Source organism: Adiantum capillus-veneris, chromosome 25 (genome assembly GCF_014529385.1).
Source record: "Adiantum capillus-veneris isolate H3 chromosome 25, ASM1452938v2, whole genome shotgun sequence".
Taxonomy (NCBI): Eukaryota; Viridiplantae; Streptophyta; class Polypodiopsida; order Polypodiales; family Pteridaceae; genus Adiantum; species Adiantum capillus-veneris.
In genome coordinates this window covers 28,245,444-28,317,532 of record NC_140955.1, presented here as the reverse complement: position 1 = coordinate 28,317,532, position 72,089 = coordinate 28,245,444, and the positions used below count along the sequence as shown (strand labels likewise).

The 72,089-nt window shown below is 42.0% G+C and overlaps 1 pseudogene; it reads right to left on the bottom strand.

Moving 5' to 3' along the window:
* Positions 1–39,949: 39,949 nt before the first annotated feature.
* LOC147424624 (pentatricopeptide repeat-containing protein At2g13600-like) lies at positions 39,950–57,676 on the bottom strand (annotated as a pseudogene).
* Positions 57,677–72,089: the final 14,413 nt, after the last annotated feature.

Here is a 72,089-nt window from a genome sequence, read left to right as displayed (position 1 = left end):
GAACACATTGGTGGTCTCAGAATTCCCAAATTCCTGCCCAAAAACCCCCGGAGACATACTACGCCCATATATTTTTCTGCTCAGAATGAAGCAAGATTCGGTTCAAAGGTTCCCCTTGAGTCTAGCAACACTTTGGTATGCTCAGAATTTCATTTGAATGTCAAAATCACTCCAAACAAGCAATTTATAAATTTTTCGCTTTCTGACTTCGCCTTTTGATGTTTGGACATCAAAAACATGGGAAAACACTCAAGTCAACATGTTCCTAGGGTAAAACCTACCCTCTGAACACACTAGTGGTCTCAGAATTCCCAAATTCCTGCCCAGAACCCCCCTGGAGACATCCTACGCCCAAATTTTTTTCTGCTCAGAATGAAGCAAGATTTGGTTCAAAGGTTCCCCTTGAGTCTAACAACACCTTGGTATGCTCAGAATTTCATTTGAATGTCAAAATCACTCCAAACAAGCAATTCATGAATTTTTCGCTTTTTGACTTCGCCTTTTGACTTTTGGACATCAAAACAAAACACTCAAGTCAACATGTTCTGAGGATAAAACCTACCCTCTGAACACATTGGTGGTCTCAGAATTCCCAAATTCTTGCCCAGAAACCCCCTGGACACATCCTACGCCCAAATTTTTTCTGTTGAGAATGAAGCAAGATTTGGTTCAAAGGTTCTCCTTGAGTCTAGCAACACCTTGGTATGCTCAGAATTTCATTTGAATGTCAAAATAATCCAAAATGGCTCTTCCGGTCACAATCTTTCAAAAAACGCTAAAGTCCACTTACCCCAGTTTAAGTGTCCAAATGAGATGAAACTTGGTAGACACCCTTAGAAACACTTTTAGAACATGTGTATGAAGTTAGCTTATGGTTTGGTCTCTCAATCACTCCCCAACATCAAATGGGTAGGATGTCTGGTATTCACCGTCTTTTGCCTTTTTGAAGCCGGAATAAGGTCAAACTCCTTGTTTCAAGCTGTATAGAGGGTAAAACCCATCCAATGAACACTCTGGTAGCCTCAAAATTTCCAAATACCTGCCCCAAATGGCCCTAGAGACATCCTACACGTAGGATCTCTCTTGCATATTTTTTCTGACTGGAGGATTTTTGATGCTTCTTTATGGTCTCTACACTTGATATCATTCACCAACGACACTCAAAAGCACAACAATCACTCAAAACAAGCACTTTATGAATTTTTCTCGCTTTCTAGCTTCGCCTTTTGACTTCTGGACACCAAAAACATGTAAAAACACTCAACTCAACATGTTCATAGGGTAAAACATACCCACTGAACACACTGGTGACCTCAAAATTTTCAAAATATTCACCATTTTACCTCTAGAGACACCCTACGTGTAGGATGTCCCCAATGACAGAATTGTGATTTTTTCAATTCTAACTTTCTCTTAAGCTCCGTCAACCCCTTTGGACTACTCACAGCAATTATCAATCATGAAGCAAGCATCCAAATGCAATTTTACTTTTTCCTTGATTTTATGTTTTCACAACTTTGATGAGCCTAGTAGCAAACATGACATGCATAATATGCTCAAGATCAAAATCAGTACGTCCTACTTACTCTACTCCTACTCATCATATGGGATGGTGATTTTGGGTGTTTAGGTTGCTCACCACAGCCTATCCTCTTACCTAATACTACCTAAGTCGAAGGATCTAGGCTAGACACACACTCCCTAGACTCCCTCTAAGACCAAAAGAGTCCACCACTCTCCGATCCTATCTAAAAGAATGAATATACTGTGGCGAGCCAGAGGGACCTCTATCCTCAAGGACTAGTCTCGGTCACCTACTTTGAGCCCTCGTCCCCGGCAGCGGCGCCAATGTTGGCGGATACGCCGCGACGGACGTCAGCATAGCGAGAATTCACCTAACAAGATTTGTCAGCTAAGGACGAAGCTCGACCCGCAGGCACGTGGAAGCAAGCAAAGGGTGTCAACCCCTACTCGACCAACTAATGACTACTTTCTACAGAGATATCAAATCTACATGTCATCGGTTCTGTGAATGTGAGAGTCTCCTATGATGCTACAGTAAGCCAAAAGCCCATTAGACGATCTCAAAACTTCACAAAACTCAAGGGGAGTCCTACACACACTGGAAGGCCGCTATCCCTTAGGTCTTTGTGTTGGGGTATAGGCGCTTGTGCCTTGTCCGGCCGCCCAGAGTCTGGGCGCCCACTGACTTGTATACCTTATACATAGCATAAGTGTATAGGAGGCTGCTCACTCTTTGAGTCTCCCCACCCATATTTGTGTGTCGTTTGTCTCCTTCTCTCTCTCTCACTCTCCGTCTGTGGTGCTCCCCGATCCCCTTCAATTGGTATCAGAGCGTAGGTGCGGAGGGAGCGCGTGTGTGCACAGTCACGACGACAACGGAGAGCCAGTTTCATTCCCAAAATCGCGTCCGCGTGCGCGCGCACTTTCAAGAGTGCAAACAGGGTTTCGACTTCGGCATCGGTAAATTCAGTTTTCCGAGAGCGTTTGCAAAAGGTGTCCTGACGTTGTACCCCCCTTTTGAAGCCATTCGAGCCATCAAAAACTTCATTCGAGCTACGGTTGAGGAGCTGCATTTTTCAGCCCTCTTTTGGCAGTTTATGCTGCGTTTTTGGGTCGAAACGGAGGTTTTTGGCATAGCTTTCAAACCCGGACTCAGATACATGTGATCCAGGACTCTACCTTGGGGTTTTGGCACGCTCTAGACGCGCTCGTCATATCAGAATTTTAAAATTCTGAACGCTGAATTTTCTACAGCAGCAGTTGTTTATTGTGTGTCGAGGATTCCACACATGGTTTGCTCTCAAATGTGAGAGTGATATTTGCTGCAAGTTTCCTCACAGATGGGAGGATACGATGTATGCCTTATGTGGTTTGATTCTCAGGGAGACTAATGTAATTGCATTTTGAGCTCAGCAATGTATGCCTTGAGCATGTTTTTTGGCAGTCACGGGTAGAACAGATGTTTGTGTACTAGATTTGCAGGTGTTTGCAATGATGTATGCAAAGTGTGGAGATTGGTGCATGCATTTGGAGTGCGGTTTGATGCGCTTTGGTTGCTCATGGTTTTGAGCGTGCAGTCAGTTTGGTTACTGGTTTTGTGGCCGTTTTACTGACGAAATTCTGGCGAAATTTTCCCATGAGTTTTATGCGTATCATTTATGCGATCTAGGTAGAGATTGCGGGTTGCACTCAGCATTTGCATGCGGTGTTCTCTGCAAGTGGGAGATTTGTGCGTGTGTATGCATCGATACCGCACAGTGTGGGCTTGGTGATTAGCTCACAGATTGCAGTGTGATACTAGAGCATGCAAGGCTTGTATTGACATTGCGGGAGCTCTTGTGCGTGTGTATGCATCGATACCGCATAGTGTGGGCTTGGTGATTAGCTCACAGATTGCAGTGTGATACTAGAGCAGGTGAGGCTTGTATTGACATTGCGGGAGCTCTATTTTGGAGTGTGTCTCACAGGTTTTACATTGTGTTTCTGGCCATATTTGTAGACAGTTTCTAGGTGTTGTTGGTGAGGTGGTTTTTCTTTCTAGTTTGCTACATTGTGCTCATGGCAGAGATAGGTGATCGATCAGATTGTGACCTCTCACAGATGCACGTGTTTGATGGGTCAGACTTTGCGGCATGGAGAGAGTGTATGCTTGATGCATTGACACAGCAAGGGTTGCATCGACCATTGAGTGGTGATGTAGGTAGACCTTCAAACATGTCTGACGATCAGTGGCAGGAGCTAGAGGAGATGGCACTATCTACACTCTCTTTGCACCTTGCGGAATCTGTATATGCTCTTGTTATGTATGAGACTACTTCGAGAGAACTTTGGCGCAGATTACATGATATGTATGATAGATCTGAGTCATCAAGGACTCGTGTGAGACATGTACATTCATGAGTACGTCGACAGGTGATATGTTGGTATTGTGGTCATTCTGGACACGTTAGACGGTGCTGTTTTTGTCGTATGCAACATCGTAGGAGACATGGCAGTCTCAGAGATGTATGTAGTGATGCCATGGACTCAGTTGCTTTGACAGTTGAGGCACATGTAGTGTCGGAGTATACTAGTGACGGGGATGTCACTTTTACCTCGAGCTATGCACGAGATGCTATACATGTGGATAGTGCACTCCCTTCGCAGTGGTTGCTAGACGCAGATGCTATGTTTCATGTCACGCTGCATCGTGAATGGTTTTGTAGCTATTCTAGCGGGATGCTTGGCAGTGTACGTTTGACCGATGGATCGGTGTATGCAATAGCAGGTGCAGGAGATGTGAGACTATCATTATCGAGTGGTACATCTTACTTGTTACGACATGTGCGCTATGTACCAGATTTGACAGTGAGTTTGATCTCGATTGGTCAGCTTAGAGATTGTGGATGTCAGATTTCGCTACGAGAGCGAGATTTTGTGATGCATTTGGGTTCGCTAGTGATTGCGAGAGGTGCCAGGAGTGGTACAGGTTACCCATTGCATGTGGATCACGGGAGAGACGGTGTTGTCTCTGTGATCACGCAACCACGTAGAGAGCGAGAGAGCAGGCGAGTCTCTTTTGCTTGTGGGTTGCAGGATGCTTTGCATGGAGTGCAGAGTAGTGAGCTCGTTGTGCACACAGTTGGGGCACGACTTGAGCAGTCACACAGAGAGGTGACAGAGTCAGACATGCATGCTTTGCTAGTGACTGAGCAAAGCAGAGAGTCAGTTGTGCGAGATACTTCTATGCAGGATAGACAGGTAGAGCGGTCTTGCTCTAGTGAGTCACGACAGGAGGACGTTGTGCAAGAGTCTATGCATACGGAGTTAGAGCATGAGAGCTCTAGTGAGTCACAGCAGATTGAGTGGTCATGTTTACAGTGGATGATTGCAGAGGAGGCTGAGATGTCAGTGATTATGTAGTCATTCCTTTCTATGCTCAACAGTGAGCATGGGGATATAGTTGTGCAGGATATGTCTTCCAGCAGACACCTAGAGCAGCTGGTTTGCTCTGAGGTTGCACGACAGGTTGATGCGTCTTTTGTGGACAGTCAGGAGATGCATGTGGCTGACACGCCTTGTCAGTCAGAGATGCCTATTGCCAGGGATATATATGTTGATGCATGCTCTGTAGAGTTAGCAGGGCCCGCTAGCATTGCATCGGCATTTGGTGGTCTCATGTATGAGATGCTGATCTTGAGACCAGATATCGCAGCTGCAGTGGGAGCATTTGCAGTTGGGGTTGTCAGTCGTTTGTTGGCTGATGATGGCATAGTGCACGAGGGAGATATGCAGGTATTGCATACATACTTGCAGTACGTGTGCGGTACGTATGGTGGTGTATGGACTTACACGGGAGCAAGACAGCCGGATGCACACGATCACAGCCAGCCAGTGGGCATCGGTTGAGAGCGGTTTTCTCTCACCTTTTGTAGTCTTTAGACTAGGTTCCCTTGCTTAAAGGCACAGTCGCCTTTAAGTGGGAGGTTGTTGGGGTATATGCGCCTGTGCCTTGCCCGGCCGCCCAGAGTCTGGGCGCCCACTGACTTGTATACCTTATACATAGCATAAGTGTATAGGGGGCTACTCACTCTTTGAGTCTCCCCACCCATATCTGTGTGTCGTGTGTCTCCTTCTCTCTCTCACTCTCCGTCTGTGGTGCTCCCCGATCCCCTTCACTTTGACCACAAATCTTAACCCAATACCCTCCGTGCAGAAAACGCGTAGTATGTCTAGTAGAATTTTACAGGTCACTATTTCTAAAATCTAACATGCCTAATGCGTAGCTCTACTCGCTCTGATCGCGTGGATATCCTGAAATGCAAAGCCGGATAACTTTAACTCACCGAAACTCCAAAAGTAGCTCACGGGTGAATATACCAAAACACAGACGAACGCGTGATGTAAGCATCAACGCGTAGCTCTCCTCGTGGGCAACACGCAGTTGCTCTTCGTTTGCGATTCCGACCATCGTAGCTCTTGTAGCACACACACACACACTCTCACTCTCTCGCAGTCTCCCAGTCGACACACAAGATAAGATTATTAGAAGTCCCTTTACAAAGCTTTAGGTTTTGGTTTATATACTAAGCCTTAGAAAACCCAATGTCCGGCCAAAATGACCCGATTTGTCCCTAGGTTTCTATAGAGCTTATTACAACACTATGAGCTGGCTTTGCTCATCCAACAAGCATCTGCGGCCAAAATACAATTGTCGACTTAAAATATGAAGTTCCTGTAAACATTACAAAAGTGGCCGTAATGGCTCAAAATAATAATAACGGGATATTCGATGATGTCCATGAGCTTGTACCTTCACATTACAGCATCCATCTTCATCTTCATCACTTCATCAGCATCTTCATATGGAATCTTTAGAGAATCTTTGAGGAATCTTCATGGAATCTTTTTGAAGCGTTGTTGAAAGGTTGGCCTGTCAAGACCTTTCTATTGTTGAGACTAAATGCATACAATTCCACCAAAAGTGGAAGTTCTTCACATGTAAGATCTACCCTGAGCTGTGCAAGAGTTGTGCTTGACATTGTCTCCATCACAATAAGTAGGTTGTCTCGAAAGTAGAGCTCCATTGATAAAGGTTTGTTCTCGAGGCTAGACTCTGTATCTTGGTCGAGTGGAATAAGCTGCCCACTAAGAAGATGATATCTAATATAGTAAAACGACACTATGAAATTTTGAGAGCTTATAATGAACTTGCAAATTATGGACTTCTTTTGCAAAATACAGATTTTGCTCTGTGATTGTTTCCTATCCCAATTATCATCGAAAAAGTCCAAACAGCTCTCAGACTTGCAAATGAACATTGTTGCGGTGGTTCTTATTTGCTCATCGAAGAAAAAATCTACAAACACTTCAAGAGACATAAATAGTGCGAGCCAAACTATTTTTGTGACAATTGAATACTTGAGGGACTTTTGTATATCCTGAAATAAATTATTCATAAAGCTTTCACTAGTTTGCGAAGCTGGCAAAGACCAATCCTTGTTGTCAAAGGATGGAAGTGACAAAGGAGTTACACGGCCCCAACCAATGGAAGTTCTCGGTTCCACATATGACATATCATAAAAGAATATTCCATTATCTGCAAGTTCCTTTTGTTGTCTTCCTCGATACATTTGCTCACCAATAAATGCATGGAAAGCATCAAAAAACCCAACTATGCTCTCAACTAGTTGCCAATCAGTCCTATTCGATGGATACATATCTGAAACATACCAAAGATGATATCCACCACTTAGCCTTCGAATATAATCATGCACTAAGTGAGATGCTCAAAATAACTTACAGTTGGGTCGATGCCTTGGAAAACTTGGAGGAGATGTTTGCAATCTTAAGTCTGCATGCTGGAAAGCATGTTGTATGAGGACCTCTTTCACCCGCTTGCTTTGTGCACACACTTTAAACTCTTTAACTTGTCCCTTGAAAGCCTCCACAAAATCATTGCGTTGCCTCCTCTTCCTCCTCTTAGTTTGTAGTAGAACCCAACTTCCGATAATTATTCGAGATGGGATCCATGCTTGATCATATGTAGTATGACTGTTAAAAATGTTAACAGAGTCAATGGTAGTGCTAGGCCTTCAAGAAGTAGTCATGGTGTGCACTAGAATACATAGAAAGGTTGACGCAAATATGAAAAAAGGAGAGAAGTTTTGAGAGGGAAGTAGAGCTACTCAAAGTCATATTTGGGCGGGAACAAAGATACTAGATAGAGTCTTCAATGAAAGTTCTGAAATTCTTCGATACAGAGTTAGTACGACTCATGGCATTTATGCCTTGAAAGCGTGAAATTGTGCAATTTGATGAACAAAAATAATATTTTCTCCCTTTTTTTCTAAAAGAGCTTGGCTCCAAAATGTCGATTTTCAACGTAACATTAGCCTCTTCCTCATTGGTCGAGCGCCACTCTCTCTCTAGAACTGAAAGGTCCAAAAGTGAGTCCAACTTTCTCCTAATGGATTTCCTGGAAAAGGGTGCTTTGGAATGACATGAAAAGAAATTGACTAGTTGATGAGCTAAGTGACCTTCTACCACGAAGTTTTGATCTCTTTTCAAGTTTCGACACATGTGATGTATGGGGGATAAGAAACCGTGTTACCTACTTACGGGATAAACTCGAATGTCTTTTTGGTTGAAATATGGAAGGAATTATATTAGAAAGGTCAAAAATTTACATCTTCTTGAGACAGAGCGTGGTCAGATGGAGGTGGGTAAATATATAAAGTCCCAAAAAATAGATACATCCGTGATTAGCATGGACACATATGAGTATCTTGGGTCTGTTATGCTCAGACACTTTCAAATGGTTGAGCATAAGCATCGACCACCTATTAATGTGTTCTTGGTAGATATCCAGCTTCATCAGCACAATTTTGATTGCATCGACCACCTCGCTTTCCCATTCATGCAATGGATAAATAAATGCTTCAACATGGTCCACCATTTCGCATGAACATCTAATGTTGACTAATTGGTTTAGAATGTACAAGTTGGTTTTATTATCTCTGCATCTAACAAACTTATGAAAATTATTTTCTCGAGTAATTTGTAGTGCTTACATATCCTCATCACTATATCAAACCGGGGTTGGGCCTAAATTTGGAGGCGCGGAGGTGCGGATCGGCTTTGATCTCAGCCATCCGATCGCCATATGCACTAGGGGTGGGTAAAGTGAAGGAGTACAAGCGGAAGTGCGACGCGAGAGAGAGTGCGAGAAGAAGAGCATGACGATATGGTGAAGTCACTCTACTGTAATGTGTAGAGCATAGTGAGTTCTTATTAGGTTTTTACAAAAGAATATGTGTACATACCTGGCGGCCCCGCCCACTTACCTGGGCGACCACATTGGCCTTTATACCCCAACAACCTCCCTACTATACAATAGCTACTATACAAGCTAATATACAAGAGATGTAGAGAAGTGATGTACTACCCTACACCTAACTGCTTGCGAAAATGCGCAAAGCTCTCTGAGGGAAGTCCTTTTGTAAGTAGATCAGCAGGATTTTCTGTGGTGTGAACTTTGACAAGCTGAAGTTGCTTATCCTCGAGCATTTCCCTGAAGAAATGATACTTCACATCCACATGCTGTCTTTGAGTGATAAACTGGATTGCGAGCCAATTGTATAGCACTTTGACTATCACAATATAACACATGCATCTCTTCTTTGATTCCCAAATCTGTTACTAGTCGATTAAACCAAATTGATTCTTTGCATGCCTCTGATGCTGCAACATATTCAGCCTCTGTAGTAGACTGAGTAACACAATCTTGTAATCTAGAACGCCATGATACTGCTCCACCAGCCAATGTAAAGACATACCCTGACGTAGACCTTCGGTTGTCTAAGTCACCTGCATAATCTGAGTCTGTAAAACCCTTTACACTTAGCTCCTGACTCCCATAGCATATACGCATACTCTTTGTAGCTTTCAAGTATCTCAATATTCCTTTCACTGCCTCCCAATGTTTCTTGCCTGGGTTTGACATGTATCGACTTACTACTCCCACTGCAAATGCAATGTCTGGGCGAGTAGCAATCATTGCATACATCAAACTACCCACTGCAGACGCATATGTAATCTTATCCATTTCAGCCTGTTCTTCCTCAGACACAGGACAATCTTGTTTGCTAAGTTTCACATATGGTGGCAATGGAACACTCAATGCCTTTCCCTTCTCCATATTGAAACGTTGCAAAACCTTGTCAATATACTCTGTTTGAGATAACCAAATCAACTTCTTTGATCTGTCTCTCTCAATGCGCATACCAAGTATATGACTTGCCTCACCCATGTCTTTCATGTCAAACGATTTTGCCATCTTTGACTTCAAAGCTGAAATTTCTTCCAAGTGCTTGCCAGCAATCAACATGTCATCCACATACAAAATAAGGATCAGCCAACTGCCATCCTTAGCCTTCTTTGTATATAGACAGTGATCGAACTCACTACGTTTGTAGCCTTGAGAAAGCATAAACTTGTGGAATTTATGGTACCATGCCCTCGATGATTGTTTTAAGCCATAAAGACTCTTTAACAACTGGCATACCCAATCTTCCTTGCCTTTCTCAACAAACCCTTCTGGCTGCTGCATGTAAATTTCCACATCTAAATCACCATGCAAGAACGCTGTCTTGACATCCATTTGGTGCAACACCAAATCTAATATGGCAACCAATGCAAGAAAGCATCTCAATGTAGTCATCTTGACCACCGGAGAGAAGACTTCATCAAAGTCAATGCCTTGTTCTTGCTTAAAGCCCTTGGCAACAAGCCTTGCTTTGTACTTTGGCTGACTATCATGAGCGGTGATCTTATACCTGTAAACCCATTTACAAGGTAGAGCCTTTTTGCCCTGTGGTAATTTAACTAGCTTCCATGTCTTGTTTTTATGCAGAGCTGTCATCTCTGACTGCATGGACAATTGCCAATTCCCGGAGTCCTTCATTTGCACTGCTTCCTTGTAACATGAAGGCTCATTGCAATCAGTCAACATGACATAGTTCATAGATGGAACAAACCTATCAGGAGGTTGCGTGACACGTCCAGATCTACGCACAATAGGTGGCTCAAGCTCAGCCACAACCTGTGGTTCCACTCTATCCTATCCTTGCTCCTCTTGAGCCCTGACATTTTGTCTTGCACGTGCAGGTCCATCTTCTTGGAAGACAACTCTTCTAATCTCCTCAACCCTCTCTGGTTTAGAATGATATTTGGATTCATTAAAGTGAACATCATTGATGCGGACAACCTTTCTGGATTCGGGATCCCAAAGTTTGTACCCCATCTCTTCAGAATTACCATAGCCTAGAAAGATACACTTTCTACTCTTTGGCTCAAGTTTGTTCCTAAATTCCTTTGGAACGTGAGTATATGCCTCACAGCCAAAGACTCTGAGATGCTTGTATGAGGGAATTTTGCCTGACCATACCATCTCTGGCACTGAATCCTTCTGCAAAACCTTGCTAGGAGATCTATTTACAAGATGAACAGCTGTTGATACAGCTTCAGCCCAAAACCCATTAGGCAGCTCTGCATTAGACAACATACTTCTGACCTTCCCTTGTATGGTCCTATTCATCCTCTCAGAAACACCATTTTGAGGAGGATTGTAAGGAGCAGTAAGTTCACATTTTATACCTTTTGACTCACAAAAGTACTGAAAGGCCTTTGAAACATACTCTCCACCATTGTCAATGCGTAAGCATTTAAGCTTCTTGCCACTCTAATTCTCCACAAGTGTCACAAACGTTTTGAAAACACTAAACGCTTCATCCTTGTGCTTGAGAAAGTAAACCCATACTTTCCTCGAGTAATCATCTATAAATGTCATAAAGTAAGAAGCTCCCCCTAGAGATAGGTTAGGCATAGGTCCACACAAATCACTATGAACAAGTGCCAACTGTGTATCTCTTCTACTGCTTCTATGCTTATGTGGCTGCTGTGTTTTCTTACCATACAGAAAATGTTCACAGAATTCAAAATCATTAAATGAAAAGCCAAGAAAATAACCAGAACGAGACAAGATTTCCATTCCCTTCTTGGACATATGTCATAACCGGCTATGCCACAAAGAAACGTTCGGCTGCTCGGTTACATTGATTACATTTTTAGAGACATTTGATACATAAATCATGTAAAGTCCTCCAAACTTTAATCCATGTGCTACTCTCATAGAACCCTTGGATATCTTCCACATGTTCTGTCCAAAAGTGGTGACGTAGCCAGCATCATCAAGTAAACCTGTGCTAATCAAGCTCTTTGTAATTGCGGGAACATGTCTCACATTCTTCAGCGTGAAAGAAGAGTCATTCTGAAACTTCAATTGAACATCTCCAACACCTAAGATCTCACATGTCTGCCCATTTCCTAGTCGAACATGAGTAGATGTCTCCTGACACTAGACTGTCATCCTTTGCAACAGTGTTTGTCACATTTATTTCTTGAATCTTCACTGAGGACTTGTTCTTCTCACCATGGTCTTCGACTTTCTCTTTGCCTTTTTCTGCTTTCCATTCTCTGCAGTCTCTTTTCATGTGACCCTTCTTACCACAATGGTAGCATTCTATGTCACTCTTGCCTTTAGCACTGCGGGACTTGCTACGAGACTGATTCCTCTTTCTACCTTTGTACTTTTCTTTGGTCCTTCCCCTGACAACTAAGGTTGTTCCTTTGCCTTTGTCCATTGTCTTTCTATTGGTTTCTTCAGTAAGCAGACTTCCTTCTACACCTGCTATGTTCAAACCATCTGGAGGTGCAGAATTACTCAAAGCTGTGCGAAAAGTGTCCCAACTTTCCGGCAATGTGATCAACAGGAACATAGCTCTAACAGGTTCATCAAACTTGACACCTTGAGCTGACAACTGACTGTAGATTGTGTTGAATTCATTCAGATGATTGGACATAGGTGTCCCTTCTTTCATCTTCAAGACAAAAAGCTTCTTAAGCCAGTATACCTGTGAAGCTGCACTCTGCTTCTCATAAAGATCACTCAGCTTTAACCATGCTTGATAAGCCGACATCTCGTCTACTACATTGAAGTAAACGCTTTCTGCCAAAGTCAGCATAATGGTAGAAAGTGTCAATTCATCCATTTCGCTCCATTCATCTTCGTCCATATCTTCTGGTTTTATCCCCTTGAGCTTTATAGGTTTTATCTGCTTCTTTTGTACCAACACGTGCCAAATCTGCTTCTTCCACAATGGGAAATTGGTTCCATCCAGCTTCTTGATATTGTAAAGAGCAGTGTCCTGTGATCCAGCCATAGCTACGCTTCACAGTATTTTACTTTCCTGGGAAAAATTCGGCAGAGTTTCCCCTATAAACTGACCTCTGAACCAATATCAACCTATCAAATGAACCAAGAAAGCTTCAGATTCTGCATAAATTTCGGCAGATTCTCCTTTGTAAAATGGCTCTGGTGTACTCAAAAAACAGACCAAAAAACAGCTCAAAAAAAACACTGTCTCTCTGACATTGTAAGCTGTGGGTAAACCTGTCCTGCACCTGTACTCTCTCTGACTGTCCTGTCACTGTCCTGTAAGCATAGACTGCGACAATGCCTCAACAGCAGTAAAGCAAAGATGCAATCCCAACTGTCTAACTCACAGTCAATACATCATAGCTGCCTATCTAAAGGTGCTCGAGGGATCGCTCCAAGACCTGTATCACCGAAAGGATCTCAACATTCGAGAATCCCCCAGCTCAATAAAACCTCACTCGACCCTCAACAAAGGCTGCAGTAAATCTGACAGTACATAGACTTCCCACAAAGTCATACATCCACAAATTTCCCACTGTATGCTGTAACCGCTGCGGCGGTTGTTTGCTGCGTGACTCACAGCCAGCAAACCCTCAACAGAAATACATCATCTCTGACAATACATCCCATGTGGAAGTACCTGCAATGTCAGGATGAAATCTGGAATATCAAGTAGCAAACACAAGCTACCTGATGAACTAGTGGATGTCGCCTACAGCAACCACAAGCTACCTGATGAACTAGTGTGTGTAGATGCGCCCGTGTCGTATGTGACACGTCTCCAAGAACTGTGAGCCGTCCTTCGATGTGTAGACAGCCACAAATCAACAGTCTGGGAGTGTGGATATCCTCAGCACTTGCAGTCGTAGGCCGAAAACCCCAAATTTGCAGAGTCGGATCTGCACCCACTAAGACCACGTAGTCGAAAATGGCCGTGTCTTTGCATGTCGAATTTCACTCCAATCTGAGTTGGTGACTCTAGCCTCCTGCAGTGCTGCCCCGAGCCTCGATCTGAGCTCTGATACCAGTTGAACGAGTATGAGCGGAAGTGCGACGCGAGAGAGAGTGCGAGAAGAAGAGCACGACGATATGGTGAACTCGCTCTACTGTAATGGGTAGAGCATAGTGAGTTCTTATTAGGTTTTTACAAAAGAATATGTGTACATACCTGGCGACCCGCCCACTTACCTGGGCGACCACATTGGGCTTTATACCCCAACATAAAGTAGGGGTGAACTAGGGGTGGATAAACTAGGGTGAACCCACATGGTCACCATCTGCCATGCCAAAACAGTCACACGATGCTTGCTAGTGTGGTAGTAAGGCTTTCGTGTGGCAACCGAGACCTAGGTCTCCGGTTTGACTTGTGCCCCGGAAGGTCGAGTAAAGTGTAGGGTCAACCCAATTTGGGCTGTCAAAGCCCATGTGAACTTGTTGTAAGAAGTTATATAAGGCTCAAAACCTAAATAAAATAATTCTCTTTCATTTTGTGCTCCAATCGTGCGTTATCCTAACTCTCGCTCTCTCTCGTCGCCTATATGTGCTAGCTCTCCTTGCCATATTTATCCGAGAAGCCATAGACTTTCGCTTCCTGAGCTCTGTAGTTGGTATCAGAGCCAAGGGTGCAAGATCTTGGAGCCGAGGGGGTGCAAGCATGTAGAGATCCCTTCAATCACAGTACACGCACGCCCAAAGCTCGTCTCTCTCTCTCTCTCTCTCTCTCTCTCTGCTACAAGCCATGTATGCTCCTCTCTCCTCAGTTTTCGCCCCGTTTGTGGCATCCTCAGCCCACACCATGCTTGGAGCGCGAGAGTTATGCCAGAAGTCTTGTTGTACCTATTGACGATGACAAAGTTCAGTTTTGCGTCGAATTTGGCCTCCATGCAAAAGAGAGAGAGAGAGAGAGAGAGAGAGAGGTGGTGCCATGGAACAAGCGGTCGAATAGACTGCAAGTCATGGCCATGGATCTGCCGGAGACAGGGAGAAGAGGTGCAAGCACCTGGTCTTCATTGCTTGAGTGATCTAGCATCTTGAGATGCTGCTGCTGTTGAAGATGAAACGTGAGAGCAGCGCTCAAGGCAATGAGATTCCTCTCCTCAAAGCTGTTATCAAATTGAGGATTTCGGAGAGGAGCAGCCATAACCAACAAAACCACCAGCGCCCGGAAGCGAGGGCGACGTACAAATCATCCGGGAGCATATTCTCAACCGGTAACACGAGGCTGGGCAGAGGGTGGCTAAGGAGAGGCCAGCCCACCAACGGCTAGTCAGGGCCCCACACACCTGTCGTGGCCAGCCCGCGGCCGCAGCAACTGACTCAAGCGGTGGAATAAAGGGCACACCAGTAGATTCCACCATGCCACACACTCGCAGTGCGGACGAGCCCTACTCTGCACGTTTTTTACGTTTTTTTTTTAATCTTTATTGAAGCTTCCCTTTATCAAATGACCTTCTTTACCTTGATTATCTAAGAGCGATTTTGGAAACTCTGAAAGGAGAGGCAGTCCAGCTGGCCGGTTTTTTATGGACAAAGAAGTTGAAAAAAAAAACTTCCAAAAGGCAGCGAAAGCAGAGGGAGAAGAGAGGATTGCACGAGCATGGCCAAAAAGCTCCAGGCTTGCGGGATACGCACGATAGGAGCAGGGCAGGGCCGGAAAGTTGTAGACTATTTTTAGCTCTCTCCTGCAGCTCCTGATGCAATCACATACAGGGTGCAGCTTCGAGGCATGTGGCTTTACGCAAGATGCTGATATGGGCATAAAAATTCACACTGAAGGCCCAACATATGCGTCAAAGGAGAGGAGACAGCTAATCAAAGATCTCTGTAACGGTAGATGATGGGTCTAGCCCCTCATCTGTTCTTGTGACAGAGATGATGATTCTTTGTGGTGAAATAATTGCCAAGTATGGGGGCGAGAGGGGTCTTTCCCTTCCATAGAGGTGTCAAGCTCAACATGAAGAGTTGAACAAGCATACATTCACAATCCCAGAAGGACCAGCCCGTTCATCGGCATTGTTGCGGTCATCTTCTCGGCCAAAAAGCTCCAAGCTTGCGGGATACGCACGATAGGAGCAAGGCAGGGCCAGAAAGATGTTCACTATTTTTAGCGAACAGATGCAAATCAGGGCCTCTCTCTTGCAGCTCCTGATGCAATCACATATGAGGTGCAGCTTGGAGGCATGTGGCTTTTCGCAAGATGCTGATATAGGCATCAAAATTCACATTGAAGGCCCATCATATGCATCGAAGGAGAGGAGACAGCTAATCCAAAGATTTCTATAACGGTAGATGATGTGTGACAGAGATGATGATTCTTTGTGGTGAAATAATTGCCAAGTATGGGGGCGAGAGGGGTCTTTCCCTTCCATACAGGTGAACAAGCATACATTCACAATCCCAGAAGGACCAGCCCGTTCATTGGCATTGTTGCGGTCATCTTCTCGAGTTGATATGAATTTCTTGAAGCCTTTGCAACATGCGTCGCTTGGGCTTCTTGGATACGTGCAGTTTACATCACCTATTCGGCGGTATGCTGACCTTATGGCTCATTTTTAGGTAATACAAATTATTACCTGCATTTTCATTTGTTTAGCACGCTCCAAACGCACTCATTGATTGGAATTGTTGCAAATAAAGGCGGTCTTGAGAGGCAAAGGGTGTAACATTTAATGGCCTAATAACTTATGTGTAGCGGAAATTAGCATGAACATAGTGGGCATTTCATTAGAGTAGATTCCTAATGAGAATTACAAGAGTGCTTGGGTGGAGAGAGCAACAAAAAGCATAACACCTAGTTAGATAGCATCGACAATACTTTCAAAAGAGAGAGCAATTAAGCTATTGACAACAGTTGAGGACTGGATTTTCATGGAGCCGGTCCCCCCTCCAAAAGGCTTTGTATTATGGTTTCTCCCATCAAGAGAGACATTGTACAATACAATTCTTTGTGTTCCTTCAAGACTAGCTAGTGCAATGAAGATGAAAGCTTCATGCACTAAGCAAAATACTTAGCAAACACAACTTGAATTATCTCCGTTCTCAGACCCAAGACCTCACACACCTTCAAAGATGGTGAGAGCTAGCAGGGTATGAGAGTAGATTGAGAGGAAGAAGGAGTATCTTACGAGAAAGATGTACATCTCCTCACATAATCACTCATATTAGCATAGCTTAGCTTAGTAATTAGCTTGGTAAAGGAGATGAGCATGCATTGAAGCTTGGCTCTTGGTTGGATTTGCATCCACATGCCAAGAGAGTGTTGATGTAGGCTTCTATCTCACAAGCTTGGAGTAGGTGATGAGTTCTCCATTAAAGCTTGGGAAGAGATAGTCTTCTCTTTCTTCACACATGAGCTTGTGTGAGTGTGTGTGTGATAATGCCTTGCAAAAATCAGCCCCCTCTCTCTCTTGGGCGAGCCCTCTTGCTAATTGCTCTTGTTGAAGCCTCATTGGCCCTCCCCAAATCAACCCAATTACAATTAAGCAGCATAAGTGATAGCCTTCTGACATGTGTCCCCCTTTCCCCTTTTGTGAGAGCTTTAGGTAATTAAATAATTAAACTAAACTCTCATTGGATCCCTTTGCCTCCTGGCCAATAAATCAGGCAAGCCATGGGGCTCCTGAATGCTCATTGGACTCCTTGGGAGACTGCCCAATAGTCTTCTAGGAGACTTAATTCTCATTGGTTTCTTTTATTAAATGTTTTTAAATTAATTAAACTAGATTTACTCTAGCTTAATTTTCGTTGGTCCACTTCAAGGGTCATTCAATAGAATTTGGGCACACCTTGTGGGCATCTGGCCTAGGGAGCTGACTGACATGTGTCCCTCATTCCCATTGTGTAAAGGGAGCCTGTGTGTGTGTGTGTGGCTTTCTCTCTCATCCCCTACCTTTAGGGCTCGCCCCCTCCCATGTAGGGATATGCAAAGACTTTTAGGGCACACACAAAGCATCCAATTTTCCCTAGGGTTGACCTTTGGACACAACCTTTGAATTTTGGAACCTTAGCATTTTGGAAGTCTTAATGGGCTGAACCTTAGGGTCTTTTTAGCCCATTGTTGCACATGGCTCTTTTGCAGATGGCCCCCCCTTTGGATCCCTATTTTCCCTCCTTTGGATCCCTACTGTGGCCGGTCTGCTAGCTTAAGGAATATTCTAGCTTTTTCTCCCCTGGCCTTCCCCACATTAAATGATCAGTTTAATATGAGAAAATCATTTAGGAGAATTAGATATTGATTATTATGACATTACCTCTCTCTTGAAATCATAGTCGTCCTCGACTATGGTGTAGAGAAGATAAAGCATGTTCATGAGTCCTTTTCTTAGCGGGTAGAGGATCCCTATGTTACCCTACGACATCATTCCATAATGGATGACTAGTCCATTTGGCGCTTGAGAGCCTGAGGCTGCCGCAAGCATGTCTGCACATTAGTCCTATCAGTCTTCCATAGTAGAGTGACAAGCTCTACTTGGTGTTTGGGAGACGTCGTCTCCGCAAACTTGATCTAAGCATGCATACTACTTCATTTTTGTGCACAAATAAAGAAAAAGAGAGTCTTATAAGACAAAAATTTTGTTCATTTTTAACATTTTGTACATTTGCTTACTCTTGGGAAGCATTGTAAGCATTGACAAGGTTTAGGTTATCCTTTAATTGTATGCCTTGCATCCATCTAGCATCTTCAAAAGGATAATTCTTAAACTTAATAAGATATCGTCGGATAGTCTTACCGCCTCTTAGTACCTTGTCTTCATGTCGGAGAATGGACTCAGGCTGCAGCACCTCCTCTTGGTCCTCGATCTCCGGTGGGTCTTCAATAGTTGGTTCTTGAGGTGGCTCCTTTGTAAGGCTTTAATAGGCTCACATGGAAATCATTGTGTATGAGCCAATGATTGGGCAACTTGAGTTGATAGGCCATCTCGTTGATTGGCCTAAGAATCTAGAAGGGACCATAGTACCTTTTTGCTAGTTTAGCATAGTACTTTTGGTGGCCCGTAGGATTCTTGCCGTCATGTGCCTTAATCGAGCCTTGGGAAACTTTAACAAGACCCAATCGTTTTCTTTAAAGGCTTGGGCTCTTCTGTGCTTGTCAACAGAAGCCTTTTGCCTTTGCTGTGAGATAGAGATAGCATCCTTAATCTTTTGGAAAGATTCTTGTAGGTCTCGGCTATACTCATCTGCAGCGAAGATCTTCCCATGTACCTTAAGTAGCAAGGGACTTTTTGATCTTCCCTCAATTACCTCGAAAGGTGCTTTTCCAGTGGAAGTATGTACAGTGTTAGTGTAAGCATACTCCACTAAGGGTAAGTACTTCTCCCATTGGGATCTTTGATCTACTTCCGTTACATAGGCTTTTAGTAGATTGAGAATGGTTAGGTTAGCTATTTCACTTTGGCCATCCATTTGTGGATGATAGGCCGAAGAGAAGTTTAGCCTTGTCCCTAAATTCTCAAAGAGACCCTTCCAGAAATTACTGGTCATTCTAGGATCTCTATCCGACACTATGGACATGGGCAAGCCATGGTACTTGAAAATTTGTGAAATAAAGAGGGTTGCCATTTGATGGGCTTTGATAGTCTTTTTGACAGGTATAAAATGAGCTTGTTTACTAAACCTGTCTATTATCGTCCATATTCCCATATTCCCATGGATAGACTTAGGCAATCCAAAGATAAAATCCATGGATATGCTCTCCCATGGTGAATTAGGGATTGGCAAGGGTTGAAGCAATCCAAGTTGCTTCCCTCTATCAAATTTTGTCTTTTGGCATACCACACATTTGGAAACATACTCTTGTATGCTCACTTTCATGGTAGGCCAATAGAAATATGTTTCAATTCCCTTTAAGGTATACTGAATCCCTCTATGCCCCGCATAAGGTGGACCATGAGATTCATACATTACTTTCTCACGTAGTGAGTTAGTAACGCATAGTCTATTGCCATAGAGAAGATAACCATCTTGTAAAGTAAATGGTTCTTCTTTCTTCCCTAATGCAAGGGCTGAAATCACATCTCTAAAATCGGGATCAATAGCATACTCATCTATCATTGAAGATAGATCATTGTGAGTTGCTATGGAAACCGCATTCACTCTCGGCCATCTTGAGAGTGCATCAGCTACTTGATTATGCTTGCCAGCAATGTGAGCAATATGAAAATGAAATTGCGAAAGGAAATTTGCCCACCTCATTTGTTTGTCGGAGAGCTTGGTCTGTGTCATGAAGTACTTAAGACTTTGGTGATCCGTTCGTAGAATGAAAGGAGTCCCCAATAAATAGTGCTTCCATGAGTCTAAGGCATGTAGAACTGCAAGGAGTTCTTTTTCGTATATGCCTAGAGCTTGCTCAACAGGGTCGAGCCTTCGACTCTCATAGCCTATGGCGTGCCCTTCTTGGAGCAAAACAGCTCCAAGGCAATCACCACAAGCATCACATTGGACCTCAAATGGTTTTGAGAGATCCGGTAGTGTAAGCATAGGTTGAGAGATAAGCTTTTCTTTAAGCTTTTTGAAAGCATTGTTCTCCTTAGCAGACCATGTATACCTAACGCTTTTCTTTGTTAGGTCATGTAATGGTCTCGCAATTTGTGAGAACTTTTCTATGAAGCGTATATAGTATGCACACATACCTATGAAGCTTCTTAGTTCATGCAGATTCCTTGGTTTAGGCCATCCTTTTATTACCTCTAACTTGGATGGATCCATTTGGATGCCATCTTGAGAGATAATGTGACCTAAATACTGAATCTCTTGCAAGAAAAATTCACTTTTCTTTCGATTAACATAAAGTTTATTCTCTCTTAAAACTTGAAATATTACCTGGAGGTGTTGCTTGTGTTCCTCCAATGAATTAGAGTAGATGATAATATCATCAAAGAACACTCCAGTGAAGGTTCGATGAGGCCTGAACAGCTTCTCCATCAAGTGGTTGAATGTGGTTGGTGCATTGGTCAAGCCAAAAGGCATGACAATGTATTCGTAAAGACGAAATGTAGTACGAAATGCGGTCTTTACAATGTCTTGATCAACTATCCTTATTTGATGATAGCCACTTTTTAGGTCAACCCTATTGAAGTAGGTCGATCCTTGTAGCTTATCAAATAGGTCTTCTACCCGTGGAACGGGAAACCTATTCTTGATAGTGATCCTATTTAGTGCTCTATAGTCGACACACATACGATATGTGTCGTCTTTCTTTTGCACTAATAGCACAGGTGAGCAAAATGGAGATGAGCTTGGCCTAACCATACCCTTCTCAACTAACTCATGCACTTGCCGCATAATCTCCTCTTGTTGAGCTTGAGAAACTCTATAAGGAGGTTTATTAGGCGGTGAACTTCCTGGAAGAAGTTCAATTGCATGGTCATCATTACCTCGTTTAGGAGGTAGCTCACAAAGGATGTCGTCAATAAAAACATCTTGAAACCCCTTGAGAAAATTGGATAACTCTAATTCCTTTTGGTTGCTTTTATTTTCTTTTGCTAAAGCATTAGGTTCATTTTGAGAGGCTTTAACAAAAATCATGTACACGGAAATAGAGCTCTTTATTGACTTGTTGAAAGCTGGTGTATGTACAATGGGGATGGTGTTACCCATTTCCTTAGCATCTATATACATGTCTTTTTCCCTGAACTTAAAGGAGATTCTCCTTTCAGGAAATTTAACATCGGCAGCCAGGCGGTCAAACCATGGTGCCCCTAGGATTACATCCTCATGCTTGAGAGGAGAGATAAAGAAGTCCTCTTTGTCCACATAGCCTTGGACATGAAGCCTCAATTTCCCAATTAAGGGAGTGACTGAAGCTTCTTGCCCCTTGAAGGCACTGTCTGCGGGTAGGACATCTCCCATCTCGTAGGATTGTATTCCTAGCTTGGTGGCCAACTCTATAGATATAAAATTGTGAGTAGACCCAGGGTCAAAGAGAATAAAAGCATCATGTTCTCTTACCTTTCCCCAAGCATGGCATAGAGGAGATCCTTTGTGGTGAGTTTGGTGAGTCTCCTCTTGTTGGATTTCAACCAAGGAAGCTCTAGGAGGATCTTGGCGGTTGTTCTTTTGGGGACAAGCGCGGTACGCATGCCCTTGTTCGCCGCACTTGAAACACCGGTTATCCTTACGATAACGCTCAAGCTCTTCAGGAGAGATTTTATTCTTACCTTTGTAAACTCCCTTCTCTTTAGCTTTGTTGGAGTTGCCCTTAGGAGACTTTTGGACATTGTCCTTCCCCTTAGGCTCATTGGAACCCTTATTTTCCGGGGGCTTATTATTTCTTTTTGCCCCCGTTTGGAAATTGATTCCAGAGGCGACCATAGTGTGGTGTATTACCGCCGATATGGTACGTGGTCTTTGGGAGTTGACATACTCCGCCATTTCTTCGGTTAAGCCCGCACAAAATTGTTTCTTTTTCTCTCCAAAATCCAACTTTTTGAAGACAGTGGCTTTGAGTTGTAGGTCCCAAAACTTGTCTACATATTTGTGGATAGAGTCATTGGGAGAGAGCTTTAAGCTTCGCCATTCGGTGAGTACTTTGTCTTTGGCATCGGTGGCCAAAAACTGCTTCATAATGGAAGCTCTTAAACCTTTCCATGTTCGTGGAGCTTCACCGTTGGCTCGTAGGCTAGACCACCATTGTCTGGCGGACTTTTGAAAGTGCATAGCTACATGGCGTAACTTAGAGGACTCTGTGAAGCCCTCATCTCCAAACGCCGCATCGAATTGTTGGATAAAGTCCAAGACTTTGTCCGTAGCACCAAAGGTACCATCATAGGTAAGGAAAGAGATGCTCTTCCCTCCCTCTTTGAATTTCTTCACCTTGGACGACCTCTTCCATGCGGCATAGGATTTCCTATGACCTCTTCTTTTTGATGGTTCAAAGGTTGCACCATCACTTTCTTCAGAAGGTGAAAAATTTGAATAAGGTGGAGAAGAGGGTGACCTCTTTCTCACCTTTTTCTTGTCTTGATCTTTGTCGTCTTCACCATAGCTTTCATAAGAGGAAGAGGATGAAGAAGATGGAGAAGAGGGTGTCCTCTTTCTCGCCTTTTTCTTCTCTTGCTTTTTATCATCCCTCTTTGAATTATGGCGTGGAGAAGAGTGTGATGGTCTTCTCCGCTTTGGTGGTGATGGAGAGCGTTTAGCCCGCCGTCTTCGTGGAGCCATCTCCGCCGAGGTGGCGGGAGACTCGCTTATTTCTCGTTCCTTCGGTGGAGGCTCTTGAGTTGTCCTTTGGTAAGGAGATGCATCATCAAGAAGTAAATTCTTGAGCCCTTCATATGGATTCTCTTCTTCTTCCCGAATCGGAGAGAGACCTCTTTTGGTAGTCTCACAAGGAGACTTCCTAGGTGTTCTCTCGTCATGGTGATGAGCTTGGAGAATCCCGTGAGCACGGCGCTGCCATTGCACTTCACTTTGGAGAGATGGATTGCCCATGGCTTGTTGAAGCCTAGAAACAAGATAGTTAACAAGCATTGAAGCATCATTAGTAGCTTGTTCATGAGCAAAATCAAAGTTATCAACATTAATTTCACTCTCTTTACTATTGTCAGCCATTCTAACAACTTTTAGGTGTAAACTTTTTAGGTGTACTTTGGCACTTCAAGCCCTAGTTGCTACTCCTCTTTACCCCTTTAGAAAAAGCACTCAAGCTACTGTACCCGTGGCTCGAATACCATTAATTGCAAGGAATAGAAGAGAGGGTCTTTCGACACCAAAACAACACCGGCTCCTGTCAAGCTTCTAATAGCTCAATAGTGGTTAAGCCGTAGGCAAGCCCCGTAGGACTCCACTATTAAGACCATAGCTCTCGACGGTGATGCCCCGTTAACTGCACGAAGGCAGGCGCACTGCAAGGCTGAAAAATCCCTATTCTACTTACTCACAGGCAATTAATAATACCAACCATTTGTAGCTAGCTTGAGGACCTCCCTTCTTAAGCAAGAAAAGAGAAACCTTGAGCTCTGATACCAATGTAACATTTAATGGCCTAATAACTTATGTGTAGCGGAAATTAGCATGAACATAGTGGGCATTTCATTAGAGTAGATTCCTAATGAGAATTACAAGAGTGCTTGGGTGGAGAGAGCAACAAAAAGCATAACACCTAGTTAGATAGCATCGACAATACTTTCAAAAGAGAGAGCAATTAAGCTATTGACAACAGTTGAGGACCGGATTTTCATGGAGCCGGTCCCCCCTCCAAAAGGCTTTGTATTATGGTTTCTCCCATCAAGAGAGACATTGTACAATACAATTCTTTGTGTTCCTTCAAGACTAGCTAGTGCAATGAAGATGGAAACTTCATGCACTAAGCAAAACACTTAACAAACACAACTTGAATTATCTCCGTTCTCAGACCCAAGACCTCACACACCTTCAAAGATGGTGAGAGCTAGCAGGGTATGAGAGTAGATTGAGAGGAAGAAGGAGTATCTTACGAGAAAGATGTACATCTCCTCACATAATCACTCATATTAGCATAGCTTAGCTTAGTAATTAGCTTGGTAAAGGAGATGAGCATGCATTGAAGCTTGGCTCTTGGTTGGATTTGCATCCACATGCCAAGAGAGTGTTGATGTAGGCTTCTATCTCACAAGCTTGGAGTAGGTGATGAGTTCTCCATTAAAGCTTGGGAAGAGATAGTCTTCTCTTTCTTCACACATGAGCTTGTGTGAGTGTGTGTGTGATAATGCCTTGCAAAAATCAGCCCCCTCTCTCTCTTGGGCGAGCCCTCTTGCTAATTGCTCTTGCTGAAGCCTCATTGGCCCTCCCCAAATCAACCCAATTACAATTAAGCAGCATAAGTGATAGCCTTCTGACATGTGTCCCCCTTTCCCCTTTTGTGAGAGCTTTAGGTAATTAAATAATTAAACTAAACTCTCATTGGATCCCTTTGCCTCCTTGCCAATAGGAATCAGGCAAGCCATGGGGCTCCTGAATGCTCATTGGACCCCTTGGGAGACTACCCAATAGTCTTCTAGGAGACTTAATTCTCATTGGTTTCTTTTATTAAATGTTTTTAAATTAATTAAACTAGATTTACTCTAGCTTAATTTTCATTGGTCCACTTCAAGGGTCATCCAATAGAAATTGGGCACACCTTGTGGGCATCTGGCCTAGGGAGCTGACTGACATGTGTCCCTCATTCCCTTTGTGTAAAGGGAGCCTGTGTGTGTGTGTGTGTGGCTTTCTCTCTCATCCCCTACCTTTAGGGCTCGCCCCCTCCCATGTAGGGATGTGCAAAGACTTTTAGGGCACACACAAAGCATCCAATTTTCCCTAGGGTTGACCTTTGGACACAACCTTTGAATTTTGGAACCTTAGCATTTTGGAAGTCTTAATGGGCTGAACCTTAGGGTCTTTTTAGCCCATTGTTGCACATGGCTCTTTTGCAGATGGCCCCCCCTTTGGATCCCTATTTTCCCTCCTTTGGATCCCTACTGTGGCCGGTCTGCTAGCTTAACCAATATTCTAGCTTTTTCTCCCTTGGCCTTCCCCACATTAAATGATCAGTTTAATATGAGAAAATCATTTAGGAGAATTAGATATTGATTATTATGACAAAGGGCCTCTCTTTTTACCTGGCTTTCTGGAGACTTCCCTTGTATCTCTCTCTGATGCATGCAGACAGGCCAAAAAGCTACAAATTCACAGTGAACGCTATTGGATCCAGCTGGAGTATTTTCGAAGGGAACCACGTAGCAAAAAATATCAAGCATCTTCATTCACTTTCTAAAAAGTATGACGATGGCTTTAGTCCTTCTAACGAAGGTATATTGTGTATACATTTTTCATATTTCTTACCTTTCTTTGAAGTTATGTATGAATTGCTTAAATTTTGGGGTTTATTGGGTCCGCTCTGTTTGATATACTTGTCTTTGTAAAAATAGCATCTTTTTGTCCTCCATCTGCATGACAAAAGATATAATATAATGTAAAATAGCTGCTACTTCAAAGTTAGAATACCTTTACTTTGACACTTTCAAGGAAAATTGATCTCACAATTGTTTTCGAGCTAGAATTTTTTCACATGCTTTGGACTGTCATCATCCAAGTGAAGGGAAGGAAGACGAGGTGTGACTAGTGTGGTTGTAGGGGCCATTTCCCGCCTTAGCCAAAAGAAAAGAAAGATGATAAAAATTGATGGCAAGTTGATATATGTTCCTGCTATATCTATATTTACGTGGACAACAATCACATCAAGCATTTGAGCAGCAATGGTGATGTTGGAGCACAGGTCAACGGTTCTTCCCATGTCAAAGAAACCAGGTCTTTTGTTTAAAGGTGCATTTCATGACAAGGAGGAGATTAGGAAAGACTTAGGTTTGAAGGTCACGATTTATATTCGCAATGCCAGCTGTGGTGCCCTGTGCTTGAAGATGGCTAGATGACATAATGGTGGTGCTCCTTTGTGTGGGTTGAAAGGCGGTTTTACAACACAATGTCATCTCTAGATCATGTGGAAGAGGCCACATGGCATGCACGAAAAAAAGGCAACACAAGGGGGATTTTGCAAGTATGGCTATGTAGCTTCTCTAGCTTTGAATGGTATTTGCCTACGATGGTATTAAAGGGTGACATAGCCTCACAAAGCTATCCATCATGGTGACAAGAGATACCTCATGTGCCAGATGCATTGCTGAGGTTAGAGTTTTGTATGTCTTGGGTTTTATGATAAGGCTAGCTCCATAAGACAAAAGTTATTCCAAATTTCTAAGTGTACACACTAAGAATCGTGTTCTATAGGGAATCTGGAAATCAACTTGTTTAGGAGAGACTAATTACAACACTAGAGGATTAAAGTCTTTCATTATATTGTGAAATGCCCATAAGAGTCTAATGCAATCTGGTACAGAGGCAGCCCTCTTCTAGGTAAGATAAGGATAAAGATGTGCAATGCCTTGATTGACATATTTGCTAAATGTGGTGCAGTTTAGAGCGCTCCAGAACTTCTCGAAAAGCTTCCGTCCAGAGCTAGAATGCACCGATTGAAAGATTTGCTCCACAGGGACAGTTTTTGGCTGATGCGAAACAACGGCCTAGAGCAATATCCACTACACAAGCAAACATGGGAGAGGAAGAGATGGCATGTGACTCTATGCAAGATGCCGATTCGGGCTTAAAAATTCATTATGATATTATTGGTCAGGGGCTGCTAGCTAATGTCAACCTTTAGAGTGCATTGATTTCGGGATACATGCAACGAGAGCAGGCGAGAAAGCTTCAAGCTGTTTTCAACAGATGCAAAGCAAGGGCTTCTCTCTAGATGCAATCACATACGAGTGCATCTTTGAGGCATGTGGTTCTACATGAGATGCTGGTATGAGCATAAAAACTCATGCCGATATTGTGCTTGGCAATGCCTTGGTTCACATGTCCAGTAAATGTGGTGCACTTCAGAGAGCACAGGTAATGCTCAAGGAGCTTACTCTCCGTGGTATGGACTCTTGGAATGCACTGATTGCAGGATTTTCCCTAGAGGGGCAGGGCACAAAGCTCTCGTTTGTTTTCAACAGATGCAAAGTGAGGGTCACTCTCAAGATGCAAGCATGCATATTGAAGGCATGTGGTTGTTAATATGGGCATAAAAATTCACGCTAATATTGTTAATCAGAGGCTGTTGAAAAAAGATGTCGTGCTTGGCATTGCCTTGGTCAATATGTATGCTAAATGTGGTGCACTTTGAAAATTCACTCTAATATTGCTAGTCCGGGGTTGTTGCATGCCAAATGTGGTGCACTTCAAAAAGCATAGAGAGTGCTTGAGGAGCTTCCTGTCCGAAATGTGGGGCAACAAGTCTTTGACGAGCTTCCTGTTCGGGATGTTCTTTGATTATAGGATATGCCCAACAAGGACAGGGCCAGGAAACGAGTATTTCTTTTGTGAGATCACTTAAAGACTGTGCTGGGAACAAGGATTTGTACCAAGGAAGTAAAATCCATGTTGATATTCGTGACAGTGGATTACTTGAAAAGAATGCATACTTGGGGAACATGTTGGTCAGTATGCCTATTAAGTGCAGTGCACCTGTCATGGAACAAGTCTTTGATGAGATTCCTGTGCAAGATGTCATCTCTGATTGTAGGATATGCCCAACAAGGGCATGGCCAGGAAACAAGTATTTCTTTTGTGAGCTCACTTAAAGACTGTGCTGAGAATAAGGATTTGTACCAAGGTAGTAGGATTCATGTTGATATTTGTGATAGTGGGTTACTTAAAAAGAACACATACTTGGGAAACATGTTAGTGAGTATGTATGTCTAGTGCGGTGCACTTGTCATGGCACAACAAGTCTTTGACAAGCTTACTGTGCGGGATGATGTCTTTGATTGAGGGATATGTCCAACAAGAGCAGGGCCAGGAAACAAGTATTTCTTTTGTGAGATCACTTAGAGACTGTGCTGAGAAGAAGGATTCGTACCAAGGTAGGAAAATTCATGTTGATATTTGCGATAGTGGATTACTTGAAAAGAACACATACTTGGGGAACATGTTGGTCGGTGCACCTGTCATGGTGCAAGAAGTCTTTGCCGAGATTCCTATGCGGGATGTCGTCTCTGATTGCACGATATTGCCAATAGGGGTAGGGCCAAGAAACAAGTATTTTTTTTCTGAGCAATAGGATTCATGCTGATATTCACAATAGTGGGTTCTTGAAGCGAACATATACTTTCCGACCACATTGTTGTATGCATGTCAAGTGCGGTGCACATGTCATGGTGCAACAAGTTTTCGACGAGCTTCCTGTGTGGGATGTTGTGTCTAATTGTAGGATATGCCCAATAGGGGCATCACCAAGAAAACCCGGGTTGTTTTCAGTAGATTCAAAGAGAGGCCTCTCTCCAAACGCAATCACGTTCATTTTGAAGGCATCTAGCTTTACGCAATATGCTGATATGGGCATATTGTTAGTCAGGGGTTGTTGAAAAAGATGTTGTGCTTGGCAATCCCTTGATTGACATGCATGGTAAATGTGGTGCACCGAAACTTCTCAAAAAGATTCGTGTCCCGGGTGTGGACTCTTGGAATGTAGTGATTGCAGGATTGGCCCCACAAGTATAGGGCTAGAAAGCTTTACTCTATTTTCAACAGATGCAAAGTGATGGCCTCTCTCTTAATTGTGGGATTTTTCCCAAAAGGGTAGCGCCAAAAAGCTCTAGGATTGTTTTCAGCAGATACAAAGCGAGGGATAATGGAGACAGATGTCGTCCTTGGCTGTGTTTTGATCGATATGTATGCTAGATGGGGTGCCCCAAAGACTGTGACTTTGTGTATGCGTGTGTGTGTGAGCCTACGAACGAACAATAAGGCAGATTCAACATACCTTGAAACCAAGAACATCAGAAGTAGTGCAGGTAATGGTAGGCATGATAGCAAGAGTGATTGCGAAAGCATGTTTGCAGAAGTCGTAGAATGGATGACAATGACAGAAGGTATACTGATGGAAAGTGGCGGAACAACATAAGGAAGGTCTAGCATCGGATCCATCCAAGATTGTGCGTTGATCCACACAACCAATACCAAAGGTACACTTATATTCCGTATTTTGATTTCCTTTTTGTGATGCCAAAAGTACTTAGATTGCATCATGTACACATTAAAGCAATAAATTTACATCATTTTCATTCAAAAGATTGTAAAAGAAGGTGACAAGGGCTGAAGAATTTTTGTGATGCCCAACAATGGACACATGGACAATACACCACGGCATGGTTACGTGGAATAATACATGTTTTCATAAAGCATCGGTAATGAGTTCTTTCTTGTACAACTGTAGTATATTTACAATAAGAAAGTCCCTCCAACACTGGAGGAGAAGCATAAGTTCCTCTTCAACACTGGAGGGGATAAAAGTGGCGGGGGAAGGGCACATTCCCTATAGTATTATTATAAATGTGGAGAATGGTGCCAACTCCACACCATACATACGTATGGTTTTTTTTTTTAATGGACACAAGCATCATAAATGCACAAAATGCATCTCTCATCATTTTTATTATAATGTGAAAATTTTCACATCCACACATCTTTTAATGCAACATCTCGTTTGTGATGCGAGGTCATAGAGTTTTTGGCAAAAGCTTCGAGGAGAGATGCTATGGAGCCTTCAAAATAAGAAACGATATAAAGTGAAAGGTATAACATTGCTCCTCTTGTTTAATTCACACCATTTTCACAACAAATCAATCAACGCATACTAGTTTATTGTTACTTCGTTAGCGAAGTGGCAAGTTTTCGCTACTTGGCCCCTCAGCAGCCCACATGGCTGCACCTCATCTCTTTTAAAAAAATAGCGCCGACGTTGTGAAGCTTTAAAAAAAGCAGCGCCGTCAGCTCTAAAAAGCGCCGTCAAACGCAGCAAACAAGCATAATTTTTAAAAAAATGCAGGCCCGTCTTCTCCACATGCAGTTTGAAGCATCAAGCGACATAAGCAAAACAGAGCGCCTCAAGGATTGCCTCGCTACCAAACCACACAAGTAGGTTCTCTCTCTCTCTCTCTCTCTCTCTCTCTCTCTCTCTCTCTCTCTCTCTCTCTCTCTCTCTCTCTCTCTCTCTCTCTCTCTCTCTCTCTCTCTCTCTCTCTCTCTCATCCACAATCAATTCCCTGTCTCAGAGAACGGTATTTTCTTGGACTGCGATCATCTCAGGTTTATCTGATTACAGACACGCTTATGACACCCTCCATATGCATGAATGCATGTTGGAGGATGGCTTTGAACCTGATGCGTACACGTTCGTGAGCCTCTTCAAAGCATGTGGTACCATCTCTGACCTTGAGACCCAAACCCTCACACACGTAATGATTTATCATCACTAGATGTCACAAACTGGCGGTTTTCATCTACAAAAGTGATGGTATTGACAGCACCGAGATGGTCATTGTACTCCTGCACGATCTCCCCTGTGTTTAAATCCCACTGGACTATCTTCTTGTCACTCATTCCAGCCAGTAAAATAGATTGTTTATTGTCATCCGGGTGTAGCCTTACCACATAAAGAAATTTCTTTTTCCCCCTAGAGAACGTGGATATGACTTTACCTCTCTCTCTCTCTCTCTCTCTCTCTCTCTCTCTCTCTCTCTCTCTCTCTCTCTCTCTCTCTCTCTCTCTCTCTCTCTCTCTCTCTCTCTCTCTCTCTCTCTCTCTCTCTCTCTCTCTCTCTCTCTCTCTCTCTCTCTCTCTCTCTCATCCACAATCGATTCCCTCTCTCAGAGAACGGTATTTTCTTGGACTGCGATCATCTCAGGTTTATTTGATTACGGACACGCTTATGATGCCCTCCGTATGCATGAATGCATGCTGGAGGATGGCTTTGAACCTGATGTGTACACGTTCGTGAGCCTCTTCAAAGCATGTGGTACCATCTCTGACCTTGAGACCCAAACTCTCACACACGTAATGATTTATCATCACTAGATGTCACAAACTGGCGGTTGTCATCTACAAAAGTGATGGTATTGACAGCACCGAGATGGTCATTGTACTCCTGCACGATCTCCCCTGTGTTTAAATCCCACTGGACTTTCTTCTTGTCACTCATTCCAGCCAGTAAAATAGATTGTTTATTGTCATTCGGGTGTAGCCTTACCACATAAGGAAATTTCCCTTTCCCCGCACGTGGATATGACTTTACCTGTTTCGGTGTCTTCGTCATCAGCCATGTCTGCACCAATAGGAGCTGGACCACGAGGAACCGTGGGAGCTCGTAGGAGAAGGGTTGGGGGAAGCGGTGCAGGCAACACATCCCTTGGCAATGGAAGCACCGGCGGCAGCAACATGCTGATGTAGATCCTTACAACCTTACAAAATTATGACTAAAACCAAGAAAAGAGGCCTTAATAGCTAAGCAGCAAATCTGGCAACGAAATTGACTGCCTACAAGTCTGTTGTAAAATCTCTTGAGCAATTTTTCATTGGATACATCTGATTCATCACGAGACGTCGTCGTTTTTGACAAGTTTGGATATTGTTGGATGCTTGTGAGTCTTTGTGCATACAATAACGTGTATGTATGCAAGTTCCAAAGTATGTATGTGTGTTTCTTTTCTGAGATTTAATGTTGGTCTCTGTTGCTCAAATGTGGAAAGTTTAGTCACACCATTTCACTTATGCTCGTGGGTGACTCTGATCGGCCTTAACATGAACTCCCAGTGTGCTGCTGTGTATTTGCGAGATCGATTTTCTCAGCAGCTATGGGTAATTTGTTTGTCTGAGGCAATCATCATATATCAAATGCAAGATGTTTGTTGATCTCGTTGCCACGTACATGGAAAATACCTCTATTGATACGATGCAGTCAGAGGGGAATCGCCTCTTTTTTTAGTGCACGTGGCTCTGCAAATATGGTGCTTGAATGTCAGAACCTGAGGATTTCCCCTCAGTGAGAACTCAGCATGTCCACTGTACTCGTCGCTCATGATGTGATTATGATGCAAATATGGAGTGATGGCAGAGAGTTGCAAATCTTGCAGGAAGCAGATCTTCCAAGTCTTGTGCTCTCCAGACATTGTCGATGGCGATGCGTACAAATGCTCCTGATGTTTGTAGAGTTTCCAGCCTTTCTTTCAATTTTCCTTTCCCCGCCAGCACACTTTGGAAGTATGTGGCTTGACCTCCTAATTTCCACAGTAGGGATGATTGTGTCTCTCTGATCCCCATACTATCAAGGCTTTCATTCACAAATTCCACATGTGCCACATGATTGAATGCACATTGCGATTGTTGCAACTCTTCTAAAATGTGAGCCAAGAGCGTCTCTTTGCCGAGCCCACCTTGGCCCACTATACCCACTAGACAAAGCCGTGGTGCCCTAAAACTGGCTGATCCTGTGATAAATTGCAAAACCTCGCTAACTCGCTCCAAGCGGATTTGGGTGATGGGAGCTTCATCAGTGAACGTAACATCAGAGGGGAGCTTGGCAAGGGAGGCAAAAATAAGTGTGATACGATTTACAAGAGAGTTTAGCTCGGCGACTGCAGCGTCGAGCTCGTTATTAAGACTGTGACTGTGTAGAAGGCCATAGAAAGGGAATGAGAGTTTACTTCACAGCTTGCAGACTTATGGCAATACCTGCAACCTCTTCACTGAGACGTGTGCATTTTGGAGTTTTCCGTCTAGCAGTTTTTGCACCCAGTTTGCATAGTGCCATACTTTCTCAAGCTTCTGTGATAGCTAAGCGTCGTTCATGGTTCTGCGGTAAGCACACTGGAGAGCTAGATTTGGTTTCGTAAGCAATGTCAAGATGCTCAAAAGTCAGTAAGGGGATTGGGATGACAAAGAGGCTCTATAAATCAAGGTGTCACAAAGCTAGTCCTGAAATAAAACACATGTCTTATCAAGGTGCCACAAAGTTAGATTTCGTTTCATAAACAATGTCAAGATGCTCAAAAGCCAGTAAGGGGATTGGGATGACAAAGAGGCTCTACAAATCAAGGTGTCACAGAGCTAGTCCGGGCTTGCAACTCGACAAAGAGCAATACTCTCGAAATCTGCTTCTTGCGTTCTTCAGTTCGGGCCTGCAACTCGACAAAGAGCAATACTCTCGAAATCTACTTCTTGCGCTCCTGTTGTAGAGTAGCCGTGAACATGCAAGTGTAGGTGATTATCGTTGTTGGATTTTTGAATCAGATCTTGCGCAATTTGTTGTCCCCCTTTGCACTATTCATCTCTCAAAAATTCAATGCTCCAGGGTTTGTGGCGATGATGCAGGGTGTGGTAGTAGCATTGGTGCAATACGACTTACTGCACGTTGTCGGTAGGAGTAGTTGGAGGACCTTGAGGGCCATGGAGTACACAGATGGCGTAAGCAGACCAAGGCTAGTCACAATGCACAACACTACTAGCAAATCCCTCTTATCAGCTCTAATTGTTTGCTTGGTGATTCCTCGTTTCACAATGCTGCCAATTGTCCTGTAGATCTTCATTGCTTGCTAGTGGATCTTGCATGGATAACTAATTTGATGTTTTGAGACCATGTCCACCCTGTGCAATGTCTAGGAGGGGAGAGTAATTATGCACGGGTAGGGGGTGTCCATGCTGAGGATAAAGGGGTCTCACTAGCAATTATAGCAGCTATGTGTGTATGTCCACCTTCAACTACCTTACTCAGCTCGTTTCTGCAGGCGCAACTACTTATGGCATAACTCTACCGTGTTTCATTGCAGACAGATCAAGAGAAACTTGGACACAACTCCTCTACATTTGCAACGGCGACATATTCCAATGTGCGGTGAGTACAAAGTGCCAGATTTTAATCTTGAACGCTGAGGACACAGTAAAAAGGAACACACCAAAAATTGCATGCTGCCGTGGGAATGGCACATTCCCTCGTATTATAAAAATTGGGGAGGACTGTGCAAACTCCCCCGTGCAAGGACACCAGCACGTTTTCTATTTTTTCTATAACATAAGAGAAAAAGAACACATACAAATAATGAGATTACTCTCACAACCTTAAACATTGTGCTATTACTTTTCTAATGCTTCGTACTTATTCTTTGCAAGGGACATTCAAGAAATCAGCTACCGCTTGCCTCTTCTCAGTCCGAAACCCCACAACAGCGCAATCCAGCACCAGGTACATAGTTGTTTCATACGCTTGAACTGTCCGTTGCTTTGCCGTGACTAGTAACTAAATATCACAAGGTTCTGATCGCATTGAACCATTAACATTGAGTCCAACTGAAGCCTTCAATGGACCATCACCGAAAGCGTAGGATACACCTCAGCAGATCCAAAGCGAGACATCGCACTTCAATCAAGAAGAAGGCTAGATTTCTACCATGCTCACAATCATGGATTGATATCGTCAATTTAGTACACCGATGGAGTTCAGAAATAGCAACGACATTCAGACCTTTAAGCATATGCTTTGTTTGTGGTGTAGTTTTCATTCAAAGAAGTGCCTCTTTTCATTGTACTCAAGCCCCAGACGAGACATCGATTGCAATGTTTGCTAGCAGTCTACTGGTATCCAGCTTAGAGGCTACACAAATAGAAACACAATGGGTGATGTGCTCCACTTGTGAGAACTCAAGTGCACGTCGCAGATATTGTGTGCCGTTACTTCCAGACTTCACAAGAAGAATACTTAATGGAAATCAGCTTCACATACAGATATTGAGCGTCATTTACATATCTATCAACGCCATCTCAACAGTGACAACAATTGCATGTGGTACACTAGACAGACGTTCAATATTAGATAACCCTCTGCTATCACGGAGTAAAGAGCATAGAACAACCTTCACAGAGCAAGACCTACCTACATCACAAGTGGCAGACATACTTGCATTCAATGTTGAGAACAACTTTGTACTACAGAAGTACATGTCGATGGTTGAACGACCGAATGAGAGGCTTGGCCTCTGCATACTAAGTCAAGATATTGTGAGCAAGATCATTCAGCATTCAGCACCAACAAGACAACGCACCGTTTGCACTGATGGCGCAGCTTGACACGAGTTTGATGTTTGGTATCATCGAAAACATCGTTGAACCAGCCAGGAGAAGAGCATTCACCGCTAGTGATACTTACGAATTTGCTTCTCTGCAGCTCCGTGGCCGTCAACAATTGCTTGAGAGAACAGTTACTTTCAAGCCCAACGGCATGCCTACCGCATCAAGCTCCATGAACGACATCACAATAGAGGCGGCAGCGTTTCCATTCCTGTTCCCTTTTGGGAAAGGCCGATATGATGGTAAAATCAACTTCAGTATATATGTAAAGATACGTGCATCGACTCTGTTCTCCGTTTACACCCTATATAAGCCATACCTGCTCATGTACCAACTAAAGCAGGCTCTTATGTTGGCTAACAATACACACACGAGCTTGTTGCAAAGGGACATTGACAAATACAAGAAGGCCAATCGTACAGCAACTGACGAGGATACTGTGAGACATGTGCTTCGGTACAGCACCCCTTCCAGCATGCCAGGCTCCTGCTGGTGGCACCGCAAGAACCTAAAGGACTTGATAGCAATGGTGGACGAATGGGGAATGCCTGATTTCTTCTTGACTTTCACTGCCGATGAGGTCACAGACACAAGATGGCCTGAGGTTGACACGATCGAGCTAATTGCACGTCATTTGAACGCCTCCTTCACTTGGACAGACTGCCCAGTTGAATGCGCCCTCACCTTCCACACTAAATTCCAAATGCTTATGTCCAAATATATACTTGCGAAAGGTGTGTTGGGCCATGTGCAACACCACTTGGTTAGATATGAGGTCCAAAATAGAGGATCACTGCATGCTCATGTCATACTGTGGATGCATGAAGAAGACAAAGAGCAACTACCTGCTGAGATAACTGCATACATCCCGCCAGAAACTAGCACTGTGGTTTTGCCAGAAGTGAGCCGCCTCCGACAACTCGTGCTTAGGAAACAACTTCACAAGTGCCATACAAGTTGTTACCACGGTCAAAGAGATGGAGTATGTAAACACGGTTTTCCATTTCATGCCCAGCCAAATCCAAACCCAGTCTTCAACGAACAAAATCACAAATGGCAATACTTCAGGCCCCGGCATGAAGACAGAAATGTCGTACCGTAACAACCTACACTGCTTCTGCTATGGGGTGCACATATGAATATACAGCGGGTCACCAATTCATCGTTGTCCTATTACCTCCTGAAGTATGCACTCAAAACTAAACCAATGGGCCATCTCAACATCCGCTCAGAAGACGCAGAGCGCTTAGGCCTAGGTGGCCTTGACAGTGTGCAATTGAAGCTGATCTCAACCTCTTTACTGTCGAAGCCTATCTCAGCAACAGAAGTGGCATTAAATTGTTTGCAAATCCCAATCATTTCAAAGAGTGACACCGTCCAATACGTCGACTCATCACCCCCGGCACTACGACAACGAATCATTTCTCACAACAATGATGTCGTGCTGCACCCTCACGATCTGTACTGCGCACGACCACAAAGTCTGGAGAATCTTACGTTCTACGACTTCCACAAGAATTACACAATGACGAAGGGAAAAAAAGTATTTCAGAGGCGAACACCTACGGCCAATCGCTGGAGCGGCAACACCGACTGGTCCGTTTCACAGACTTCCACCCAGGGCATCATCCGGAGGCTTTCTTTTACAACGTGCTGCTAAAGAGCATCACCTTCAGAAACGAATCCCAGTTGCTCTCACCGAAGAACACATCCAGGTCATACTATCTTGAGTGCAAACTTAGAAATTTGATACTGACAGATGAGGACCTTGAGATGTACATCACAGAGTATACACAACGAAATATGCTCACGACTGATCAAACACACCAATTTCACAACATGATACTACAAAAGACATCCTCAACAAAGGCTGTCTCATTTCAATCTCCAGATGTGCAAACAGACTACGAGCAACAGGACACGACTTCTCGTATCTCTGCCCTTCTAAACGAGCTTCAAAACGTCCAGAACGCATCACTGACATCTGAACAAGCAGAGATCTACAAGAAGCTCACAGCAGCAAAGGGTGGTCTGCATGTGATCACAGGCACTCTTGGCAGTGGCAAAAGCTTCCTCATAAGATATATCACAAGCCAACTCATAATGCAAGGGAAAAATGTCACACTCGCTGCTTTGACTGGTGCAACGGCCACGAGGTTAAGCAGCATCGCAACAACTGTCCATTACCAATTCAAGATACCAGTGCGCACACAACAGTATCCCCTGTCAATCTCCGAAACTGATGACAGATACGTTAGTATCAAAGAAGCAGACACGATTATCATAGACGAGATTTCTATGTTGACAAAGCAAACTTTTGATCTCATAGTACGACAAATTGTGAATGTCACCAACGGCACACTGCTAGACCCATTCAAAGATAAAAAGCTCTTCTTGTTCGGTGATTTGGCACAGTTTTCGCCGGTATGCAGGCATCAAAGTGATCATTGCTACTCATGCCACATCACAAGCTCCACTTATTGGTCCACTGCTACTACCTACATTATGTCTTGCTCAGTGCGCCATGCAAAAGATATCTCTTTCATAGAGTTCCTCAATGCAATAAGAGTCAGGCTCCCCACAAAGAAAGAGATCCACGATGCGCTCGATGACCGCATCATAATGCAGGATGAAATAGAGCAACACATGGATAGCAGTATGACAATCATTTCCACACACAAGAGTGACGCTCGATATTATAATAACCTTTTCTTGGAACGCTTCCATTGGCATAGTCACATCATCCAAATCGTCCTCAAGACAAATGCACACAACGTCCCTGAGCTCCAAGCATGGCTTGAAGATCCCGACTTCAACGCAATTGATAGAATAGCAGAAGGAGCAAAGGCGCTGATAACAGAGAACATAGATTTAACAATTGGAGCATCCAATGGATCGCTATGTCACGTAGACGAAATCCTCCAAGATGAAGAAGGAGGCATCAAAGCAATCGAAGTCACACTCGACACATCCAAACAGGAACTTACACTTCGACGATCAAAGCATAGCAGACGGACATTCAATGGGCACTGGTACCATAAATCCACATTCCCACTAGCTCTCGCCTATGCTATGACTGGACATAAGTCCCAAGGCGCAACAATCAACTCCAACGTCTTGCTCATTGTAAAAGAAGTTTTCGCCCCTGGCCTTCTATACGTGATGCTATCACGAGTCACTGAGCGAACCCGGCTACATTTACTAGAGCTACCTACACCAGAGATGTTCACACCATCTAGATTTTTGAAAAACTAGCCGGGAATTTTTCGTACGCCCTCTTCAGTATCAATTCCTCTTTCTATTAAACAGATGAAATCGCCTTGTAAATGCCTTCTATATAAAGCAGGAATTTTTGTTTAACTGCTTGTCTTCTCTTCTGTGGACTTCTCATATTCAATATGTTGCACATCTGAGACACCTTCCCTATCACCCCTGCTCAGTCTGATCCACCTTTTGTAAATTTACTGCTCTTCCCTTTTTCACTTCGTTCATTTGTGTTTAAACGTTTGTCGGATCTTATGCTTCAAAAATACTGCAAGAGGTCATCAAAATAAATTTTTTTACGTGCAGGAAACTGAATCAAACAATGGATCACAACACGGTACATTTTGCACGCTTATCTGATCTTACATCTGCCTGTGTATATACATGCAAATCAATCACTCATCTTACTGTGCAGCTCTTCAAGCAATACACGAACAACGCAAAGTAAATGCAACCAGCGATACAACCTAAGAGATTTTATCTCACGACTAAGCAGATGAGATTGGCAAACTTAGCAGGCGAGAAACCCCATGCGTATATTGAGGGGTTCCATACTTTTCAAGAGCGTCGCAACTTCATGAATAAGTGCGACGCAAGATATAAAGCTCTAGACCAAACGATGGCCACACCAAGCACAGACAGAATGACAATAGGTACTATTAGAAAAGAAAAATACAATGCCTTCTATCTGTCGTGCTAACCAGCTTGCTCCTACATCCTGCAGGTCTCATGAAGCAAATACTTGAAGAGCTTGACATCCAGTACGAGGATGATGAGAGTATGTTGCGGAATGTTGAAGCACAAAAACTCCTCGACACAAAAGCTGAAGGAGTTACACTGTACACGATGGAGCACCTGCGGTTTGGTTACAACATTGATTTGGCTGAACTTTCAAAAGCTACTCAAGAAAACTGTGCCGCTATCTTGACAAATTTCATGACATCAGCAAACCACACGCACGATGCAACTAACCCACCTATCACAATCCAGAAGGTAGCATGGCACTACAGTAAACACAAGGCAGTAAATTTAGGACAACCAGCCTCCCCATACGAGCCAGTTGCGATAGACCAAGGCAAGTATGGATAACAAGTATCAATAGCTCCATTCATTTCTCCGTAGCACCGTCATTTTTTTATTTACCTAACCAATCTGCATGGAGATTTAGACATTCATCAACAACCAGAGACAAGCATCGGCCTTCCACCCCAGAAAAAGCTTCATCGCGGCAAGAATACATAGTCTACAATATACGCTGTACGAAAAACGATAGGAGATATATCGAAGTTACAAATAACGTCCATAAACGCGTCGGCCAGCACAAGCACAATCCTCCGAGGAGAATGCAAGCGGACATGCAGGCACATAGTCCTTTCGAGGACAATTTTGAAATTACCACTTTAGCAACCAATATCAATATACATAAAGCTAGAAACTTAGAACATTTCTATATTAAACAACACAAGACAACAACTGCATTAGGTTATAACGTTTGTTCTGGACATCCACCAAGGTTGAGAAAATATTATTTTTTGAAAAAAAATTAAAAAGGTATAGCTGTGAACTTCTTCCATCTTTATTTGTCACTTGATTTGTCTGCTTTGTGGATGCTTGGTATCCCCAACAACAAATTTTTTGAGCATTTCCACTTGCATTAACCCAGCAGCCAGATCCTGGCTTATTCCAAGCTGCATTTTTTATTCTCATGCATTCAATATGTTCTACCTCCTCTTGCATCCCAGCAGCTCCATAAATATTAATCATTAAGACATATGCTGCCCCATAATGTCGGTCTACTTGGACTACACGCTCAAAAGCAAACTTTTCGAGCTTGAGATTTCCCCATTGTCGGCAAGCACCTAGAAGGGAGACCCAAACTGGACAATGATCAGATGACGGCACCATCGTAATTACTCTTATTGCTTTGTCAAAGAGCCTTGTACGTCCAAAAAGATCAACCATGCAAGTATAATGTTCTTTGTTTGGGACAATGTCATGTTTTTCCCTCATGTTATCAAAATGCATTTGACCCTCATCGACTAAACCTGAGTGGCTACATGCATAGAGCACATTGACATAAGTGATTGCATTGGGGGAAATGCCATCTTGCTACATGCATTGAAAACAGTCCAGGGCTTCGTTGGCCTGCCCTTGCTGGGCATATCCTCCTATAAGTGCAGTCCAAGAAACTACATTTGGGGAGAAACCCTCCCTCTGCATTCGCTGAAAACACCCCTTAGCTTCCTGGCCCTGCCCCTGTCAGGCATATCCTATAATTAGTGCATTCCAAGAGACTTCATTCCGGATAGAAAGCTGGTCAAAAACTTGTTGTGCTTTCAAAAGTATACCACACTTGGCATACATGTCAACCAAAGCATTGCCAAGCATGACATCTTTTTATAACAGGCCCTGCCTAACAATCTCATCATGACTCTGCTTGCCCATGATAGCGTTTTGCATAATGCCACAGGCCTTCAAAACACAAGCATAGGTGACCGCATCCGGAGAGAATCCCTCACTTTGCATCCGATGAAAACAGCCAAGCACTTCGTGGCCCTGATCTTGTTGGGCATATCCTACAATCAATGCATTCCAAGTGACTGCATCCCGGACATAAAGCTTGTCAAGAACTTGTTGTGCTTTGGAAAGTACACTACACTTGGCATACATGTCAACCAAAGCATTACCAAGCACGACAGTTTATTTCAATAGACCCTGACTAACAAGCTCATCATGAATTTTTTTTCTTGTGTCGACGTCTTTCAAAGTGCCACATGCCTTCAAAATGCAAGCATAGGTGACTGCATCTCGAGAGAAGCCCTCGCTTCACATCCGTTGGAAACATCCCAATGCTTCTTGGCCCTGCCCCTGTTGGGCATAACTTGCAATTAATGCATTCCAAGAGACCGCATCTCAATCAGGAAGCTCGTCAAGAACTTGTTGAGCTTTCAAAAGTACACCACACTTGGCATACATGTCAATCAAAGCATTGCCAAGCATGACAATTCTTTTCAACAGCCCCTGATTGACAATCTCATCGTGAATTTGTTTGCCCATATCAATGTCTCGTATAATGCCACATGCCTTCAAAATGCAAGCATAGGTGACTGCATCTCGAGAGAAACCCTCACTTCACATCCAATGGAAACAATTCAAAGCTTCCTGGCCTTGACCTTGTTGGGAATATCCAGCAATTAATGCAGTCCAAGAGATGACATCTCGGTTGGGAAGCTCGTCCAGAACTTGTTGTGCTTTCCAAAGTACACCACAATTAGCATACATGTATACCAACACATTGCCAAGCACGACATTCCTCTCCAACAATCTCGTCATGAAGTTGTTTGCCCAGATCAATGCCTTAAATAATACCGCATGCCTTCAAGGCACAAGAATAGGTGACCGCATCCGGATAGAGGCCCTCGCTTCACAAGCGATGAAAACAACCTAGAGCTTCATGACCCTACAAATGTCGGGCATATCCTTCAATAAGTGCAGTCCAACTGACGACATCCCGGACTGGAAGCTCATCAACAATTGTTGAAAGGACGCTCTTTCAACAACGTTTTCATAAAGATTCCTCAAAGATTCTGTAAAGATTCCACATGAAGATGGTGATGAAGTAATGAAGATGAAGATGGATGTTGCAACATGAAGATACGAGTTCATGGACGCCATCGAATATCCCGTTATTATTATTTTGAGCCATTACAGCCACTTTTGTAATGTTTACGGGAACCTCATATTTTAAGTCGACACTTGTATTTTGGCCGCAGATGCTTGTATAATGAGTAAAGCCAACTCAGTTTCTTGTAATTAAGCTCTGTAGAAGCCTAGGGATAATTCAGGTCATTTGGCCGGACATTAGGTTTGAAGGCTTGGTATATAAGCTAAAACCTAAGGCTTTGTAAAACACATTACGTTATCTCAATTAATATACAGTCGTGGGTTCTGCAGCACTCAGTAGTGAGCTTCACGCACACACACCGTCGCGCACACTAATCACATTGCAGATATGAGAGTAGGAGCGTGTTAGCATCGAGGAGCTCTCCGCGTCGACGCAAGCAATGCAAGCCGAGGACCACATCGCGAGCCCGCCTGCTACGAGCTATATTTGGTCGTAAGTACCTCAAACGACATCCGTTCTGAATGATCGAGTAGTCGTTAGAATCAGGGCGAGAAGCTCTTCGTGTTGATGTCTTTGTAGATCAGTTTCGGACACTTTGGAAATTTTTGTTTTGAGTCTATCGCGACAGCGATTAGAGGTCTCACAGTTATGGTTTTCAGGGTTTAGGTGTTTGGCCATATAGGATATGTCCTTGTGAGTCTTACCCTCCGATTTCGAGTCATTCCGATATGATTTGAGACTGTTTCGAGCTTGTAGTGTTTCGTAGGATGCGTTGTCTGTTTCTTTGCTTTATGGTACTGTTGTGGTAGAATTAGTGACTGTAGAGTGTTATTCGTGTCTAGCTCAGGGTTGACAACCCAGAGATTGCCTCCATGCCCTAGTCGGGTCAGCTACGTCCTCGGATTGACAGTTTGTTGGTCTGTGTTCTCGTTGTGCTCCATCGTCCGTCGCGGCGTACCCGCTAACATTGGCGCCATTGCCGGGGACGAAGTGCCTAAACTAGCGTAGACCGCATCACTCGTGTTTGATAGTATAGCGTTTCTCTAGAGTTTTCTAGAGTGTTGTCACCATTTGCCTTTTTAGTGGGAAGTCAGAGAGCGGATCTCTTGACTGAGGGATAGCCAGGGAGCCTGCGGCTCGCCGAGGTGGTCCACCATGAGGTTGAGGTATGGTTATATTATTTTGTTGTGTGTTTAGATTAGGTTTTATGGTTTGTGTGTTTGGTTGTGACTTATGGTTGTGAAGAACTTGAAAGAGAAAAAAAAAACGCAAAGAAAAACGCAAAAGGTAAGTAGGAGGCTGTTTGCTTGCCAGAAAGCAAAAACAACCATTCAACCATCCAAAGTAGGACTTTAGGTAGTGTAGGACATCTGATGTTGATCTAGAGCAATTTTGACATGAAATTGTGCTTGAAAACACAAAAGGCGGAATTGTGCTAATTATGGTAAAAGTTCTCTAAAATGGTCGTTTGAAAGCCGATTTGAGTGCTTGTTTTTGCATTGGAGACCTTAAGGTAGGGGTAAAACACAGATTTGGTCCAATCCAAAAACCCCCCCAAAAAAAAAAAAAAGGAACTCTAAGAAACCCAAAAAACAAAAAATTTGAAACCAAATCTGCAATTTTCAAAAAAGTTTGACCTCAAGACCTTGTTTTGCATATGCTCTAGAGCTTGTATGTGAAATTTCAAAGCATTTGCATCAGTGCTTGTGCATCTAAGTGGGAATTTGCTTTTTCTGAGTGTAAGGAAGTGAACTGTGAAATGCTTGAATCCAAAGGAAAAGAAGTCCAAATTGAATGAAACTTTGGGGATGGGTTTCTAAGGGCATTGGGAACCAAACTTTCCAAAAACAGAAAAAAAAAAACACTTCCCAATGACTCTCTGCCTAGTCTATCGTGATAGACTGGTGAATTGGAGATAGACTCACAAATAGGCAAAATCCCTCATACCATAGGTAAAACACATCAATACAAGGCTGCTCCCAAAAATTGAGTGTACTTGGACACCTGCTTGACCACCAAACCTCAAGTCTGGTGTTTAGAGTCTAAGTTCAGAGACACAGTGGTAAAAAGACCTTGGCCAATAGTCCAAACATTGCACAACTTTGTGTATTCACTATACAGAGGATAAGGAAACTAGTTGTGAAGAGAACTTTGTAAAAAGACCAAAACTGAGAAATTTTATGAGCCTATCGCGATAGGTTGGGGATATTTAGTTGTGGACCTTATTTTGCAAATCCCTCCTAGGGATAGCTTAAGCAGAGCCTACATAGCATACACACCAAATTTCAAGGTGTTTGGATCACTAGAAGTGAATCTAAAGCCCAGATAGAGATTCAGGTTCTGACAAAAACACTAAAAATGGCCCAAAACACAAACCAAGTGTCCAAATTGCATGAAATTTGAGGGATAGACACAAGAGAGTAAGGGGAATCTAAAAGTGAAGTCACAATTTTGAGTTGACTTTTCTTGCACAATCTGCCTAGTCTATCGTGATAGACTCGTGACATTTTGAGTGGGACAGTTTTTGGAAATTGTGACTAGATAGCTTGAATCCACTCCTCACCTAGACCTTAACCATCATTTCAAATTTGAAATTGAACATCAAGAAGACCACCAAAGCACTTGTCTGGTGTTTTGAGTCAGACTTCAGAGACACATTGGGTAAAGGGACTTGACCAAATTTCCAAACCTTGTGAAACTATACATGATCCACAGAGGGTAGGGAACACATCTGTGAATAGAAAATTTGAAAAAAGTGTCATTTTAGCATACTTGGTGAGTCTATCGCGATGGACTAAGCACCCAGTGATAGCAACTGATTTTTTCAAAAACCTCTGTGGCATAGCTTGGAAAGGTGCTATCAAGGACACCTAAAAATTTTGAAGTCATTTGGACATCAGAAAGTGGGTCTAAGACCATTTGAGAGGATTCTGTAGAAAACACCAGATCTGGTCTAACTGACAAAGTAAAAGTCCAAACCACTTGAAAATTGGTAGGAGGACTAAGGAGAGGTGTTGCAACGCAGTGGTATAGTCAAAGTTCAAGTTTGACCTATAAAAGGGGTACTTGCTGAGTCTATCGCGATAGACTCAAAGCAGGGCCAAAGAAACTGAATTTTTCAAAACCCTCTGGAGCATAGCTTGTTTAGCCTCTCAGGAGGTTACACACAAAATTTGGTGGATTTTGGACATTGGGAAGTCATCCTAAGTCTATTTCTAGTGATCAAATAGACTCAGAATTCTAGAGTTGGAGTTAGAGACCTAAGGAAAAATCCAAAACAAGTGAAAATTGATGAGCAAGGTGTACAGAGCATAGGGAACACAATGGTGAAGAGAAATCTGGAAAATTTCAAAACTGAAGAATCTGCTGAGTCTATCGCAATAGACTAGGGTTTTTTCACAAAAATTAAAATTTTTGAAAATTGACCATAGGGCCTTGTTCTACATGTTGTTGTGAGCCTATGGTTAAAATTTGAGTAAATTTGGAGCATTGGAAGTGCATCTAAGTGGATTACTTCATAAGATCAGAAAAGAGATTGTTGTTTGATGCAAGTTACAAAGGAAAAGTATTCCAAATTGGTTGAAACTTGGTGAGTAGTATCTCAAGAGAAGGGGGAACTCAAATCTGTGAAAACAGTTGAAAAACTGTATCCCAGTAACACTCTCGTGAGTCTATCTCAGGAATTCACTGCAGAAAAATCAAAATTAAAATCTGACTTCATATTTGGGCTCAGAAGGCCCATTATACCCTGTACACAAAGTTTGAGTGCATTTGGACATGTGCAAGGGGTAGTTGGTGAGTCTATCGCGATAGACAAGTGAGGAAAAAATTTTGAGAAAATTTTTGAAACCAAGTATACCACTAGGTCTATCATTGCCTAAGGATTTCCACAACAACCAATACGTCCATGTGACAGATGTGGTAGTAGTGATCACTTGATTAAGGATTGTCCACACCATGATATCATGATAAATGTATATTGTAATGAGTGTGCAATCACACATATGATTTTGGATTGTCCTAAGAATCCAAGAAAGAAAGGTAAAATGCAACCACATGTTACCTTTCCTTCTACTAGCAAATCAGAGAAAGAACGAGCCGCAACAAAAGGAGAGACGACAACAACAACAGAGCAAGAAACCATTGCAAAAGAGCAGGTGCTTAAACAACAAGAAGATGAAAGTAAGCAAGTTGCTCCAGTAAACGTTGTCACAAGAGCACAAGCAAAAGTGCAAGAGCAGAAGCCTACAGATGGAGAGACTAGTAAGAGTTCCAAAAGCCATAGAAACTCTAGACGAGCAAGAAGGACTAGAATGAAAGCGAGACTAGAAAGGTAGAAAGGAGAAGAAAAGGTTGTTACAGCTGTGAGCTAGAAACAACTCAAGAGCAGCAGACACAGCAAAGGGAAGTTGAAACCCTTAAACCAGCTGAAGCACCCAAGAGTGCTAGTTCAGGAGGATCTGTCCTAGTGGACAAAGTGAATGAGACTTTAGACGCAATTTTACAGGCTTATGAGGCTAGATTGTCAAATAGACAGACCTTAGAACAAAGATGGATGACTTATCCTTATCCTGAACTAGAGAAGCAGAGGCTAGAAATGTGTAAGCAGCTCATTGAAACTGCTCAAGCATTGCTAGAACCACCTCCACCAGAATTGAAGGATAGGATAGTCACCCCAGTGCACAAAGACGAGAGCATTAAAGTAGACGAATTGCCTAGAGAAGAAGTGGATCATAGGGAAGAATCACTGCCAAGGTGGCAAGACTCGAGGGTAGTCCAAAATACAACAGATGAATCAATGAGGGATTTCCCACCCTATGTTCCTATAGTTGAGGAGCAGTGGCCAGAGGAGTTATGGAAGGCTGTCTAAGATGCCCAAAAAAGAGAAGAGGATGCTGGACCAGCACCATTTCCTGAAATCACATTAGATAGACCACAAATGAGTGTTGATGTGGGGTCATATTATGGTGATGTAGGATCGATAGCCTCCGAAGACAGTAGACCTACATCGTTAAGAACTTTGCCACAGTACATGGGAGATTTTGAGGCAAAGTCTGAGATTGTGAGAGTTCCATCACAAAGGCTAGGAGGGACAAAAGAATTGGACACAAAAATTTCTATAAAAAATTCGAGAAGGACCAAGCGTGCGGAACACTCTAGCTTCATGGAGGGGGGGTGGGGGTGGGGGTTTGGGAGGAGAAGAAACCAAACGCGTTTCGCTCTTAAGAGAGCTCATCAGTGGTGTTTCTAGGGAGATTGGGCAATGTAAAGAAGTTATGGGAAGGGAGTAGGGGTTTGTTTAAGTAGGGTGAGTTCTGGGAGGGAAGGTGTTTGAAAAAGAGGGGGGGAAGTAGGTAAAGATTTTTGAACTTCGAATTCAAAAGGACTAGAGTATAGTTGTGTGTGAGAGTGACATGAGAATGAATGTTAAGGGTGAGCCTTATTATTCTTAGGTTTAAAGAGGGAGAAAGAGAGACTCCCTTAGGGTGAGTTCGTTAAGTTGGGAGGGTTTACGTAGACTAACTCTCCCCCTAGCTCTCCCCCTTTCAAAAAACGTAAACTCCCTCCCCCACACTACTCCAAAGAACATACCATACCACCTAAATACCCTCTCAGTCGCATCCATAATCTCTTTTCCCCAAAGCCTCCTCCACCTCTTCCGCCTACCTTAAACCCCCATTCTATGTCGCATAACAACCTTCAATCTACCTCCCGTAATAACCATGTACTCCATCCTAACCATGTACTTCATCCTAACCATATCTCTTCGTCTTCGGGAAAAGGCAAAGGGAGGAGGGACTAGGGCAAACCCACCCAACCTCATGGGTACATCTTCTTTTTGACAAGCCCCCCCTCCTCCCTACACTATGGATGCTTAGTACCTCTCCTTCAACTCCCTCTCCTTCTAGTCCCTCGACTACGACTTTGCCTAACTCGATGAACCTCCAATGCGACGCGACAGCGACATGCATGAACCTCCGATGCGACGCGACAACGACATGCAAAAACTCAAGGAAAAGGAATAGTTTTTGGCTCCCTCTTACCAACCCACACGAGTACAAACTCAAAATTTTTGGTAAGCAAACGGCCTACTCTTTTGATAACGCCATTTCTACAAACTTTGTACATAACCTCACCACACGTCCCCTCACTTTCAATGAAAATAAATGCTTGAACTTGGGTCTCAAGTACATCCCTCCTCCTCCCAATCCTACACCCAAACACCTCCTAGAAGCACACGAAACCTCAGGAAGAAGCTTACAACTTAAAGATTTCTTCAAAACCAAAGAAGCCGCCTCCTTTTCTCCATTTAAATTACCCGACCCCCATTGGAAACCACCCGAAAAGAATCCCTCTCTAGGAATTATCACGGAACTTAACAAGCTGCATCTCATACATAAATTGGATAGTTACAACACTTCCTTCTCTAAACGCCCAAAGTTTGTACATCAAGCCCTCAAATCTCTCTCACACGATAACTCCATTGTTATTAAACCCGCCGACAAAAACCTTGGTCTTACTATCCTCTCGAAGGAATGGTATGATAAGGAGGCACTTAGACAACTCAATGACCCCATCACCTATCAACCAACTACCCCACCTGCTCACAACTACCTAGCCTCTCTCCTCTCTACCATCATCCACAGATACACCCTCCTCCCCATGGAGCAACGTATCTTCATACTTGCACCCCTCTCAAAACCTTTCAAACCCTGCCGAATCTACTTCCTCCCCAAATTGCATAAACCATCACTTGTCGCTAGACCTATTTGTACTTACAATGGCTATTTTTTGGAAAATGCATCGAAATGGCTACACATAGAGCTATACCCAATCCTACTGAGTTACAAACAAGATCTAAAAGACTCCCTGTCCCTAATCAAAGACCTACACCATACCCATTTTCCACCAAATTCTCTCCTTTTTACTTTTGATATAAACTCCCTCTATCCTAGCATCCCGATAGACCAAGGACTCATTGGTCTTAAAACAACCATTTGTAAACTTTTCGATCCTCCAAAAACCAACTTCATAATCTCTCTTTCTACCCTCATCCTTACACAACACTACATCAGTTTCAATAATAGAACTTTCAAACAAATCAAAGGCACAGCAATGGGATCCAATTTTGCCGTGGTCTATGCTTGTCTTTTTCTTTGCCACCTAGAATCCCAATCACGTCTTCTCAATGACCCAAACCTGGCATACTTCAGAAGATTCATTGATGATGAATTTGGTATATGGACTGGCCCCATTGAATCTTTAACAATCGCCCTCAATACCTACGCAGGAGCTTTGCTTGAACACATTAAAATCACCCCCTCCATTTCTACCAATCAAGCCACAATCCTAGACATCCACTTCTTCAAGGGACTCAAATTTTTAACCCATGGCATCCTAGACTCTAATTGCTTCCAAAAACCTCTAAACTCTTTCCACTATATACCATGGATCTCTTGGCACCCTACCCACCAGAAAATAGCCTTCATCAAGTCAGAACTTAGGAGGTACATTATGAGAGAAAGCTCCTTCGAACACTACCTCAGCACAAGGAATCTCTTTTTTATCAGACTCAGGAAAAGAGGCTATCCTAGGCAAGTACTTCTCAAAGTATTCAACTCAATCTCTTATTCAGAAAGGGATAACCTCTTGAGTAAACCTTCCTCAACAAAGAACCACCACTCCCCAACCATCTTTAAAATACCTTTTACCCCCGTAACTAGGAAACTCAAACCCTCCTTGACAATTGGCAAACCTATCCATCAAGCTTGCCTAAATTCGCCAAACCTCTCCCACTTAGATAAACCCATCACATGCTAGACCACAGGACCCAATTACTCCTCATAAACAAACCTTATGCACCATAATAACATTAAACCTACCCAAAACTTACCCTCATTTTACTCTCTATCCAGGTTGATGGATCGTACTACTTCGACGCATGATTTACCCCATATCCCGCCTTTTCTACCTCACTTTTGATCCAAAGATTGTTTTGTACCCATCTTTAGAGCATAACAATTTTTGTACCCTACTTTTGAGCAAAACCATCCTTTGTACTCCGCTTAGGAGCTTAATAATTCTTTTTGTACTCCACTTATGAGTTAAATCACCTTTGAACCCCACTTACGAGCATAACAAATTTTTTTGTGCCCCACGGATTAATAGAATCCCTCTTGGTGTACCCCACTTATTGGCAAAACCCTTTCTCTTTTTGCAACCCTTTTTCCTTTTGCTACCCTCTTCCTTGCACCCCATGTATGAGCAAAATTTTCTTTGGTCACGACTCTAAAACTCCTCCGACACTACTCTCAACCACCGTTGTCAATACTCTACCATAAATCTCTACCGCTAAATCTATTCACTTACCAAAACAATTACCGCGCATATCCCTTACTGCGCTACCCAAACCAAGCTCTGGAATCCTTCCATAAGTATTACCTAATTTGGTATAAGACTCCGTCGCGCATATTTTCTACGTAAACCCTCCCAACTTTACGAACTCACCCTAAGGGAGTCTCTCTTTCTCCCTCTTTAAACCTAAGAATAATAAGGCTCACCCTTAACATTCATTCTCATGTCACTCTCACACACAACTATACTCTAGTCCTTTTGAATTCGAAGTTCAAAAATCTAAACCTACTTCCCCCCCTCTTTTTCAAACACCTTCCCTCCCAGAACTCACTACTTAAACAAACCCCTACTCCCTTCCCATAACTTCTTTACATTGCCCAATCTCCCTAGAAACACCACTGATGAGCTCTCTTAAGAGCGAAACGCGTTTGGTTTCTTCTCCTCCCAAACCCCCACCCCCCCCCCCCCCCCCCCCCCCCCCCCCCCCACCCCCCCTCCATGAAGCTAGAGTGTTCCGCACACTTGGTCCTTCTCGAATTTTTTATAGAAAAGTTTTGAAAAAAATGTTGTTTAAGGCCTCAAAATGCATCCAGAAGTCAGGGGTGTCTAAAACCGACAATTTGAGAGAATTGTAAGAAAACGCTCACGGTTTGGACATAGTTTTGGATTTTCCCTGACCAAAACACTTAAACACACTGAGAGAGGTATTACTACAATAAGCTAGAGCTGTTAAGCCTAGAAGTAATGTCTACATCAGACTCAGACTCAGCTTATACAAGCACATGGATTGCAGGGATAGATGAGCACCCGCCCATAATAGATCTTCCAAACCTACAGTACATAAAGACCAATTTTGTGGAGAGATTTTGGACGTATAACCATGAAAGTGAAGGACTATATAGGTATATTAATGGAAATCAATTCAACCTTTACAGTTGCTTAGAGCCTTACCCAGATGAGCTGACAGAGTACAAGCTCTTATATGTCTATACATACGAGGTCGACCGACAATGGACATCTTTATTTGTTGACAAGTATGGACGAGAATATAGAGCTATAGAAAGCACAAATCCGCGATCCAAATTAGAGATGAGTGGATATTTGGTCAATGAAGGACCTCAGATACATCCACCAAACAGAGGAACTTCTAAGAGAATTCCAAAGAGGGGACCACCACCTGGATTTCCTCCTAGAGCGATAACGAGAGATGAAACGATACCAGAGAGGAGTATGGTTCCATACTTTGCACCCCAAAGTATAAGACCATCTCAGCTAAGAAAATCGGTAAATAGAAAGTACAATGGCATAGGAGACCCATACGCCCATGTCTCGGCTTTCAAGCAAGTCCTACGAGCAAAACGCGTAGAGGACTTCCACACGCAGTATGAGGGTTTTGGACTTACATTGGAGGACAATGCACAAGCATGGTTTGAACTATTGAACCGGAGAGAGTTCACAACCATTGAGAAAATGTTGGATGAATTTGTTCAAGAATTCACCAAGAGGGGCATAAAACATAACACCCTTCCTAAGATTCAGGAATTTAAACAAGGCGAAACAGAAACATTGCGACATGCAATACTGCGTTTCAAGCAATATGTTGCTAGATGTCCTACCCAAGAGTTACCCATGCCAGAACGTCAGATCCTAAGCTTCATCAGAGGGCTTAGGAATGAGAATCTCCAAAAGGACCTATACGTAAAAAGATACCAAACCTTGGAAGAAGTGACCAAAGCGGTAGTTGACCTAGTTGACAATTGCAAATTCTATGAAGAGGGCCAAAAGAAGATGAATGATGCGAGTGAGGAAAAGAAAACCGCTGATCTTGAGGATCAAAGAGGGAATCTAGGACAAAACCAAGTAAATGTTGAGGAGCAAATCATAGAGAATGTGGTGCAATGCATCAACCACTCTGATAGAGTACCAGCCTATAGAGTTCCTCAAAGACGAAGGTGCATGACATGTGGAGGGGACCATCCGACGCAACATTGTCCTGACTATAGACCTAAGACTCCACCAGGGTTTGAGCATGTTATGTATCAACCGCCTAGATATCATCCTATAGTGGAACAAGTGTTCTTAAGTGAAAGACCCATAGCTGCTAGAAATGCATGTGTGAGTCATGAGCTTCAAATAGAAAGAAATGTGGTAGATCAGAAGCCACTTCAAGGTCAATATCAAGTATTGCCACAACAACCAATACGTCCATGTGACAGATGTGGTAGTAGTGATCACTTGATTAAGGATTGTCCACACCATGATATCATGATAAATGTATATTGTAATGAGTGTGCAATCACACATATGATTTTGGATTGTCCTAAGAATCCAAGAAAGAAAGGTAAAATGCAACCACATGTTACCTTTCCTTCTACTAGCAAATCAGAGAAAGAACGAGCCGCAACAAAAGGAGAGACGACAACAACAACAGAGCGAGAAACCATTGCAAAAGAGCAGGTGCTTAAACAACAAGAAGATGAAAGTAAGCAAGTTGCTCCAGTAAACGTTGTCACAAGAGCACAAGCAAAAGTGCAAGAGCAGAAGCCTACAGATGGAGAGACTAGTAAGAGTTCCAAAAGCCGTAGAAACTCTAGACGAGCAAGAAGGACTAGAATGAAAGCGAGACTAGAAAGGGAGAAAGGAGAAGAAAAGGTTGTTACAGCTGAGCTGGAAACAACTCAAGAGCAACAGACACAGCAAAGGGAAGTTGAAACCCTTAAACCAGCTGAAGCACCCAAGAGTGCTAGTTCAGGAGGATCTGTCCTAGTGGACAAAGTGAATGAGACTTTAGACGCAATTTTACAGGCTTATGAGGCTAGATTGTCAAATAGACAGACCTTAGAACAAAGATGGATGACTTATCCTTATCCTGAACTAGAGAAGCAGAGGCTAGAAATGTGTAAGCAGCTCATTGAAACTGCTCAAGCATTGCTAGAACCACCTCCACCAGAATTGAAGGATATGATAGTCACCCCAGTGCACAAAGACGAGAGCATTAAAGTAGACGAATTGCCTAGAGAAGAAGTGGATCATAGGGAAGAATCACTGCCAAGGTCGCAAGACTCGAGGGTAGTCCAAAATACAACAGATGAATCAATGAGGGATTTCCCACCCTATGTTCCTATAGTTGAGGAGCAGTGGCCAGAGGAGTTATGGAAGGCTGTCTGAGATGCCCAAAAAAGAGAAGAGGATGCTGGACCAGCACCATTTCCTGAAATCACATTAGATAGACCACAAATGAGTGTTGATGTGGGGTCATACTTATGGTGATGTAGGATCGATAGCCTCCAAAGACAGTAGACCTGCATCGTTAAGAACTTTGCCACAGTACATGGGAGATTTTGAGGCAAAGTCTGAGATTGTGAGAGTTCCATCACAAAGGCTAGGAGGGACAAAAGAATTGGACACTTTGACTGACTTGATATCCACGCCAGTGAAGTGCACAATTACGTTGGCAGAACTTTTGAAAATCAGGCCAAGTATGTGGATGGATATAGAAAAATGCTTGGAAAAAATTGGAATCAAAAGCCCGTTAAGGTTTCTGGAAAAAGAGCTGGATGAGATCTAGAAGCCTAGATCAAATGTAAGACCGGTACCTCTGAACAAAGTAGGAGAGTACTGTGAAGGAGAAGATGGTAATGCCACTTTACCTGTCGAATACAATGGGATTGAAACAAAAGCTATACTTGACAGCGGAGCAGGAATTGCCATAGCAACAAAATGAATTTGGGAGAAATGGGGTAGGCCCACCTTTAGAACAACCAGAATAAAGTTAAAGTTAGCTGATGGGCATGTGGAAAGACCCATGGGATTGCTAGAAGCGATAGTGGTGTCTTCTTGTGGTATAGAGTATGCGCATACTTTTCCCATAGTTGACTTTGGCAAGAAAAATAACTATGAAATCATCCTTGGAAGACCATTCATGAGGAAACTCAAGATGGTACAAGATTGGGGTTATGATTATCTATACTTGAGACATGCTGAGACCACAACACGTGTAAATATGAGAAATCATAGTTACCAAGATGTAACTAGAACACCCGTGGAAGATTTTGATTCTGCAACACAATGTGGATCAACAGACCATCCGTGGATGGGCAAAAAGAAAGAAATCTGGATGTGCGGAGCATCGGAATGTAGTGACTTTGGGAGAAATGAGAATTCCTTAGAGAGGGTCTTAGAAGATGATGCTTACATAAGAGAACCTTTTCCGGAAGAGGCGTTAGAACCGCTAGAGTGGACTCAGATATTGGCTACTTTGGATGTATGTGTTAATGAGACCACACCGACAAAATTTTGCGATGAGAATGGGTATGACATAGTCCCCTACTACATGCTAAGGGTTATGTGTGAGACAGATGAAGAATCTGAGTATGAGTTCGAAACAGGGTTATCAGCTATGGGGATAGCACAAAACCAGATACCTAGCCCGAATACTGGTCATATAGAAATAGGTGCTCTTTGCGATCAGTGTGCGATAACACACTTGATTACAAACTGTCCAACTCGAATGCATAGTACAAAGGAGGAGCTGCAAGTCAACAAAGCAAAGTTGCAGGAAGAAGGGCTAAGATCTAAAGAAGATGCTTCAGGTCCAGCGCCTACAAACGAGCAATATGAAGACTTGGAATCAATCAAAGAAGAGGTGCAACAAGTGATAGGAAGTTCAGACACTATTGGTGACATTTCAACAGCTGAAGTCGAGGAAGAAGAGCTTATGACTCTACAGGAACCAAATGCTGATTTTGTCTCTCCAAAAGACATATTAGAGGAAATGGTGGTCAAGCAGGAGGTAGAACCAAGCTTCAAGTTATATTTTTCTGTGGTCTATGAGTCTAGCTAATAGGTATAAGCTCAAGCTGCAGAGTTGAGCATACATAAAGTCATGTCGCTCATGCTGGAAGAGGTGAGCATAAGAGTCAAAGTCCATATAATATATAAGGTGGAGAAGGCGGAGTAGTCCAAAAAACAAAACAAAAAAAGAAAAAAAAACACTCACGCACTTGACACAGTGAGGAAGAGTGGAGAAACCTCGACAGCAAAAACCCTTCTGTGATCAGTGAAAGCTTTTGAAGCTCTCATGTTATATGTTTTGCTCGCTACACTAACTCCATGAAGAACCCATCAATACTCTTCTCTCGCACCGCATCTTGTTTAACATGCATAACTCTGTGCAAGCATATAGATGTCCCATCAATGGACATATGCATTAGGCACTCTTTTTTATTCCACCCATGCACTTACACAAAAAAATGACGATGACCAAGCGGAAACACATTTTATAAGCCTTTGCTCAATAACAATGACTTTGACTTCAAGCTACTAACACTTATCCATGTATATCAAGCCCATACTAGTAGCCGTATGGCCATATGTACTTTAACTCAGCATAACTATATAACATCAAAACCTAAGTACATATAGCCTCGCATTTAATTATGACTAAAGACATTTTTTCCCACTGGATTTTTCCCTTTAGTCTTATCCAGGTATCCAAGACCTTCATTTTGTATATACGCTACATTTTACTTTTACTCTTTTATTTTTTATAAAAACAAAAACAACAAGAACCACACTATCCCCACACTACTAATTGCAGATCAATACAGAGGCCAAAAAACAGCTTCAAGTCAACTTAAAGGTACAACTGCGAGATAACAACCACAGGAAAAGCAAATACTAGAGCTACAATGACAACGACGTGCTGCACCAACAAGTCGATACAACCTCATGCAATTCAAGATACAACAACCAATAGGAGGGGGAGAGTTCCAGGCTTCAGATACACTACAGCTACACCTTCAAGGCCGCTTTAATATCACGCAAAGCGACCAACTACAGAAGAAGCTGCCACCACAACTTCGACCAACACCAAGACATCAAGAACTCGTCAAGGCCAGCAAAGACATAGGGTCTTGTCGGGGACGACAAGAATTCGGAGGGGGAGAGTGTTGAAAGGACGCTCTTTCAACAACGTTTCCATAAAGATTCCATTAAGATTCCTCAAAGATTCTATAAAGATTCCACATGAAGATGGTGATGAAGTAATGAAGATGAAGATGGATGCTGTAACATGAAGATATGAGTTCATGGACGCCATCGAATATCCCGTTATTATTATTTTAAGCCATTACAGCCACTTTTGTAATGTTTACAGGAACCTCATATTTTAAGTCGGCACTTGTATTTTGGCCGAAGATGCTTGTATAATGAGTAAAGCCAACTCAGTTTCTTGTAATTAAGCTCTGTAGAAGCCTAGGGATAATTCAGGTCATTTGGCCGGACATTAGGTTTGAAGGCTTGGTATATAAGCTAAAACCTAAGGCTTTGTAAAACACATTACATTATCTCAATTAATATACAGTCGTGGGTTCTGCAGCACTCAGTAGTGAGCTTCACGCACACACACCATCGCGCACACTAATCACATTGCAAATATGAGAGTAGGAGCGTGTTAGCATCGAGGAGCTCTCCTCGTCGACGCAAGCAATGCAAGCCGAGGACCACATCGCGAGCCCGCCTGCTACGAGCTATATTTGGTCGTAAGTACCTCAAACGACATCCGTTCTGAATGATCGAGTAGTCGTTAGAATCAGGGTGAGAAGCTCTTCGTGTTGATGTCTTTGTAGATCAGTTTCGGACACTTTGGAAATTGTTGTTTTGAGTCTATCGCGACAGCGATTAGAGGTCTTACAGTTATGGTTTTCAGGGTTTAGGTGTTTGGCCATATAGGATATGTCCTTGTGAGTCTTACCCTCCGATTTCGAGTCATTCCGATATGATTTGAGACTGTTTCGAGCTTGTAGTGTTTCGTAGGATGCGTTGTATGTTTCTTTGCTTTATGGTAGTGTTGTGGTAGGATTAGTGACTGTAGAGTGTTGTTCGTGTCTAGCTCAGGGTTGACAACCCAGAGATTGCCTCCATGCCCTAGTCGGGTCAGCTACGTCCTCGGATTGACAGTTTGTTGGTTTGTGTTCTCGCTGTGCTCCATCGTCCGTCGCGGCGTACTCGCTAACAACAACTTGTTGTGCCCTGACAAGTGCACCGCACTTAACATACATGCTGACCAACAAGCTCTGTAAGCATGTGTCCTTCTCAAGTAACCCACTAGTGCAAATCTCTACATGTACCTTATTGCCTTGGCACAAATCCTTCTTCTTAATACAGGCTTTTAATGAGGTCATCCAAGGTAGCCTCATTATTTTTGAGTGTGTGTCATTGTCTTCCTCTCCATATTTCACTTTTATGATTTTGTGAGGGGATTGAGAGATTCTCAGTGAACGTGAAATCAATGTGACTATGGGAAACTCCGAACTAAGATCGAATTGCTGCTGAGAGTTGGCAGTTGGTAGCTTTTGACGACGAAGTTTTTTTTAAAGCTTTTTAGCGCTGGGTTTTTGTTTTTTAAGAGGAACCACGTGGGCTAACTACAGGCCAGGGATTTTGAATTTCCCACTACGCTAACAAAGTAATGATTGTATACACATTGCCCATGATGAATGAATTCGGTGCAAAGCCTTACATGATAATTTGTTGTAAAGGGAGTAGACATTGTCTCGGTGATGAAGATGATGCTGACGGTAAGTCCTTCCCTATGACTTATAAAATCCCTACCTTGTTTTGTGATCAAGTCTCATGAGGTTAACAAGTAAACCTAAACCCGAGGTTTATAACTAAACCAAAAACCTTGTATGATGGTACCTCAGTAGTAGCACCAGGTTGTGAGAAAACCTAAAACTCACGGTCGGCGAGTATATAAAAAACTTGTGGTGTCATGAGAGTGTAAAACTTTGTTTAAGGGGACACGTGACTATGCCAAGTTTGGTTGAAGGGTGTGATTGTAGGGTCAACCCAACTTGGACAACCAAAGCCCATGTGAACTTGTTGTAAGAAATTATATAAGGCTCAAAACCTAAATAAAATAATTCTCTTTAATTTTTGCTCCAATCATGCGTTATCCTAACTCTCTTTTGTCTTCCATTTGTGTTGGCTCTCCTTGCTATGTTCATCCGAGAAGGCACAGACTTTTGCTTCCCAAGCTCTACATAAACCAAGGGTGAGATCATGGTGGGTAAACTAGAGGTCAGCTCGGGGCACCGTTTTTGCCCCTAGTTCACCTTGGCCATTGGATGGCATAGATCAAAGCTACTCGTCCACCATCAACTTGGACATTTGATCCCCTTTGGACCAACCCCACGTGATAAATGATGAGGCTAGCATATTCCATCTCCAAGTCCAAGTGTAAAAGCATGAACACCAATCCATGTACTTATGTGAAGAATAAGCCACAACAGAGAATATTTTTTTGAGTCAAGAGGTTTCACCCAAATCATTGTAAATTTCCAGTTCCATTGCATGTTGTCTTCGTAGATGCCCCACATTTTATTTAATTTACTATGAAGAGAAACTAATGTGGGCTACTGGAGGTTAGGATTTATTGATAGGCCACCAGACTAACCATTATTATTACAGTCAAGGTCCAAGGTCAGTGGGCAATAAATCTGAACCATTAAATTCACAATCATTATACAGAATAATCTAAACTAGCCATTGTTGGATGATTGCCACATCAGCACTCAAAAAATTGACAGTCTCTGATTGCAAAGACATTAATCAACTTGCAATAGTAGCCTATATAAAGAGGATAACTCAGCATACAGAGTGTCATCTCTGACTACAAATACGATGATCACCTTGGTAGATAAACATGATAACTCATCATACATTATGTTAGACAAGCTAAAATAGAGCAAAATCAAATTAGAAGCTGACAATTCAACATAGGGAATTTTAACCAGTTCCTGACAATTCAGCACAGGCACTCAGCACCAAGAATTCAAACCAATCGCTGACATGCCAGCACAAGGAAATTCAACCAGCAGCTGGCACATCAGTTCAAGGACTTTCAATAGTTGGCACATCAACTCAAGGAATTTTCAACCAAACCATCGTAGCATCCCCATTAAAGTATCAGAATCATTTGCTCCTCAAGAGTAGCATCAATACTCAGAAACCCCTTTTCACACATACTTTCCCCTTGAACCTGGACGTTGACCCTAGGACATGTAGCCTGCACATCATTTTTCCACATTCTGAAGAGCCCATATCACAAATTAACCCTTCCCCACTACCTGGAGAATGTACTAAATGAGGAGGCAAAAGCCAAAATGAAGGTTGCACACAACAGCCAAAAGCAAGCACCGACAACAAATTCTGAGCACCACAAAGCTGAAGCTTAAACAGGTAAAATCTACAACAAACGGAAGGCATATAAGACCAACAACAAAACTTAAATAAACAAACAATATGCAAGCAAACAAGATGACATCGATAAGCTTGCCCTCGTATCACTATGAAGTTGGTTGTGTACAGAACTTAAACAAACAATATGCAGGTAAGAAGATGACATCGGTATGGAAGTTCTTCACGGCTAAATTACACCCAGATCACCTCAAATAGCATTATTTGACACAGTTCCTGCAAGACTAGGTAGAAAATGCCTCCTTGTTTTGGATGAAGCATATGTATGCTACCATTTGCCATAATGTATTTGTATTCCTCTGATGTGCTCGAAAGCACTTGAAATGAACTCCTACGTGTACCCTTAATGCAAGACTCTAGGTGCAAATGTGCTTGTAAATTGACAATTATAAATGACACCATGTTCCTTTCATCCTTTGAATCACAAGAACCTGTTAACATCAAAATATGGAGGCACACATCACTCCTACCATTTCCTGCCATCAACATCATCATCATATGGATATGGAACCGGACCCATCGCTTGATTTTCACAGCTATCCAAGGTATCCTCTCGTCCGCGCGTGTGTACACACAGAGAGAGAGAGAGAGAGAGAGAGAGAGAGAGAGAGAGAGAGAGAGAGAGAGAGAGAGAGAGAGAGAGAGAGAGAGAGAGAGAGAGAGAGAGAGAGAGAGAATTGATATCCCCTCTTAGAGAACCATGTATTGACACTTGACCAAAATAGACAAGACATAAAAGACATTCGACAATAAACAAAGACAAAATAGACAAAAGCCTAAATTCTTTAATTTATGGTGGTACATCCAGTTTTGTTAGGAGACTAATTGAGCCTCAGAATCCATGAAAGTATAGACCTATACCTGTCACCATCCAACACAAGCAGCCAGTTAGCACATGGGCAACTTTGATGGGAAGACAAGTATCCAAACAATCTATTCTGCTTGTTATTGTTGTCCCATAGCCTTAAATCCCATCACTCTCCTTATACGCATTTCAAGGGAATTTTTTCTTTGTTTCTCTATCAGGCATGATCCATTTTGTAATGGTATTTTCTACAATAGGCTTGTTTGGTAGATTTTTCTCTATAATAGTTTCAGTTGGTACGATGGTTGTTTTTGGTTTGATGAGGAAAAGTGGTTTGCACCCTTTCAAAAAGTCACGTATGGCGGAAGGACGTGGATTTCCATTGGAAAGGTAACATTGTTTACAAGTTTTTGGGCTGGCATTCTCAAAGGACGGTATATCCCCCGTAGATGGGCTTCGGATAGAAAGCACCATACCCTGTAGTACAATTCCATAAACCACTTATTGTCTATTTGAGGTCTATGCTAAAAATAATAACTTCTAAGAATAGCTGGAGACAAATAAAGAGGGAAGCAGCATTTATGTATTGAGCTTTGCATGTGAAACTAGAAAACCCACCCTACAGGTGGAAAGAGTGAGATCTTTGAGAGACTATAGAGAGAAAGAAAGATAGAGAGAGAGGGGAAAAAAAATCAAGTTTGGGGACATAAAATCTGTAGGTGGTCTTTTCAAAGGATAAGGTGTACATTACCTTTAAATCCAGAAGTACTTTATTTTACCAAAATTTTGGCAGAGTTTTGTTTGTAAATTTACCCATTTTCCAAAAAGTAAACAGGTCCTCCTTCTTTAGGAGCCTCACATGAGGATTTAAATGATAAACCCAGAATTACTTGACAAAATTTATTATAGTACTTATCTCAATTTATGGATATGGTTTATGTAGGACTTGAACTTTGAGTAAAAAGCATATTTTCTATCTTTTCTATTTCTATTTATGGATATGGTTTATGTAGGACTTGAACTTTGAGTAAAAAGCATATTTTCTATCTTTTCTATTTTGGCAAAATTTTGGCATAGTTTTGTTTGTAATTAGGTCAGTTTTTCAATTTAAGCATGTCCTCCTCTCTGAGGAGCCTCACATGAGGATTTTCTTTTAAATATAAAAAATTGGAAACCTCTTCTTCAATGCCCATACCAATCAGCATACCATTTCCACAATTACTTACTTTACAAGTTCTTAATTCAATCTTAAAAAATGTAAAGCATACCTTTTCCACTGTTTTAAGACCAATACTCAAAAGTAACTTTTGTTTACAAACCTATTTATTATAGTGTCTAGAAAAAAAAACAAAGAACTTATGCCAAATTTCAGTTGGACATCCTCTAATAGACCGAAAGAGTCTACCTGAAATCTCGGGGTCGTCATCCATATGCTTTGTGTTGAAATTGTGTCAAATCATTTCCGATGTAAGGCTGCTAAAAAGACCATACAAGATGCCATTTCATGAGTGGATGTTTACCATTATGTGACATACAGTCAACCAGTGTTTAAAAATTCCCTTTAAGTACGACATATTATGTATATACTTAATTTAAAAATACTTGCTAGTGTTTGTAAGTTGCCTAATATTATCCAAAGATGGATAGAGTGAGAAAACCAAGGGGGTTTAAATAGGGAGATAACACCGGAAGTGTTGGCTAAAAATTCTAAAAGAAAGAGAGAGAGAGAGAGAGAGAGAGAGAGAGAGAGAGAGAGGCCCACCCCCAACCCTGGGAGTATGCCCACTTGGTAGGGGATAGCCCACCAAGTGGACATATCCCCCGCCAATGATTAAAATTTGAGTTGTCTTAACTTTTGAATCTCTAGTTCTCAATCCTTAAGTGATCTTGAGACTATATCAATCTTTCAAAAATCTGGTGTTTGTCAAAATATACTTTATCCAATAGTACACAGTATCCATGTCCATGTGAACCATAAAACCCATGATTATTACTGTAACACATTAGGTGACAACCTATTTTGCAATGTTTATTTTTTAGAAAAAAAAAATTGTTCAACTGTCATGGTACGCGTCCCATTTCTCAAAGAAAATGATGGGGTACAAATCAAACTTTTATTGAAAAAAAGTCATAAACTCACATGAATTACAGATGAAAACAAAAAGACGCCATCATATTGTGTGTTGAAGTGGTATTTTTTCTGCCATTCTTTCTTTTCATTGTGTGTCCTCGCTTTGCTGATTACTCTCCTACATTCAAACCAATTGTTTCATAGATATTTGTCATGCTACTACCAGAATTTACGTGTATCATGTTCTATTTCTTGTTCGTTCAGTATATTCGTCAAAGATCTGACCTTGAATTTGATATCACGGAAGTTACCTTTTAATAGGAACTATGTGATTAATGTTATGATGCGTGTTCTTTTGAATTCGTTCTAATTAAACATAAAGCTCAGTCATTGTAAATCATTAAATGTTGTAACTACACATGAAGCATTATAAATGATGGGTAAGACATGTGACACACATACTTTGTATGCTAATTGTGTAGGCCGATTGCTGGTGGCTGCTTGTATGAATAATACTTGGTGTCCTAGTAATGCATCTTTTTTCCATGTTGCTTCTGTAGTCTATTCTCCGATGAAAGGTCTTTGTAGAATTATTTTCATCTTCAAATATGTAGAGCCAAACCTTGTACGAGTTAGTTTAACTGAAATGATATCCAATGGATATATTGTAAAGGGGTCCTCAAGGGACAAACGTCTGTTGTGATTCATGCATTGTGCAATATATGTGTTATTAATGAATATAAGATCATTCATATACCGATTAGAGTGTACGAAAGCTAGAAGCATATCATACTTTTTGAGTCTGGATAATTTTCTAACATATTCTAGCTCAAACCAAGCAAGGTATAGATTGCACCATAAAGGAGAACATGAGTATCCTATTGGAATTCCTTTAGCTTGTCGGTATATATCAGACCCTAACCTTGAGAAGCAATTCTCTAACAAAGAGATATTTAAAGCCTCAAAGAATTCGAGCACCATTTTACTTCTGACTTCTTTTTTGTAAGGGTGATTTTGTTTCTAGATGGTTTAAAACCTTTATAACCTTGACTAGTTATTAATCTTTTAATGTTTCTCAAAGACTGCATCAGGCTATGCTTCCCATGGTGAGGAATTGCTTCATAACAAGCTTTAAAATCATATGTATGGATAGAATAAATCAGTTTAGGAAGGTTTATCAAAGCTTCGTAGTGGTTGTTAATGATCGAGTATGCATTTGTATTCACCTTTGAGAATGTTTGAAGGTTTTTTTGAAAGTTCTCGGTATATTCAATAAGCCCATTAGATAAACCATGCAAAAACTTAGTGATCATACTAGCCACAGGGGAGAAAACACAATCACGGGCATTTGTTATCCAACAAAACTCTGACTTGTGAATTTTATAATTTCCCATAATGTAGGGAAGACCTCTATCAGGAGAAGGTATAACATTAAACTCCTTGCATCATGAATTAATGAGTGAGACAATGGTGTTATTGCATTCGTGTATAGGCATGAATTCCAAAGAATTCAATCTGTTCTTTGGATGCAGTCTAATGATTCATTTACAAATAAAGACAGGAGTTTGGACCGATTTGTCCAAAAAAAACATATAAAAATGTGTTTTTGGATAAATTCTATTTCGTCTAAGATCTCTTTTTCCATAAACAGGGAATTTGGTTATGCCTATAGTTTGGGAAGATGGATTAGAAGGGTTTTTCTAGTCTTCCTTCAATTAATTGAAAGTGAGACGGTGTACAGTTCAGATTTAGTAAATGGCATAATTTTGCCCAACCCTTCTTGAACTTGACTTTAATTGAATGCAGATGTACACGGACAAGAGGGATATGGTTGAAGCCTTTGGATACATTATCCCTTAATGTGTGGTGTCTTATGAATGTTGGTTGAGTAGTAAGAACATGCTCACCCAGAGGGTTAAAATTTTTCAGGAAGTTCTTAAATCGTTTTTTTGTATGGCAAACACAAGGTTTATTAAGATCAAAAGGCTCAACAAAGGTGTCAAAGGGTTTATATAAATACTGGCCAAGATTGTTCGTGTATTTCCATCCAAATTCAATGTGAAAGTGCTCAAGATTATTTTTTATTCCAATATCCTTTAACAATTCATCAAAAGAAGTGTGAGGGTGTACAAACTCCATAAATTTATTAGTGAAAGCTAGGTGAATAAACCGATGTCTACTTTTTGTACCTTGTTTAAACCATTGTAAATCATTAGTTCTAGTAATTAAATGTCTTACCTTGTCATCTGTACTATATTCTAGCATTCTTGGAGTCTCGCCAAAGTCCTCAGATCTGCAAAATTGTCGAGGTTGTTTTAATGATGATATTGTATTGCTTGATGTGCTAGCAAATACGCTTCATTTGTTCCCTACTTCTAGAGGGCTTGAAAATTGTATCGATGGTCAAACCAATTGGGCGATGTTCAACTCAAGAGAGGAATGGAGTCCCTGGTGTATAAAATACTAAACCTTTTGCTGTATCAATCAGATGTTCATGAAGAGCGTAAAAAACCACTACCGCATGTCGAACTTCAATGGGAAAGGATACTACCCATCCAATAAAAGCATATATTTGTGCAGGTCCAGAGGAATAGGGAAATAACTTTGGAAGATTTTGAAATACAGACCAAAAAAGGTGATCAAACCAAATGATCGTTTGCTGGGCAGCTTGAACCGGAATTCTTCTTACAAGTACACTTGATGAATGGTTTGTATGTGTTCCAGCAATTCTTCAAGAACTTTCAAATGTCGTTTTCTTTCTCATTGAGTGATAGTCCCTTTGTACGGGCTACCATGGAACTGTTAGAGCACTTTTTATTGTCAATATCCGACAGTTTTATCTGTTTTAGTATAAAAGGTTTATCCTGTGATAGTAGATGCTTTGATTTAAGTGTTGATGCATTGTTCTACCACATCAGGCGGCAAACTACAAAGCACAACTAAAGAATCGATTGTGAACGGAGCACATTAATTCAGTATCTCAAAATCCCAGAGTTTGTTTTCAAGACGAATAGCGTCAAGCTCATTTTGTCTGAAAGGGAGTAGTGGAATGAATTCAGAAAAATGTATAGGCATAGACCTTTCAATTTTTTGAAAAGAAGGGTCATCCGTTAAGCCTAGGGCCTCCTTTTCTTCTTGATCCAAGAGCTCTAGATCCAAAAGAGGGTTCACAATCTCTTGAGACTGCCTAATTGCAAGAGGAAGGATAGGGAGATTATTAATGAAATAGAGCTTATTAGCTATGGAAGGTAGTGATGAGAAATAGAAGTCTAAATCCGAGCAGTCTTGAGCATCAATAAAGCATAATGATAACAAGAAAGAGCTTAATGCATTAAGTAGTTGTGCAGGATCTTTTTTGGCAAGGGCTAGGAGTTTTAACCAATCATTAACAGAAGCTGTTTTTAAAGCTGAAAGCCAAGATCTTGTTCCTGTATTGCCTTTTTCTCATAGTCAAGAAGACTTTTATGAAAGTCAATCCCCTTGAAGCACGAGAGTAGGCATTGTGTACCAATAGGAGGGATATGAATCCTTTTATCGTCGGAGTAACCAAACCGTGTAAGAGATACAATCCAACCAACCTGAAGGATGCTATAAGAGACAAATTTGTAAATAGTGTAGAATGAAGCCAAATTCAATATATGGTGGTTGTCCGACCAAGGACAACTTGAGAGAGAGAGAGAGAGAGAGAGAGAGAGAGAGAGAGAGGGAGAGAGAGAGAGAGAGAGAGAGAGAGAGAGAGAGAGAGAGAGAGAGAGATTAAATTTGATAGCCCCTCTTAGAGAACCATACATTGACACTTGACCAAAATAGACAAGACATAAAAGACAGTAGACAATATACAGAGACAAAATAGACAGAAGCCAAAATTCTTTTTATGCTGGTACATCCGGTTCTGGTAGGAGACTAATTGAGCCTCAGAATCCATGAAAGAATAGACCTATACCTGTTACCATCCAACACAAGCAGCCAGTTAGCACATGGGCAACTTTGATGGGAAGACAGGTATCCAAACAGTCTAATCTGCTTGTTATTGATGTCCCATAGCCTTAACCCCTTCACTCTCCTCATACGCATTTCGAGGGAGTTTTTTCTTTGCTTCTCTATCGGGCATGATCCGTTTTGTAATGTTATTTTCTACAATAGGCTTGTTTTGTAGATTTTTCTCTATGACAGTTTCAATTATATGATGGTTGTTTCCGGTTTGATGAGGAAAAGTGGTTTGCACCCTTTCAAAAAGGCGCGTATGGCGGAAGGACATGGCTTTCTATTGGAAAGGTAACATCATTTACGATTTTTGGGCTCACATTCTCAAAGGACGTTATATCCCCCGCAGGTGGGCTTCCGATAGAAAGCACCATACCCTGTAGTACAATTCCATAACCAATTATTGTCTATTTGTGGTCTATGCTAGAAATAATAACTTCTAAGAATAGCTGGAAACAAATAAAGAGGGAAGCAACATTTATGTATCGAGCTTTGCATGTGAAACGGGAAAACCCACCCCACGGGTAGAAAGAGTGAGATCTTTGAGAGACTATAGAGAGAAAGAAAGATAGAGAGAGGGGGGGGAAAATCAAGTTTGGGGACATAAAATCTATAGGTGATCTTTTCAAAGGATAAGATGTATATTATCTTTTAATCCAGAAGTACTTTATTTTACCAAAATTTTGGTAGAGTTTTGTTTGTAAATTGACCCATTTTCCAAAAAGTAAACATGCCCTCCTTCTTTAGGAGTCTCCCAGAATTACTTCACAAAATTTATTACAGTAATTTATGGATATGGTTTATGCAGGACTTAACCTTTAAGTAAAAAGCATATTTTCTATCTTTTCTATTTTGGCAAAATTTTGGTAGAGATTTGTTTGTAATTAGGTCAATTTTTCAATTTAAGCATGTCCTCCTCTCTGAGGAGCCTCACATGAGGATTTTCTTTTAAATATAAAAAATTGGAAACCTCTTCTTCAATGAGCATACGAGTTAGCATACCATTTCCACGATAACTTACTTTACAAGTTTTTAGTTCAATCTTAAAAAATGTAAGCATACCTTTTCCATTGTTCCAAGACCAATACTCAAAAGTAACTTTTATTTACAAACCTATTTATTATAGTGTCTAGAAAAAAAAACAAAGAACTTATGCCAAATTTTGGTTCGACATCCTCTCAGTAGACGGAAAGTCTACTTGAAAGCTCGGGGTCGTCATCCGTATGCATTGTGTTGAAACCGTGTCGAATGATTTTCGATGCAAAACTGCCAAAAAGACCATACAAGATGCTATTTCATGAGCGGATGTTTACCATTATGTGACATACAGTCAACCAGTGTTTTAAAAATTCCCTTTAAGTACGACATATTATGTATATACTTAATTGTCAAGTTCTTCTCAAAATACTTCTTACTATCTTTCAGACTTTGTATTATACCAAAAAAAAACCAAAACCCTGGTATATCATACGCATGTTCATGGATTTAACAACATATATCCTAGTACTCGTTACACGATGCTAATCACTTTTGCATAACTTCATTTCTGTTTATCGACCAGATTGTTCTTTATCTTATTGAATGTTTTATTTTGGAAATTCAAGAGCTAGTTTGGCCTGCTACTTGCCTATTTTTCCATCAGCTATGTATCCCTAGCCAGCATCCACGGTCATGCATATCAGAGATTCATTATACAGTGTTCCGGACCATGGTTTTATGCCCTTATACGAATACTCAACAAGTATAAGGAATGTTATGCAGAACAAAGCCATACTCCCAGTTTACCATAAGTTAATGGACATGTCTATCACACTACTTTAAAATCTATTAAATGCAAAGTGTTAAAAGAACATAACGAAAAAACCAGTGTCTGATTACCTATGAGGAGTAGCACCAAGCCTTTATGTATTGTTGTGTCGCCACCCAGAGATGCTACAGATCACAATAGTGGATGAATCACAGGCGTTCGTGCGATGGGGTATTATGAGGCAAGATGTATGTGATTGTGTGTGTGTTTGTGTGTGCAAGTTACGTACTATGTAAGAGAAGAGCCGGGTAGCAATCACCTTGCCTGTGTGTATGTTGTGTATATGAGAGGATACAGCTACGTGCATAGGTTAGATGAGAACAGTACTGTGTGATTAGCGCTCTGCCTGTGTGTATGGGCTTTAGGTAGATTTTTGGTATTGCAGACCTGCGATTTTATAAGCACCACGCACCGGTTTCCCAATCGGTGCCTTCAATACAACCATGCGCTATAGAGAATGAGTATAAGGTGGCTATTAGATATTCCTTATCAGGCATGCACCTCACGGTATCTTTGAACCCTTTTTTACGTATTCCATTTGTCCCTATCCATGTTAAGTGTTTACAGTAAGTGAGCCGTCTTGAGTAAGGTTCCATTCATTTTTAGCTTGGATTTCCAATGTGTACTAGATAGAGAGAGAGAGAGAGAGAGAGAGAGAGAGAGAGAGAGAGAGAGAGAGAGAGAGAAAGAGAAAAGTGGATGTAACGACATCTTTACTACTTTAAGAAATGTTTTTCCAAAAAGTATTGACCTAGATTTTTTTATTATCTTGGCAAGGATACTCCCAGATAGAGAGAGATACAGATGGACAGAGACAAATATAGAGCGAGACCGAGAAAAAATCTACTCTTTCTTTAGGTTACTTGCTAGTGTTTGTAAGTCGTCTAATATTATCCAAAGATGGATAGAGTGAGAAAAACAAGGGGGTTTAAATAGGGAGATAACACCGGAAGTGTTGGCTAAGAATTCAGAGAGAGAGAGAGAGAGGTGCACCAGTTGTCTGCATTCTTTAAATCGTGTGCATAATTCAGAAATCTTATCTGATCTATCTTCACGCCATGAAAACCTACCCCCGCCATGCGCAGCACACTCACTTAGGTCTAAATTTCTTTCACACTACTTGGCTTCCCTCCCCTGGACCCTTGATGGTCAGGGAAGGACCTTTAGTGTCCTTTCCCTCGTAATCAATGCTCCCATGTGGCTCTCGAGTCTTGTCGATCGCCATGTGGTCGCACTGGTTATGGGGAAAGGACACTAAAGGTCCTTTCCCTACCCCTTAAAATTAGAGCCCCCCACATCAAATCTTATAGATGTGACCTTCAAGAAAAAGTGCAATACGATTGTAAAGGAAAGTGGCATCATTGATTGAGAGGCCAAAAATAGCAATGAGTTCATTTGCTAAAAAGAATCTACTTTCTTCTTTGTCCCACATATCTTGCCAAGTACAGATGTCCTTCTTAGAAAGCTTGTGGGTTTTGCAAACATCACGTAGATCTAGAGGCGGAATATTTAGCGTAGACCACCACAAACATTCAAATTTAATGTTATCCCAATGGATTTGTAAATGCTCCATGCTTGCCACATTCCTTTAACTGAATCTGAACCTTTGTACTTAATGGGAAGGGGAGAGGCAAATATAGGCAATACAAGGAGATCTTTCCATGATGGGGCCTAAGCAAAGGAACAATGGTTGATAGAATAAGCTGGACCCAATCATTGTGTGGATCTCATGAACCATTTTTCCATGAGATTATCCGTTGTTGTTGAGATGTCAATGATACCGAATCCCCTTATCCTTAGGGAGGGTACCAAACTCCTAGCTAACTTTCACCACTCCTTTTTTGGAAGGGTCGCCCTTCCATAAGAAGTTTCTACAGGGGGGTGTTAGTAGGGGACATAAAAAGTACAAAGGACACAGGGTTTTGTGATCAAAACTCTACTTGGCATGTTAGAAAGAAAATCTTCCCACCTTTGAGTTTTGCTTCAAAATCTTTCCACCTTTTGTTTTAACCAATATGAATACCCATTGGGATGCCCAACAAACAAAATGGCACCCCTTCTATGATTTCTTGATAGCTGTGTGCTCTAATCTTGGCTGAGATGTATTTTGTTGAGAAGTATATACGTGTTTTAGAATGGTTAATCACTAAGACTAAAGCTGTGCATAAGAGGTTGAGGCATTTTTTGAGCTAAGCAATAGACTAATCATCATTTTTTAATCAATAGAATGGTTTCATCAGCAAACAACTAGAGGCACAAATGATCACCTTTGAGAGGAGTAATCCTCTTTATGTTGCCATGTTGAATCCATCGGACCAAAAAGAAGAGGTGTTAGTGTGCAGCTTAATTAATCAATTTAGCATACCATCGGCACCAAGCTTTAAGTTAGCATTATGTAGGGGTTTTACAATACTCAAGACCAGTCATGTGGCTATACCCATATCTTTCAAGTGTTGGTGCTTGTGCGGAGTGTGCAAGAGAGGGAAGGAGAAGAGGATTGGGGAAGGGGATGAAGCACAAACAGAGAGGGAGTTGAGTTAGTGGTGGAGAGAAAACAAAGAGTTCCCACGGCCACCTGGCCTACATCCCAACAACCTCCTACTTGAAGGTCATGGTGTCCACTAGTGGCATCAGTATAGTTAGTCTATACAAAGTTGATGAAGCATTGCCTAGGCTTCATCCTACACCCATAAGTTTTATGCAATGTGTAAATCGCTCCAAGGTTAGGCTCTTTGTGAGAGCATCTTTGGGGTTGTCATCAGTGTGAACCTTGACAAGCTCGATGCACTTGCCAGCCAATGCATCTCGCATGACATGGTATCTGACCTCTATGTGTTTTGACTTTGAGTGAAACATCGGATTCTTTGCCAAAGCAATGGCACTTTGACTATCACAATGCAGTACTGGAACCTCGTGAATGCCCAAATCTCCCACTAGATGAGCTAACCATATGGCTTTCTTGCTTGTGTTAGACGCAACAACATATTCTGTCTCGGTGGTAGATGAAGACGTGCATATCTTGGAGATGCGATCTTTAAGAGATAGCTGCTCTAACAAACATGAACACATAGCCAGATGTGGATCTTCTACAATCCACACAACCCGCATAATTCGCATCCCGGGTAATGAGGGTTTGCAATCAACGAGCAAAGAAAACCGAGCAAAGTCGATTTTCGAGCAAATATGAGTAACAACAAAGAGAGCTGCACACACACAGAGACACACACACACATACACACATAGAACTACATCACTCTGCACAACCAAAAACCAACAAGAAATTTACAAAAGTGGCATGCTTGTCACACCATTATGTTTGCATGTTTAATGAGGTAATTGTTTAAATTTGAGATAGATGATCATAATTATGACAATGAAAGCATGTTCATAATCAATACTCAAGGAACCATATCCAAATCCATTACAAGTCCATTAGCTTGCGGATAAGAATCTACTCGCTATAGTGCTAGCTATCCTTACTAAGGTGTGTTGTGCTATGAAGACTTATAGACTTTGTGCAAAAAACACCTCATTATGCATGGGGTATGTTGCATGAAAGGATGTTTGGCTAATGGGTTAGGTAGGTGTTCAACATTGTAAAAGTGAAAGCATAGTCATGCATAATGCATCTACCCAAGTGAGATATATGCTCCATGAAATAAACAACATTGCCTAGCTAGACAC